Source organism: Myotis myotis, unplaced genomic scaffold (genome assembly GCF_014108235.1).
Source record: "Myotis myotis isolate mMyoMyo1 unplaced genomic scaffold, mMyoMyo1.p scaffold_m19_p_13, whole genome shotgun sequence".
Taxonomy (NCBI): Eukaryota; Metazoa; Chordata; class Mammalia; order Chiroptera; family Vespertilionidae; genus Myotis; species Myotis myotis.
In genome coordinates, this window is record NW_023416317.1 from 1369604 (window position 1) to 1440509 (window position 70906).

A 70906-nucleotide genomic window follows, 5' to 3' on the forward strand; every position below is an offset into this window, starting at 1 on the left:
GAATGTTCTCCACTGTGGGTCGCGACCCCTTTGGCGGTCGAACGACCCTTTCACAGGGGTCGCCTAAGACCATCCTGCATATCAGATATTTACATGACGATTCATCACAGTAGCAACATGACAGTTATGAAGTAGCAACGAAAATAATTTTATGGTTGGGTCACAACATGAGGAACTGTATTTAAAGGGCCAGAAGGTTGAGAACCGCTGCCCTAAATGCTAACTGAAAGCTCAAAGGAAAATCTTACCCTAAAGCAGCTGCTTACCAGTAGCTGAGAAGAGGTAACCAACTCAGGACAACTCATCACTAAGCAGTGCAGTCAGCGCAGTGGGGACAGGGCCCCGCAGCTGCAGGAAACCGAGCGGAACAGGCCGTGCTCTGTGGACATCTCGGCACGACCAGCCCTTCCCGTTTGCCTGGACTGCGGCAGGGTTTTCAGGGACATAGTGCGCAGTCCCGACAGGACACGGCAACCCGACTGTGAGGCAGCGTGTGGTCCTGCAGGGCCTCCGTCCGGACAGACTGGGAAGCAGGAGTCCCTGCACACTCAGGTTCAACGGAGAGACAAGGAGACTCAGAGAGGGCGAAGGTTTGGTCCAAATCACAGAGCTGTGGCGCGTGGACCCGAACACACCTTTTGGACTTTCTTCTGCTCACGTTGCCTCTCTGTTGTCCCTCTTTTCTAAGATCCGCTGCAGACCAGCGTGAGGCCGGCTGGCTTTCCTGCTCAGCTCCACCTTCTGACCTGAGCGACACTCGCTCGTCTGGTTGATGGCCCTGGGGGAGCGGCAGTGACGACTTGGCTAAGGAGCCAGTGATGCACAGAGCCTGGCACTGCAGGGCTGCATGCTGTGGAGACAATCCTCAGTGACATCTAAACGCCAGCGCTAGGCGTCGGGTACAGGAGCTTGGTCCTGCCGTCAGTAGCCACCCCGTGCGGCCACCACAGGGTCTCTTCGTCTGAATGCTTAGACTGGCCACAGAGCCAGGGTCTCCGAAATCCTCCTCCTCCTCCTCATTGTCGTCGTCCTCTCCCTCCTCCTCCTCCTCCTCCTCCTCCTCCTCCTCCTCCTCCTCCTCCTCCTCCTCCTCGGAAACCACAACCCAGTACTGCCCTTGACTGAGGATTGAACCCATGACCCTTCAGTGTGGGGGACGATACTCAAACCATTGAGAACACCAGCCAGGGCCTTTTTTTGTTTATCCTCACCCCAAGATAGTTTTCCATCAATTTTTAGAGAGAGTAGAAGAGAGGCAAAAAGAGAGAAATATTAATATGAGAGAAACATATCGATTGGTTGCCTCCTGCACATGCTCAGACCAGGGCCTGGGCCAGGGGAGCCTGCAACCGAGGTACCTGCCCTTGACCAGAATTGAACCCGGGACCTTTCAGTCTGTAGGCCGACCCTCTATCCACTGAGCCAAACTGGCTAGGCCCAGGGCCTTTTTTTTTTTTTTTTAATGTTTTCATTGATTTTTTAGAGAGAGAAGAAGGGAGAGGAAGAGAGAGAGAAACATTGATGAGTTGCCTACACCTGGGAATCGAACCCACAACCTGGGTATATGCCCTGATCAGGAATCGAACTGGTGACCTTTTGGTGCACTGGACAACGCTCAACCAACTAAGCCCCATGGGCCAGGGCAACTGGCTCTGTTCTTAGCCAGGGAGAAGCATGGCTGCTCTCCAGGCCCCCTCGGCCAGAGCAGGAGCCTCCTAAGGAGAGTCGTTGGGGCCTGCTTAGCCCTCGCCCGGGAGCTCGCCTCCTGCTCCTTTCAGAGTTGTGTTTGGCGACTGACGCTGACAGGACTTGATCTGGCCCTGGAAGGATGGGCAGAGAAGAAGAAAGCTCTCGGGAAAGAGTATGGATATGTGAGCACACAGGGTGCTTGCTGAGCGGGGATTAGATGGATCACTGGCTCCGGAAAGCCGATCTCCATGTGCAGGTGCTGCACGAGGAGCTGGGAGGACGTGGGGAGGAGCGGGGCCCAGCCCAGCCCTGGAGCTCACGCCGTGTGAGCCGAACACCCGCCAAGGGGAAGAGGCTGCATCCAAATATGTAACGAAGACATGTATTGAGTATACGCACGTGTTGCCAGGCACAAGGGAATGTTGTCACATGACATGTAACCAAGTGTATAAAGAGATGGACTTGCAGATGCTTTTGGAGAGGTGGGTTAGGTGGGGAGGGTTTCCCATGCTGGACTGGAGGTTTCAAGACTCTGCCTGTGAGAGACAGCAGGCCAGTGAGGACTATGAGCAAAGAAGTCCAGGGGAAAGGTGCATTTTAGGGAAATGAACCTGCCATCCACGGGAAGGGTGAATTGGCAGAGGAGAAAGACTAGAAATTGGGAGATGAATTCACAGACTGTTCCTTTCAATCAGTAGTTGTGTACCCAGCTCATCTTTTTAATAACTTTTTGGGGTGCTATCCATGTGGCCAGCGCTATGCTAGGCACCAGGGCATAGGGGTGCTCAAGGGGGGCCCAGGCCTGGGAGACAGGCAGAGGGTCAGTGCTGCTGTGACATGTGTCATGAGGGAAACAATCAGGGAGGGGTCTGCTCTGGAGCCTGGGGCGGGAAGACCTCCTAGGAGGCTTGAGTGGGAGGAGCCAGCCGTGCAGAGCAGAGGGATGGGAGGGTTAAGAGCAGGAACCGCCTGTGCAGGTGCTCCCGGGCCAGAAGCTCAAGGAAAGGGGAGACCACAGGATGCAGGAGACGCCAAGCCCTCCTGGCCACCAGAAAGAGTCTGGGCGTGGTCCTGAGGCAGTAGGAAGCCAGCAGCGCCCTGTGGGTGTGGTCACATCACTGTTTGGGGACAGTGCTCAGCTGCTGCCTGGCAGTGGGAGGTTAGGGGCTAGTGCTGGAAGTGGGGAGACCAGCGAAGAGGGGGGGTGCTTGGCTAGACTTGGAGGAAGTGAGGACTGGGAGTGGGTGGACCACTGGGAAGACCAGTGCAAGGGGAGCAGGGTGACCCAAATAAGGACTGTGGACGGGGGCATGTGGATGTGGAGGGTGGACAACTGAGCCTCATTGTCTCATTGTCCAGGCTCGGTGACTGGCAGGCCCTCAGTCTGCTCACTGCAGATGCTCCACACACGCTGTCTCCCCCCCCCCCCCCTCGCCCCTCAGAGCCAGGCCTTCGGGGGTCTTTCGAGTCTAGATGATAACACTGGTTGAGCTTTTCTGTAAAGTAACACTCGTTGAGTTTGCGAGGTGCATTAGACATAGTTTCTTGCATGTGCCTCAAAGCAGTCATTTTCTCCGTGTTCAGCGAGAAGCCAGAGCTCAGCAAGGTCGGTAACTCCCTGGAGTCACACAGCTGACCCTGCAGGGTCCTGGTCAAAGTGGGACTCGGCTCACTAAAGCAGTCACTCTCTTTATTAAAAATTAAATTCATTGGAGTGACATTGGTCAATAGGATCATATAGGTTGCAAGTTACATCTCTATGATACATGAGCTGTATATTGCATAGTGTGCCCACCACCCAAAGTCAAATCATCTTCTGCCACCATTTACTGCTCCCACACCCTCCCTCTTGTAACCACCATACTGTCGTCTGTCTGCGTGTCTGAATTTCAGTTTTATATCCCACGTACGAGCGAAATCACATGGTTCTTAGCTTTTTCTGACTGACTTCACTTAGCGTAATACTTTGAAGGTCCATCCATGTTGTCGCAAATGGTGCTATTTCTTCCTTTCTTATGGCTGAATACTATTCCATTGTGTATATGTACCTCATCTTCTTGATCCAGTCCTCTATCGCGGGGCACTTTGGCTGTTTCTGTGTTTGGCCAGGGGTCCTCAAACTTTTTAAACAGGGGGCCAGTTCACTGTCCCTCAGGCCGTTGGAGGGCCAGACTATAGTTTAAAAAAAAACTATGAACAAAGTCCTATGCACGCTGCACATATCTTATTTTGAAGTAAAAAAACAAAATGGGAACAAATACAATATTTGTGTTTGCATGTGGCCCGCGCGCTGTAGTTTGAGGACCGCTGGTTTTGGCCATTGTGAATAACACTGCAGTGAACATAGGGGTGCATATATCTTTGCAAATAGATGTTTTAGAGTTATTCGGGTAGATGCCCAGGAGAGGTTGCTGGGTCATATTGTAGCTGTCTTCTTAATATTTTGAGGAGCTTCCGTACTGTTTCCCACAGTGGCTGCACCAGTTTACATTCCCACCAGCAGTCAATGAGGGTTCCCTTTCTCCACATGCTCCCCCACACTTGTTACTACGTGTCTTGTTGATAATGGCCATTCTAACAAGTGTAGGGTGGTATCTCAGTGTAGTTTGATTTGCATTTGCTAGTGAAGCTGAACATCTTTGATATAACTCTTGGCCATTTTTATGTCTTCTTGGGAGAGGTGTCTGTTCAGGTCCTCTGCTTTTTTTTTTTTCTTATTCTATGTTTTTGTTTCTTTGGTGTTGAGTAGTATGAGTTCTTTATATATTTTGGATATTAACCCCTTATCAGAGCTATTGTCTGCAAATATCATCTTCCATTCACTTGGTTGCCTTTTTGTTTTGTTATCGGTTTCTTTGCTATGCAAAAGCTTTTTAGTTTAACACTAGAGGCCCGGTGCATGAAATTCATGCACTCAAGGGGATCCCTTAGCCCAGCCTGCGCCCTCTTGCAGTCTGGGAGCCCTCAGGGGATGTTCGACTGATGGCTTAGGGTGATGCCATGGTGATGATGAAAGATGGGCCTAAGCCATCAGTTGGACATCCTTAGCGCTACTGTGGAGGTGGGAAAGGCTCCCGCCACTGCTGTGCACTTGCCAACCATGAGCCCAGCTCAGGGCTTCTGGCTGAGCGGCACTCCCCCTGTGGGAGCGCACTGACCACCAGGGGGAAGCTCCAACGTTGATCGTCTGCCCCCTGGTGGTCAGTGTGCATCATAGTAACCAGTCGTTCTGCCTTTCAGTCAATTTACATATTAGTCTTTTATTAAATAGGACTAGAGGTAGAGGCCTGAGGCACAAAATTCATGCAAGAGTAGGCCTTCGCAGCCCCAGCTGCCTCTGTCACCCTCGCAGTCCCGGCTTTGTCCAGAAGGTCGTCTGGAAGGTCATCCAGACAGTTGTTCCGCTGTTTGGCCATTCGGTCGATTTGCATATTACACTTTTATTATTATAGGTAGTTCCATTCATTTATTTTTGCTTTTACTTCCCTTGCTTTTGGGGTCAAGTTCATAAAATGTCCTCTATGATCAAGGTCCATAAGTTTAGTACCTATGTTTACTTCTATGTACTTTATGGCTTTAGATCTTATATTTAGGTCTTGGGTCTGTTTTGAATTAATTTTTGTACATGGGATTAAAGCAATACTCTTAAACCACTCTACAGCCCCCCCTCCCCCACTGTCCTAGGGGATTTTCCAACCTCCCTCAGCCTCTGGGCCATCCCCTCGGACTGAGTAGCCACCACACTGGAAGTGTGCCCCAGGCCTGGGCCTGCCCCCTGGGCCTTGTATCTAGGGTCTGCCATCTAGTGGCCACTGCCTTCCTATTTCTCCTGAGCTTGTAAAAGAAAGGGGAAAAAAAGCTCCCACATGCCAGACAGCCCTGTAAACAGGAGCCTGCTCAGACTTAGAGAAAGAGTCCAGCAACATAAACATAGGATGTTGCCAGTAAGTTCCCCCACCCATTCAACAAACATTTAAAAAATGCAAACACACACACACACACACACACACACACACACACACACGTGCACAAGTCTTTCCACTGGAAAGTGAGCTCCCTGAGGCAGTGATTTCTTTTTTCCGTACTGCTCACTAATGAACCTCAGAGCCTGGGACATGGCATTTGCGTTGCAGACATGCCACAAATACTTACTAATCGATGTGTCCATTTTCTCAGTTAATCTTGATGATCATTTATGCTCAGTGAGAGGTAGGCACTGTTGGGATGCCCATTTCTCACATGTGGAGACCGAGGCACAGAGGGACAAGAAGCTTGCCAGGTTTGGGGAGAGCGAGCTTTGACGGAGGTTTTCTGACTTTAGATCCCTGGATTTAACTACTGTGCATAGTGCCTCCGTGTACATCCACTATTTGCCAGGCCTGTGTGTGGCGTAGCCACCTTTAGACAAGTGGTAGGAGCACCTCTGGAGACCACCAGCCATTTCCCTCCAATCTCTTCACTTTGCGTGAAGTTTCCTTTCCTGCAGCGCTGTGACAGAGACAGTGAATGGAGGGAATTCAGAAAAGACTGGCCGGCTGGCAATGAGTCCCTGTCACTAGCGAGCTCTGTGGCTGTGTGACTTTGCACAGTGCCCCAAACCTCAATTTCCTCATTTGTCAAAGGAAGAGACAGAGTTAGGATCTCTGCCTTCCTTTCCAGCGCCAACATTCTACTGTTCCTGTGACTCCCAAAGAGCCTGATAGGAGTGGAAGACAGAAGACCACTTGTTACTAGGCAACCAGCACCCACCTCACCCATGTTGCCATGGTGATGATGAAAGTTGGGCTGATCAAATTACCAGCTAATTGCACATGAGAGCTCCAGGTCTGTCTCTTTCTTGCTTGTTGGCTGGGTCTTACTTCCTTATTTTCCTAGGAATTATGGAGTGATCTCCCCCACCCCCCATCTGCAGTGTCCCCAAGGCAGTCCTAGTGCAGCAAACAGCTGGAAATAGAGAGCCTGGCTGTGTCTCTGAGTAGCTGTGTGACACTGCATAGGTTACTCGGCTTCTCTGTGCCTCCCTTTCCTCATCTGGAAAATGAAGGTGTTAGAATAATGATCCCTGCCCAAGGCTCTTTCCTGCTCTCAGATCCTGTGATGCCTAGGAAGCCCATCAGGGGAGCCAGCCACACTGTTACTAGGCAACCAGCAGGCACCCTGCCCAAGTTGCCTTGGTGACTGCATGCTGGAGGGAGGGGAGTAGCTGCTCAGCTAATTGCTTAATTATTTATGAGTGCCTCAAGTCCTTTTTGTTGTTTTCATTGCTAGGGGCTGTGTGGTTACCTTCTCTTCCTCTCTCCTGCCACCCAAGTCTTCTGACTCCTGTTACTCGAAGCACATTGGCCTGGATCTCAAGCTGCCTTAGTCCTCTTCTGTCATTTCCAAGAGTGGTGGCCTCAGGTAAGTCACCTCACCCCTCTGGGCCTCAGTTTCCTCATTTGTAAAATGATAGGTTTGCTTAATCTTCAAATTCCTTTTCTACCCTGAAATTCTAATCCCTACTGCCCAGTTACAAAGGGGGAAGATGAGAGGAATTTTCCCAATTTGTTATCTTCTAAGGATGATTCTGAAGAGCAATAACATATTTCAAACAGGAAGGGAACGAAAGTTTTGCTTATTGCTCTCTCCTTGCCTCTTACCTTAGTGACATTACCTGACCTTTTATTAATCTAAAGGTCATTTAATTTTTTTTCTATCTCCTATTTCTAAAATAGACTTGAGGGCTTGTATAAGATGCATGTGTGAAATTAGGTCATTGCAATAAAACTAGGAGTAAAGTAATATAAAAATAGTGATGCTTCTTCATTGGTTAATATTGAGGTGACTGAGCATCAGATGTAATACTGAGCATCCTGGAAGCCAGAGCAAGAGAGGGAGGTACATGATCGTGACTCAATAAAGAAAAATTGCCAGACTGTTCTTCTAACTTCGGAAAGTAACTTATCATGTGGTATAGACTGTCTTTTAGCAACTACAGATACAACTTTTTAATTAACCCTTTCTTGCCGAGGGTGTTGTTAAAGGACATAAGGTAGAAGTTCACCTTGATAGTTTGACTTGTTTTGATCATTAGAAAGCAAAAATGCCTTTCTACCAATACTTTAAAATTTTATAAATGTAAATGTCAACTAGTCAATATAAACTTCCAGAACCAACTATTATTTATACATTAATGCTACATAAATTCATGTAACCACTTACACAATAATTTAGAAAAATGTATCACGTTTCAACCTAGACAAAATGTACACTTTCCTAAGTTGTTCTGAAATAAACTGGTACAGATGAGGAAAGACATCAAATACAGAGAAAAAAAATGGCAGAGGTATAGACGGACGTGTCCCGTGCCTTGTCCCGGAGCTGTTAGGGTGAGCAGCTGAAGCGGGTAACATACAGCCCGAATAAGCAGAGGATATTCAGCTGAGAGACAGTTTGCAACCAGGAACTGCAGAGGAATCCTTGAGAAAGTGGATTGAAAGTTGGAGACTGCGGCTGAAATCTCTCCCGGTGCACTGGCTCAGCCACAGAGATTGCACCATCTTGAGTGGCTGTTTTTTGGAAATGTATACTGTACACCCAAAGACCCGGCATCCAGAGATCGGCTGCTAACCTGGAGACACCGGATCTGGGACAGCGCGACTATGTGTAGTCCTGCTTCTCACAGAAAGCAGATCCAAGCTACAGCAGCCTCCTGATCACCACACCTTCTGTCTGAGAAACAGCAGCTGTATGTGAAGCCTCCCCAACCAGCCAGAAGAGCCACCACAGCTGTGAACAGCACCCACCAGAGGAGCTGCTGCCAACTGAGGAGCAGCTGCTACCACAACCGCCCGAGGAGCAACCACAGCCCAAGGAGCCACTGCTACCCAGGGAGCAGCCACTGAATGACTCAACATCTAGATATGTCAGTGAGACCAAACATGAGTAGACAAAGAAACCCCCAAAGGAAAGAAAAGGACTCACCAAAAAAGCAGCTAAGTGATACAGAGGCATGCAACATGACAGAAAAAGAATTCAGAATAAGGGTCCTAGAGTGCATAAACCGGATGGAGGAAAAAATCAACAACTTATGCAAGAAGCAAGAAGAAACAGATGAAAAAATCAATAACTTATGTAAGACCCAAGAAGAAATGAAGAGCGATATAGCTGCAATAAAAAACACCATTGAAAGTATCAACAGTAGACTAGGAGAAGCGGAGGACCGAATTAGTGAATTAGAAGACAAGGAAGCAAAACACACCCAAAATGTACTGCAATTGGAGAAAAAAATTAAAAGACAGGAGGAGAGCCTAAGGGAGCTTTGGGACAACATGAAACGAAACAACATACGAATAATAGGGGTGCCAGAAAAACAGAAAGAGGAACAAGGATTAGAAAACCTATTTGAAGAAATAATATCAGAAAACTTCCCTGAGGTGGGGAAGAAAAAAGTCACACAAGCACAGACATCAAATACAAAATTGTTTATGGTAGCATTATTTATAAAAGAAAATGACTCCAGACCACTGAAATCTTGAGGGTAGTGAATTAAATTATATTACTTCTTTAGAATGGATTGCTTTGTGGCCTTTAAAATGAAATAGACCTATATGTTTTGATATGGAAAAAAAGCAAATATATAATATTAAGTAAGATAAGGAAGTGCAACAGTGGTATAAAATGCTTCTATTTCTGTTCTGAAAGATATAGATAGGTGTACAATTTATATATCTAGGTATATGCTTTTATGTGCATACTTGCATTTTTCTGGAAGGGAACTGTTAACGGGTTTCCTCTGGGCAGGAAGATGGATAGCTTTGGGAGAGAGGAATGAGCATAACTTTCATTCCCTTCCTGTTTGAAATCATTTCCTTATTTTTGCCACGTGGACCCGTTAGGTTTAGGGAGGCAGTAGAGCCTGACAGTTAAAAGCCTACACTCTGCTGCCTGAATACCAGTGTTCACATCCTGGCTCTGTCATTTACTAGCCGTGTGACCTTGGGTTCATTTAACTTCTGCATTTCTCTTCGATGAAATGGGCCAATAATAGTACCTTCCTCATTGGATTTTTGTGAGGATTAAATGAATTAATTATGAAGTGCTCAGAACAGCCTAAACAATGCCATATATCTATTTTCTTGAAAAAATAAGAGGAGAAATTTAAAAAAATGCATCTAACCAAAAGCACCCCCAGTATCTCAAAGTTGGAAGGACTTTATAGATATGTCACTGCTTCCAGCATCATACGCTGTATAGAAAATATGTTAGAGTGCTGGCGTGTGTACTGGAGGTTTGCGGGTTTGATTCCCAGTCAAGGGCACATATATACCTGGGTTGCAGGTTCAATCTCTGGCTCCCGTCAGGGTGCATGCAGGAGGCAACCAATCGATGTGTCCCTTCCCTTCCCTTCCCTTCCCTCCCCTCCCCTCCCCTCCCCTCCCCTCCCCTCCCCTCCCCTCCCCTCCCCTCCCCTCCCCTCCCCTCCCCTCCCCTCCCCTCCCCTCCCCTCCTCTCCTCTCCTCTCTTCTCTTCTCTTCTCTTCTCTTCTCTTCTCTTCTCTTCTCTTCTCTCTCTCTCTCTCTCTCTCTCTCTCTCTCTCTCTCTCTCTCTCCTTCCCTCCACCGCTCTCCCTACCTTCTACTCTCTCTAAACACCAATTGAAAAAATACCCTTGGGTGAGGAGTAACAAAAAAAATTATGTTTGAAGCAGGAATCGAAAAGCAGTAGTTAGTTTTCATTGTCATTTTATCTGGGCTTGAATACCTTTTTAGGGAAGGCGCCTGTCCTGGGATTTTCAATAGACATCTCCGATGCCTGTGATGACCCTGAACCCATCCGGACTGCAGCTCCTGTTCCGGTCCATCCCAGTGAATGCTCACACTAAGAGCAGAACATATGTTAGGCCAGGTGGGAAATCTATGAGAAACCGGAACTGTTACAGACTAGAGAGGGACGATCCAGAAATTCAAGGTTAAAGAGAGTACCCATGCCTGTGCCAGTTATGATCCATGTTCACATGCCCTCACACCTCTCCTTTTCTTTTGAGAGAGGGACACAGGCCCAGAAAGGGGCTGTGCCAGGAGGATCCCGCGGGAATCTGCTGGCCACAGGGACTTCTTTATCCAGAGGTGTCGAAAGCAGGGGGGCTCAGTGTTCAAGACTGGGTGGCTTCCTCCTCTTTCCAGCAGGTGCTCTGGGGCAAGCCTGGAGAACTGCCTTTGAAGTTGGCCACACTTGGGGCCAGGCTTGGGCCCCTCACTATATGCACGTGGTGGCTGCAGGGGGTGGGGGGGGGTGTTGGGGGCTCTAGTCCCTTCACATCGGCTGAGTTCGGAAAGTGCTGTCACCACGAGGAATGTAAGGCTGACCTGTTACAGCCTCATGCCTGCGTCAGAGGGTCCTGCCCTTTCTATTGCACTCACTCAGGCATTCCAGCGCTTGGCTAGAGCTTCCCATTGTATCTGTCAGTCACATCCAACTGTGCTTCCCTCTGCCCTCTCCTTCCTCCATCGCTGCTCCAGTCATCTTTCCCACCTACTCCTCTTCCCTCCCACATCCAGCCATTCCTCCCCTTCTGTAGCTCGTCCACTCGGCTGTCGACTTCTGGTCTGGCTACAGAATTAGCCGCTTGATCAAGGGTCCTGGGTTCGATTCAGGTCAAGGGCACATGCCAGGGTTGTGGCTCGATCTCCAGTAGGAGGTGTGAAGGAGGCAGCCAATCAATGAATATCATCATTGATTTTTCTATCACTCCTTCTCCCTTCCTCTCTGAAATCAATAATAAAATATATATATAAAGAATTAGCAGCTTGACACATATTGTTCCCCCACCCCCATAGCCTACCAAGATGTCCCAGGCCGCAGCTCTGCCCTCCTGCCGTCCCTCGGATCCATGCAGGTTTCCAAGCCACCACACCTGCCCAGGGCCGGCCAGCTTTTGTTCCGCAGGCCAGGCGGTGGGGGCGGGGCCTGGCGCGGGGAGGGGCTTGGCAGGAGGGCGAGGCTTGGGGGCGGGGCCTGGCAGGAGGGAGAGGCGGGGCTTTGGTAGGGGCGGGGCCTGGCAGGAGGGAGGGCGGGGCTTTGGTAGGGGGCGGGGCCTGGCGCGGGGGCGGCGGGCGGGCGCGGTGACTCAGCCGCCGGCGCCCGGCCGTCCGCTGGTCCCGGCCTGGCAGGCGGGGCGCAGAAAATGGCGAGGCCCCGCGCCGCGCCCGCCCCCGCGCCGCCCGGCCTGCAGCCGCTGTTGGCGCCGCGGCCCGAGCCGGGCGGGGTCCCGCTGCATTCGCCCTGGACCTTCTGGCTGGACAGGTGAGGCCCGGCCGCGCGCCCGGGCTCCTGGCCCTTTGTCTGGGCTCCTGGGCCCCAGCCCGCCGGCTCGCGGGCTCGGAAGCCGAGGTGGGGCCGGGCGAGCGGCTGGGAGCGGACAGGCGCCGCTCCAGAACTTTCAGCCGCGCCTTTCCTTTTTATCCCCCTGGCAAGGACGGCCCCGGGCCTGGCGGCGGGAGGTGGGCGGCCCGGTCACCCCTCGGACTCGGGAGCTCGGGACGCGACCTTGGCCGGACGGCGCCGGGCGAGGGGAGGCCGCGGGTGCGCGCGGCGGGGCGCGGACGGCCCGCGGGGGCCGCGCTCACCTCTCCCCGCTCGGTGTGAGCGCTGCCGGGAGCCGGGAGCCGCCCGCCCGCAGGCGCTGGGGGCCGCGCTCACCTTGGCCGTGACGCGGTGGCCGCTCTCTCCGAAATCCCCCCTGTGCGCGCGTGGGTGAGCGCCCCCCGCAGCCTCTCTGTTCTGCCTCCCGTGCTGAATGCTACGCAGTGAATTGTGTGTGTTTACTTTTCATCTGTCTCGATCCCGCTGTTAAGGGCCACAAAGCAGGGACTGTGTTTTTGACACTTGCTGTATCACAACACCTAGAACTGTGCCTGGCGCACAGTAGGAGCACAAGAACTTGTAGACAAGGGAGTAAATGGGCGCCTGCAGAGCCCCTTTCCGGATCTCGCAGTGAGCGTGCCCCCTGACACCCAGGGCCGCCCAGGAGCAGGAACGCGCTGATGCATCTGCGGTGGCGAATGTCAGGAGGAAGTGTGTGTGACATCCCCTGACAGTGACTCACTGCACACACCTGGTTTCATCAGTGGAGGCCTTGTGTAAAATGCCTGCAAGACTTTCTAAAGGTGAAATTCGCCTTTTTGAGGAGGACAGACTCATTCTTGTCTTCCTATGGGCTTAGCACCACCGCAAGAACTGACATCGGACCCGGACCCGTTGTCTTTTCTGGCGCTCAAAGAAGAAGTTGGGGGTAGGGGAGGTACGAGGCTCTTTTTTTTTTTTTTTCCAAAATATTTTCACTTTCATTATGAGATGCTAAGAGCATTTCATTGTCATAAGGAGAGTTTTTAGCCAACTATCAAAATGAAACCATGTGTGTCTTTGTTTTCAAGAGTGTGCTGTAACCACTTGTTAACAGGTATCTGTTTCCAAGGCGTTAAACCTGGACCCCAGGTTTAAATTGTGAATACTGTTGACGGGGGAGGGGGGGGGAGGCGCAGTATCAAGAGAGTTTCTCTTTAAACAGGTCAAAAATCAGTCTACTTACAAGAGTAACATTTTTAAGAATGGTCTAAGTCGATAATACTACATAACACACAACTTTTAAAGAATATTTTGTATCTTTTTAAAACATTTTTTATTGATTTCAGAGAAGAAGGGAGAGGGAGAGAGAGAGGAAAAAAAAAAAACCATCAGTGATAAGAGAGAACCATGGATCGGCTGCCTCCTGCACGCCCCACACTGGGGATCGAGCCCGCAAGCCGGGCCTGTGCTCTGACCTGGAATCGAACCATGACCTCCTGGTTCATAGGTCAACACTCAACCACTGACCCACCCGGGTAGGGCTATTTTTGTATCTTTTTAAGATAAGAACATGGTAACTTCAGTGAAGACAAACTATTGCTTTCCTATTATGTACTTGCACATTTTTGTTCTCTGAAAGCCAGAAGTCAAGTGAAATGTACTGTTATTGTCACGTGGAACTCTTTAATAGAAGTGGCTCTATTAGTTTAGAGATTATAATCAGCTCCAACGCTGCTCACATGAATTCATTTCCCTGGTCGGCCATCCCGTGACTTTCTCCACTTCTTTGGGAGCCCATTGCCTTTATGTAGGCGGCCCCTTCCTCTTGGGGGTATGAGCACTTTGGGTTCTAGGGGTTCATTTATCACTTTTCCCCAGAGAAACAATTCTGGAGAGAGTGGGGAAGTTCTTAGCTGATATCTGCCATCAGAGACATCATCCATGGGCTTCCCTTCCCATGGCTTCAGACTCTCCTTTGTCACCTACCTCCCGGCCTGTCCTACCATCCAGCGCTGTGTGATGAGGACGAGAGAGAAGCCTCCCTTTCATATATCCACAGCCTGTTCTGAGGATAAATGAGAGCCATGGATGTAAAACACCAGCACGTAAGTGCTTAATAAAGGTTAGCTCCTAACATTGATAATTCATGCTCCCACACTACAGCCCCTCCCCCCTCCCCTCACACACCCACCCACAGCCCCTGGAGCAGCTTATCTGAACTCAGTGTGCGAGGCCAGCAACCCCCTCGTCCCTCGAGGATGAACTGGAGAGCCGCTCAGTGGACTTACTTGCATTTCCAGCAGTAAACTCCAGCGTGACCCTATTTGTGTTCTGTTGTGGAGGGTGTTTTCAGGTAGACTGTGGCTGAGGATTTCAGCATTTGGAGGTAACTTTGTTTGAGGGTATAGCCTGAAGAGTTTTCCTTCCATTTTCTGGATATTTAAAACCCTGCCCTTTCTTGATTCTTAGAGGCCACTCTTAGCTGTGAGTCTCTGCTTTGTTTTCATCTCACGGTTACCCCTTTCCTCTGCGTTTTATCCACGGTCCTTAGTCCTCTTCTTGTCTCTGCCCACGCAGTGAGCTCGTCCAGTCACACGGCAGTGTGCCCTGATTCCCCAAACTGGGCGCTGCTGCGTCTGTGGCGTCTCACACACATCCCAGCAGTGTGTGCCCGGCCACCTCCTTCCATCTGTCCATCTCAGATCACAGCACTGAACAGAGCCCCTGTGTTACATCTGTCCCGCCCAGAAATCTTGGAGTTGTCTGTGACTCTGCCTCCTTCCCCCTTTCTCCTCTCTCCTGTCTTTCTCCTGACCCTCTACATCAGTGGTTCTCAACCTTGGCTGCACATTAGAATCACCTGGGAATCTTTTTAAAATCCTGATTTCTGGGCCTCGTCCTCCGGAAATTCTGTTTCTTTGTTGTAGGGTGGGGCCACAACATTAGTAACAAAGAAACAATTTGCCTCAGGCATCTGAGAGCGCCTGCGCTTTTTTCCTTTTTCTGGTTCCTGCTCAGATGCCACCTTCTCAGGGCGGCCATTCCTGAGCCCTGATACACAGTGGCACACACCTCCAGACACACTCCCCGCCCCTTTGCTCTCTGGGGTTCGCCCCCTTGGCCCGTCCTCTCTCCTTAGAATGTGCTTCCCAGGGTCTCTCCCCGCGCTCTGGCCAGCGCCCGGCACAGGTGGCCACACCAAGTACCTAGGGCAGTGATGGCGAACCTTTTGAGCTCGGCGTGTCAGCATTTTGAAAAACCCTAACTTAACTCTGGTGCCGTGTCACACATAGAAATTTTTTGATATTTGCAACCATAGTAGAACAAAGACTTATATTTTTGATATTTATTTTATATATTTAAATGCCATTTAACAAAGAAAAATCAACCAAAAAAATGAGTTCGTGTGTCACCTCTGACACGCGTGTCACAGGTTCGCCATCACTGACCTAGGGCCTCGTTGAATTCCGCCCACGGTGGCTCGCCCTTTCCCACCGCGGTCACTCCACTCAACCATTATTTCTTCACGTACAGTCTCTTACCCTGACCTCCCAGTCTACGAATCACCGGCTGTGCTTGTTAAAATGCAGGCTCCCCACCCTGCCCACTTACTCAGTGAGACCTCTGGGGTGGGGTGTGCATTTGTAACGAATTCTCAAAACTCAGAATTACTGCTCTGTTTATTAACAAGGTTAATTGGGCATCTGACCCACTGCTCTGGGTGCTGAGAATGCACAGATGATGACAGCATTGACCTGGGCCGCCCAGGCGGGGTGTCTCGCATGCTGGATGCTCCCACAGATCCGTGAGGAGCCCAGCGCGGTGCCGAGTTCTAGAGGGACCCACCCTTCAGGGTGTGATGCTTTCAAATGCATTCGAGTTGTGTGCTCCACGCTGATAAACCTGATCCGTGGAGGTGGGGGCTTGGCAAAGAGGATCCCCAATTGTCCTTGTTCATAGAATGGCCCGGGAGACTAGGTGAGGCAGGAGACTGCATGGGAGGCCACAGCTGATGGGTAGTGGCTGGCTTCCCAGCTCCTCCTGTTCTTTCCCCCAATTCTTGCCTCTGAAACGACAGGCCCTTTTAAGGCCCAGGAGTTTATTTTGTGTAGGGGACGACGGGGCTCTGGCCCTGGTGAGGGCTCGCAGCCTGTCCAGCTGTGGGTCAGTGGCTGCTTTCTGCAGACAGGCCTGTGGTCGCTAAACATCCTATCCCAGGAAAGTTACTCGTTCTTACCAGCACTGTCTGTTCAAAAGTATACTTTCCCTTTTTAATATTAGAGATGCCCTTTCCTTATTTTCAAACTAAGACAGCTGGCAAGACTTTAGGGACCTGACACGGTGACAGTGGAAACTTGGCCATGCATGGTTCTGTTGTCAATTCTAACCAGCCGCCCTCTTCCACCCACCCTCCATGTGCTGGGGGAGTAAGTGTGTATCAAGCTCAAAAGAGTCCCAGTTGCTACTGTCAAGGAGCTTGTAGGCTAGGGATGACAATAGCAGGGAAAAATAAGAACTGCAAAAATAAAGCATTCAGATCGTGTAGATAGTTTCAATGGATGCATTATTCAATGCTAATAATATGCCCTGAATCATTTTTGCATGTGACTCTTTCTCAACCAGCAAGCTGCTGTAACCACAAGCCACAGATCTGTCTTAAACGTGATTAAAATGAAATCTGTCAAAAAGTGATTTAAAGGGATGAGTGCTCTCAACGGGACGTTGTTCATCACATACCTGAGTTTTCCCTCTGACAGCTGAGCCTGATGTTAACAAAGTCAACAGGAAGACGGACTTTGAGGAGACATTCCTGGCTTTGTAGTTTCCCCTTAATGTTCTCTTCACGGAAATGAGATGATCTCTCAAATTAGGTGGAGTGTTGTCATTATTCATTTTCTCATGCAGCATTTTCTGTGCATGTTCACTGGACGTGTGTCTCCATTAGTTGGACTATGGAACCACGTATAAAGCTGAAACGTCTTTCTCACTTCAACCAGTTAATATTAACTACACTTCCTCAGTATGCTGGGGGGCACTAGCAGGGCCATCTCCACCCCTTTGTTTTCCTGTCTTTCTGCTGCAGCCCATCAGTGGCTGTTGGTTGGTCAGTTATTTTCTTCTCGACCTGCAGATGTCTTCTTCCTGAGCTGCACACTTGCACACATGCTGGGGAGGCATTATTGCCAGGGACTCTGGTAGCATCTCACCCTGCCCTGCGCCTCTGCTTCTGCCCACTGGGGACTAGATGGGTGGTGGGAGAGGCGAGGACAATAGGCAAGAGCAGGGGGTGGGCCCAAGAAGGGGGAATATAACTTAAGGTGGGGCGAGAGAGGTATTTGTGATCCCACGTTCTGTATGTGACTGCCCATGCTGACAGTGACCGCTTGGTTTTCAACGAGAGGCGTCCTCATCAAGCCAGGCAGACCAGAGAAAGGACCCAGGTCTGCCGAGAGACAGGCTCACTAAGCCTTAATTTCCTGATCTATAAAGTGAGGATAATAATACCAACTTGGCAGGATTGCTATAAGGGCTTGAAATAATACATGTAAAACCCTTTCATATCGCATGTGCTCAACAAAAGGAAGCCATTATCACAGTAATGTCATTAAATCAGAGAGAAAACCCTGGAGAGCAGTTCCAGCTCCTCACCTGCTCCTCAGGGCTGTCTCAGCCCCGCTGGGCACAGGGAGGCGCAGAGCTCCATGTGTGAAACAGGTCCTGCCTCCTCAGCTGTGGTTTTCACCAGCTCTGCCTGTATCTCCTACCAATGCTCCAAGTCTATGTGTCTGTTCCTCTCCCAGCTGCTTCTCCCGCTGCCTCTGTCCCAGGCAAATTAAAGAGGATTTAAACACTGTTCCTTTGCCTTCGGGAGTAGGGGATTCAGAGAGCAGACAGCCAGTTCTAAACTCTGCGGGGACAAGGGCTCTGTCTCTGCTCCCTCAGCTGGGAGGTGTGCAGTGAATCTGTTGACTGAATAAATGATAAATCCTCTGAAACTTGCGACGTGCTCGCAGGGCTTCTCAGCCTTGACTCCATGGCGTTCGGGACTAATGCTTCTGTGTTGAGGGCTGGCGTGTGCACTGCAGGAGGGTCAGCGGCAGCCTGGCCTCCAGCCATGAGGCCAGCAGCATCCCATTCATTCGCGATGACTGTCTGTAGCTGTGCCAGTGTCAGTGTCCCCTGGGCCACACCACAGAGGAGCATTCTTGGCCTGTAGAGAGAGGATTCAGTTAGGGTTCTCTTGGAAAGTTTGAAATAAAAAGACCTTTAAAAGATAGGAGAATAGGTCTGGCCAGTTTTCTCATTGATTAGAGTGTTGCCCTTGGACTGAAGGGTCACAGGTTTGATCCCTGTCAAGGGCACATACCTTGGTTGCAGGCTCGATCCTCAGCCCTGGTCAGGGCATGTGCAGGAGGCAACCAGTCGATGTGTCTTCAGTGTGCTGGGTGGGCACTAGCCAGATGTTTCTTACATCGATGTTTCTCTCTCTGTGTCTCTCCCCCTCCCTTCCACTCTCTAAAAACACATGGAAACAAGATCCTCAGGTGAGGATTAACAACGAAAAAGAATACAGTGTACGTGTGACGCCAGTACAGCTGTTTGTTTCATGGACATCCACACAGACAGGGACCGTCCAGTTGCTACACTACCTGTTGGCATAAGAGGGAAGAGCAGGTGTGGCTCGGCTGCCAGGGCTGCAGCTCTGCCCTCAGCCGCCTGCACTGCCGCCTGAAGAGCCAGGAAGCATAGACGATCCAGCTTGTGGGTCCACATTGAACCAGCACGTCCAGCACACACTGGTCTGTTCATAAGGCGCCGTCACTTAGAAACCTGCTTTGTTTGCCCCTTTATCGCCATTCTGTGGCTCTGGCCCAGCCTTGCCCTTGAAGAGGTCCGAGGTTCAGATACGAGGTTAGGCACATGGGCACTTGGCAGTGACTGTCGGAATCAGCTGTGGCGCACAGAGTAATGCACGCTGTGCACAGGCCAAGCCAGACATCTGCTACCATCGGGAGTTCCCACAACTCCGTCCTGTTACTTTGGTGCCTGGATATTCATAAAACTGCAGCAGTTGTGAGGAGCCTTCCATCAGAATCCAGAAATTAGAAAAATTAGTTTCCGTAGAACCTGACATCTTTCAAACAGCGATGGGCCGGCATCGGGAGGTGTGGATCGGAATGGGGCTGTTGTGGAGCAGGAGCCTGCTGGTGTTAGTGCGCCCCCCCCCCCCCCCCCCCCCACTGGGAAGGCGATGCTAAGGAAGTTATATGGACACAAACTCGTATTAAAAATGGGATCCAGCCCTGGCTGGTTTGGCTCAGTGGATAGAGCGTCAGCCTGTGGACTGAAGGGTCCCAGGTTCGATTCCAGTCAAGGGCACATGCCTAGGTTGTGGGCTCGATCTCCAGTAGGGGGCGTGCGGGAGGCAGCCCATCGATGATTCTCTCTCATCATTGATGTTTCTATCTCTCCCTCTCCCTTCCTCTCTGAAATCAATAAAAATGTATTTTAAAAAAATGGGATTCAGCAAAGACTGTGGCCTGAATGAGAACACACCTAGAGTCAGTTGCAAAATCCCCTTAAAAATGTAAGTAGGGCTTGACTGGAAAGTCAGGGGTATAGAGCAGGAAATCTCAGATGGGTCACCTGTATTCTGATTAGGTTTCTGTGGCCTCAGGCACGTTACCAAACCTCTCTAAATTCTGGCTTGCTCACCTGTACAACAGTAAGAAATAATACCGACAGCGATGTAAGGAGGCTCGCAGGGACTCGCTGCCATAGTGCATTCATTTCGTACACACTAGCTGCTGGCGTTGTTGTTTTAAACACCGAGCAGCACTGCCTAGTCCTTGTTTCATTCTAGAGCCCTTTTATAGACTGGAAACTAGATTTCTTCAAAAAAATTAGAAGAAAAAATGTCTTCAAAAATGTGAAACTGAGGGGACCTAAGTGACTTTGTATGACGGTCTCCTGCGTGAGAGTGTGAGTGGCAGGTCGCCAGTGAACTTCCTTCTCGGTTAGAAGGCGGGTCCTCACAATGTGTCTGCTTCAGGTGACGTAATGCTATGAGGTGAACATTCAAATTATTCTCATCTAAACCATTATAAATTGTGGTGGAACTTTAAAAATTAGTAAAAATTTGAAATATGTAATTTTAAAATGAAAAATAGAAAGTCCATTTACTTCCTTTGGACCCCAACCCCTCTCCCTACAGGGAGCCCTGCACGCGTGCATCCTCTGCTGTGGGGGGCATGGGGGCCAGCTAAACTTTTCAAAGGGAAGAAGTGCCAGGAGATTTTCATATAAAAGCAATAAAATTTTCACGTGCATATCTCTTCAGAAAAAAATCAATTTTTTTTTAAAAAGCCCCTCCCCCCGCCACTGTTTTCATAATCTTAGCCAACAACAGTGTAAAGGCCTCCATTAAGCACAATCAATATTGTCCAAGTCAGCCCTCACCCCCACCCGCCCCGACAGCCCGGATACACGGTGGACGGGGCTCGGGCACTGAGCAAGTGCCGCGCTCCCTGCGCTCCCCGCGCTCCCCCTCGCAGCATACTTAGGAGGCTTTAGGACAGGCAGCAACGTGCAATCGTGGTGGTCATTGTGGATTTGCTTTTTCAAAAATAGTGTCCAGCTTCTTTATGAAAACTAGACGTGAGTTGTACACCCAGTGCTGCAGAGAAGTTTATCAGACTTTACCTGCTCAACAAGGAGCCCTGTTTGCCCTCAAACTGATCTTTAACTGCTTACTTAGCGACCTCCAGGCCAGGGCGCTGATTTCAGAAATGTGTCTCTGGCATTCAGGTTCGACACCCAGGGATCATTCATTGGTCCATAGTTACCGAATGTCACCTGTAGAACCCTGACACGCCTCATGTCCCCCCATAGAACCAGGCACCTGGGCCTGGCCCTTGCTCGGCCCTCCCTCACCTGAGCTATGAGTTTTATGCACATCCCAGTGTCAGTGCCTGACGACCATCCCGGGCAGCGGTCACCATCCGGGGGTCCACAGACCACTGATGGTCCGTGAGTCCGAAAGGTTGGCGATGGCTGATCCATGGAGTTCACCTTCTTAAGAACCCGGGTCTGCCTCTGAGGGTGGGTAAAGAGCGTCCCTTTCATCGATCCCTGTGGGTCAGCCACGAGCCAGCACGCGCCCTCAGCACACCTCTGCCTGGCCAGTGAACAGACATGGTGCTGGGAAGCATTATTTTGAGTGTGAATTCTCACCTTAGGTCTGATGTAGCGGGCACATCATTTTTGAGCAAGAACTGCTGATTCCATGTAGGGAGAAAGAAAACGTGTATGTCACAGAGTTTTCTAAGGATTGATAATGTCATGTCACGTTACCCGTCCCAGGCAGCTGCCTGGCTTTCTACTGAATAAACCGTAGTATGTTGCCATCTAGTGGAACATAGGCAAATGGAAGATTAACGTATTCTAACCACAGAGATCGCAGAGGTAATTCAATCTGCCACGGAAATTAACTGACTTTCCCAAAGGCAAGTGTTTTGGACATGCAAGTCCCTGGGTCACAAAGGTGACCTCGGTCATATGTGTCCTCCGCGCACAGACGCCTGCCTCTCAAGTTCACATTTGCCATGGAGCCTACAGGCTTCACACAGGGAGCCGGTTAGGACCCTGCATTGTCATGGTCACCTGGGCATAGGCACACTTTCTTGTCCAAAGTCTTAGCCAAAGGCTTGGTCATTACAAGGTTATTTTAGGGTTTTTTAAAATGTGATTTTGAGGTTTCCAATACCTTTCTTAGATACATTTCAGGTTTTTTCTACTAAATTCCCACAGAATGAGTAAGTTTATTTTTAGAAAAGCAAACCCATGACTTCAGAAAGTAGGAATTTCACATCTTAAATTGTAAATAGGTCCCAGGAATGTGAATCAGAGCATCTAGCCCGACTTGCCTGTTGCCTGCAGGTTCCTGTGGACTGGTGCACGCACACTGACTGCTCGCTGCTGTCTCTGCCCTTTTGCTTGTTCACTTAGATCTCTCCCTGGGGCCACAGCAGCCGAGTGCGCATCAAACCTGAAGAAAATCTACACGGTACAGACGGTACAGGTAAGTCCAAGCAGGAGCACACCCCATGTGGTTCATGCGGGACACTGAGTCGTGCACCCTGACCGCCCTGGGCCCCTCAGTTCTGCCCGGGCTCTCGTCCACACCGTGCTGGCCCCGCAGTTCTGCCCCAGGCTCTCATCCACACCGTGCCGGCCCCGCGGTTCTGCCCCAGGCTCTCATCCACACCGTGCTAGCCCTGCAGTTCTGCCCGGGCTCTCGTCCACACCGTGCCGGCCCCGCGGTTCTGCCCTGGGCTCTCGTCCACACCGTGCCGGCCCCGCGGTTCTGCCCGGGCTCGGTCAGACTCCAGCTCCCTGTGTGGGCTCTGCTTTCCCATCTGGAGGTGCTGGCACCACCACGGGCCACTGGGAGGAGCTGGGGTGTCAAGTGTGGACATGAGGGTCTAAGACCAGTTTCCTACTTCACGTTCAAATTCCCTGTCCTCAATTGAGCCAGTCTCCACCCTGTTAACTTCTGTAAAATTACTGTCCTGTGCACCTTCTCCAGGTGGAAAGGAGGGTGAATAGCAGGGCACTGGTACACCGAAGGTTCTGTTTTTCTCGGGAACATTCCGGAGGAAATTTGCCAGTTTCCCTGAAATGAAAGATTATCTATTGGGCAGAAGACTGTCCAGTGGCAGAGTTGCCATCAGAAGTGTGAGCTGGGATTCAGCAGGTGGGCCTGTGTTCTGACCCTGCGTCATCACGTTAGGCTCACCGCACACTTTCACTCCCACCTGATCCCTGAGGCACCCAGTGAGGTCGCGGTCCTGGCCCTGGTACACAGGGAGGAAGCGGGTTTCCGCATGGCCTGTGAGTGTTGTCCTGGGAATTAGTTCTACTTTAATTTTTTCACAAGACAGTCTCAGCACCCACTAAGGGTTATCGTTCAGCCTAAAGGACGTCCCCCACCCCTGCCGCTTCTTCAGTCTTGGGGCTCCTTGTCCTGTGGCTGCGCTGTTCCTGTCGGACCCGCCAGGGGCACGTCCCCTCTGCTCAGCGTACCATGCTGGAGGGTGTTCCCACAGTCCTCACAGAGGGGCCCTGTAGCCCCTTCCACGCGAGCTGGGAAAGGTTGGCTCTTCGTAAACCTAACTCTCATCTAAACGTAATGACCGCACGGAACAGATGCTCAAGCAGGTTAGACTCAGCCCGTTTCCTTTCCTATGAGCCTTCGGTGCGACGGCCATGACGACAGACACACAGACATGCACATTTCAGAGTCCAGGCTTGGCCCTGTCCCTGTGGCTAGTACTGCTATTCCTATCACTTGTTGTCCTATATAATAAAAGCCTAATATGCAAATCGACCGAACAGTGGGACGACCGGTCGCTATGACGCGCACTGACCACCAGGGGCAGATGCCCAAAGCAGGATCTGCCCCAGCCCTCAGGCCCCAGGCCAGCCAAGGTGGGTGCCAGCGGGGGCCCCCAATCACCCCGCTGGTCACCCCACAGATTGGCCCTAATCACCAGCCAGGCCTAGGGACCCTACCCGTGCATGAATTTCGTGCATTGGGCCTCTAGTTTTTATATAATGTTTCTGTCTACCAGCCACTCTGTCTTTGTTAGTTCTGGCTGCTCTAACAGAATTCCATAGACAGGTGGCTTCAACATCAGAAATGCATTTCTCACATCCTAGAGGCTGGGCCTCCAGGCCCCGGGCACCAGCGTGGCTGGTTCCTGCTAGGATCCTGTCCTGGTTTTCAGACAGCCATGTCCTCGCTGTGTTTTCCCAGGGCACAGAGCGAGAGGCCAGCTCTCTGCCTCCTCCTGGAGGTGCTAACCCATCCTGTCCTGCAGCCCTGTGACCGAGGAGTCCCCCCCCCCCACTCCCCCCGCCCCCCCCCCCCCCCCCCGGGAGAAGCAGGTGACTGCCCTCCTCTTCCTCCCTCCCACCCCTAGTCCTGGGGAGCAGCCTCTGGGTGTGCAGAGGAGTCGTTATGTTACAGCATGGGTCTGGTCCACGCGGCACCACGGCTTCATCGACGCCATCTACTGTCAGAAGGGCTTTGCGAGGCCCATCCCCAGCGTCGTGTGGAGGCGAATGCAGAGGAGTGTTTGCTTGGAGACCACCGCATGCGAGGCATAGAACGTGGCCCCACTGCAGCCAGGAATGCCGTTTCATGTCATGTTAACATTGTCTAGCAGAAAATTAGAAAAAAACACTGAGAAAAACCCATTTTGAATGGATAGGACTTAATGAGGATTTGATTTTTTTCTTTAATTCATTAATTTATAATCTAGTGGCATAGTAAAAATCAATACAGGGCATATTAAATGAAGTGTTTTTCTTTTAAAGATATTCTGGAGCGTGTACAATAATATCCCTCCTGTGGCCAGCCTGCCTTTGAGATGTAGCTATCATTTAATGAGAGGAGAGAGACGACCACTTTGGTAAGTGTCCAGGGTTGAGCCGAGGTTGGGGGAGGGGGTGATTGTCCCCTCATTAAGTACTTGGTGCTGAATTGGAGTGCAAAGCTCTTCTCCGCAGGTGCTGACGTCATTCCAGCTCTTACTTAATCATGAGCTGAGCCCCTCCCACCACCCGCTCACAGGGCTAGGATGGCGGCAGGGTTTCTGGGCGCTCCTCCCTGAGGCCCGCTCGGTCTCACAGCCCGGGCTAGGCTCTGAGGTGTGGTGCGGCCCTTGGCCGTGCGCACCATCAAGGCGGTCAGTCAGGACTGTGCCGTTGGTGGGGGGTTGAGGGACAGATGGGGGTTCCACCCTGTTGTGTGGAACAAGTTCATGTCACCAAAGACACCTCTCGCCCATGATAAAAGCCTAATATGCAAATCGTTCTCCGTCAGAACGCTGTGGGCAGGGACGTCCTCTGACCGCTCAGTGCAGTGATGGGGGACAAGGCCAGTGTGCCTGGGCTGGAGTCTGTTAGTAGCACGTCCTTACAGCATGTGCCTCAGCTGCTCTGAGTTACATACTCATTAATAAAATGGGAACGTATGTCATTTTCTTTGGTAGCAAATGACAGGCATGAAATCTGAGCCAAAAAGTGGAGTCCGGGCCTGTAGCTTGGCATCCAGGGAGGGCTGAGGCTGGCAGGTGGTGCTCAGGTGCTGCAGAGCCGGGCGCTCGCTCTGTCGGGCCTGCTGTTCTCCCGTTGGTTCAGTTCTCGGGCTCTCCCATCAGGGGTGGCAGATGGCTCACAGTACCTCCAGTCTTGCATCCTACAAGGTTATTCCTGTCAGCTTCACCACCCGGGAAGGAAGCAGGGCTGCTCCCATTGGCTCACACAGGGATCACAAGCACCCGTCCCTGAAACAGCGTGTGCAGTCACCCCAGCGGAGTGTGTCTGGCACAGAGTGGGGACACGTGGCTCCTTACGGGGCAGTCTGGATGCTCTTACCAGAGAGGAAGCAGATACTACACAGGAAGACAGAGCCCATCCCACCAAGGGGCTGGGGCTCCCAGGAGACCCGGTGGCAATGCCCTCGCCCTGTGCTGCAGGTGGAGGCCCTTCCCTGGCGGAGCACTGCGCTAGTTTGTCCACCTTCTCGTCTCGGGTGAGGGCGGGGTGTCATCCCCTCCCTGCCCTTGTGGCCACTGAATTCCACTTTCCTCCTTCTTCCTCCCACCCCCATTCTTTTTATGTCATTTACGTCTGTTTTCAATAAAAGGACTGGGGGAGAGTTTATTGAAGAATACTGGTTGTTTTTGTTTTTAATGTCATCTGTTGTTAAAGTAAATGTATGTACAACCACTTAATGCCTGAGTCTAACTTTAGACGTTGGTCTTTGACCCAGGGAAGAGGAGAGTAATGCGAAGGGCGGCGTGTGGAAGATGAAAGTGCCCAAGGACAGCACGGTAGGTGCGCTGACCTTTCCTAGAGCTGGCTGAGCCTGGGGGGTTGATTGCAGCTGATACATTTTGTGCCTCCCACAGCCTGCCTGGCGGCCTCAGAACAGGCCTGGGGGGCAAAGCTCTGTGCTGACCCTGGTGGGGTTTTGCCTTACATACCGCCTTGCGATTATACCCTGTGCTTCTCTGTGGAGGTGGTGCAGTCCTTTTACTGCGTCATATAGTCTGAAGAGCTAAATGCATAAGCTTTTACAGAAAGCTTACCATCTTTCCGCACCAAGCGTAACTAGCATGTGGATGTTGGTTTACAACATGAGAAGCAGGGTCCTTCCCACCAAAGGCTCGTGGAGACGGGCACATGGTTCTAAGGACGACCACGGCATGGCGAGCGGGGTTTCCCGCGAGGCTGATGAGAGCTGTTTGGAGGGAGGGCCTGGTGGGATGCTGGTTTGCTGTGGCCAAGCCTTAGAAACCTCCATCTCCCCGGGGGGGGGGGCAGGGGGGGGGGGGGGGGACTCTATTGTATCATAGTGTCTGAAAGTGAATGTTCAAATCTGTTCCTAAGCCCTGGGAAACCAAAGGCTTCTTTGAAAATAGCTGATAAGGCAGATGCTACCCATTCTCACCTTTTCGCGGTTTCTTTCATGTGGATAAGCTCAGAGCATTGCAGTGTCTCCAGGACCCGTAGGCTTAAGCTGGAGTCATTCTCCTATAAGCACAGACCTAAAGATGCAGCCAGAGTTATTTGTTAAAGACGCGAGCTCTCAGGATGTATAGCTCCAAAATTTGCCCGTTGTTTGGCCTCCGTAATAAAACATGCCAGAAAGCAAATGCCCAGTCAGGCAGGTAAGGCCTGGGCCTCCACTCTGTCCCCTTAAGAAGGAGAGGAAGTAGATAGTGTAAGAAGCGAGAAGAGAGGATGTAGGTTTTTAAATTTCAATAAGAACAAGTTTTCCTTCTCATGCTGTTTTCTGACACTAGGCTTTGGATTCTAGTAGAAACATTCCTGATGTCAGCTTTCCGGGAAGAGGCCGGAAGGCACTCCCTTCCTTGTTAGTGCCCTTGGCCACACTCGATCCCACATGATACACTGCACTTCTGTGCAAGCATCAGCTCCCTGTGCAGTGCGGTGCCCGCCTCCTTGCCAACGCGTGGGAGTCCGGTGGGCCAGCCTGTGTGCCCCGAGACAGGATGGGACTGTCCCTCTCCCTCAGCTTCTCACCAGGCGTGTGAGGGACTCCAGCTGGACAGACAAAGTAGAAGGGAGGATTTCTAGATGGGAGACAAGTAGCCCAGAAAAGAGAGGGAAAAGAAACCCCTTCTTGAGAGGAAGAGGTCATGATGGCTAACTGTCATCTGGGGTAACAGTCCAGCGAGGCTGCCTTCGGCTCATTAGAACGGCATGGTAAGCACTGGTGCGGTTCACATGGACTGAGCCGCTGGAGTAGAGCGAGCATGCAGCTACTTATGAAACGGTGAGTCCTTTGAGTGCATTTGTTGACTAATTTGTGGTCAAGGCAACCCTGAGTGGTCGGCCCTATTGTTCCCCGTTGGCCTCTGGAAACACGCAGAGCAGCTGGTGGCTGCCCAGCCAGGTCCACAGGCACTAAGCAGCCTGTCGGGACTCAGACCCAGTTCTGGGAGAGCTCAGAGCCTGTGAACCAGGGCAAGGGGCTAAGTGGGACCAAGACTTCTTCAGGGGGCAGCTGGAAGGACTTCGAGGCCTCGGGAACCTGTATGGCTCTTGAGTAGAAAGGACTCCATTGTTTCTCGCTGGCAGGAGGTAGAGCAGACACCACTGGTTTTCTGGGGAAATGCACACACAGACTCATAGTGCCTGTCAGTAGCGCAGACGTCTGGAGGGAATGGGCATCTGCATGTGTCTGGTATTCAGTAACCCAGAAGCCTGAAGCGCTCTTTACTGGTGAACCTTTAAAGTACCTTAGACACTGCAAGGGCAACAGAGAAGAGGGTTTTGAAGAGAAGGGTTTTACTAATAACATTCAAGTGTAACTAGAAAGAGGTAAATAAATCAGGAAATGATGCCATTTGAATGCATCCCCCCCCCATTGTTTTAATTTCATCCGGGTGTCACTAGAAATTAGCTTTGTGATGAAGGACACCAAGGTTTTGGGACACGAAGTTAGTGACTCTGGGTCACTGCATCTGCCCCACAGTTACTCGGGGAGTAACACGGCACAGGCCGCCTGTTTACACCTGTTGCTTGGAGATGTCTGTGGGCTCTAGTCATGGGCGTGGAAAGTACACAGGTTGCGGAAAATGGGACTTTCTTAGTTCCTGGATATAATTGTCTAAAAATATATGTATGTTGTATTTTTGGTTTTGTTTTTTGTTTTCTATTCTTTTTTCACACCAGTCCACAGTTTGGAAAGAGTTGTTGTTAGCGACTATCGGGGAACAGTTCGCAGGCTGTGCCGCAGCAGGTAAAGGGCCGCGCGGGCGGGTGCTTGCCTTGTCGTGGTACTTGCAGAAGTTTGTGTGTTTGACTTTTTACATGTTTTGAAGTTGTTTATTTTGTATTGTGAAGTTACTTAGATTTTTTCATGTGATTGTGGCATTTAGTGTTATGTGTGTATGGACACATGCATATTTACATGTGTGTCTACTATACTTATGTCTGTGTATGTGCATGTGTATGTGCCCTCATAACTCATCTTAACAGTGTCTGTGGTCCTCTCTCCAAGGCAAACAGGCAGAAAGGAAAGGAAGCGTGGTTCCCAGTGGGCTCTTGGAGCTGGTGTTAGGTGGACACAATTCTTCCTGTCCCTCCAGTCCCTGCCCCCCCTCCGGTCCCTGGGGTCCCCTGCTCACAGGGTGTGATAAGGGGTGGGCATCATTATTGGCTGTGACCTCCCACAATTGAGGCTAAAATATAAGGTCTTCAGAACTTGACTTTGGAGACCACTTTCAAATACTGAGTGAATTTCTGAGAGCCCCCGAGAGTACATTTTTATTTTGCTTTTTTTGTATGAAACCACTCAAAGAACTGCTCATTTCAAGTTGTGTTTTTCATGGGTAGTTCCTCTGGATGATCCTGAGGTAGCGTTAGGATAACATTTTTTCTGTTCAGCTTTCAGTTACGATTTTTTAAAACAAATTGGTGTTAACTAATTTGCCAGCAGCTGTGTTTGTTGGCTGTGTGACCTTTAGGGGCCGGGCCATGGCGAGCTTCCAGCTCATCCACCGGCAGTTCCGAAAATTCTGCTTTTGTTTTGCTTTCTTTTTAGACCACATTTTTTTTTTATTAAGACAAAACCTGGGTTAGATGAAATTGTCTTAAAAATAAGATTCCTTTTATTTTAACAGGAGTGATTAGCAACTTCACAATATTGCAGCCAAAATGCATCCGAGGTATAATTATAAATACAGACATCCCTGGGAGAGGAAGTTTTCCGTATGAATTATTCATTTCCAGAACCAGGGAAAGTTACCTAGTGATCATAAATAGCAAGGTTAAGGAAAGAAGACCTGTTGTTCTGTGGTTGACTCGGGAAAGGCCAGCTCCGCTAATGATGAACCATTAGCCTCCCAGGAGCCTGGCTCTGCCGCCTGCAGCCAGTCAGCTCACCTCGGCCGCACATACTCCTTGAGCTGCGCTCCCCTGGCTGTGATGTCCCAAACTAACCAGGCTCTGCGACCGACTCCGCTCCGGGCTGTTCCATGCTTGCTGAGGGGCCTGCCTGGGCACAGGAGCTGTGCCTGCGGCCAGCGCCACGCCAGGCTGACACTGGCCGCCGCACCTTCAGCCCCTCTGGCCAGGGTGCAGAAGTGGGCAGTGGCAGGGCTGGGATGCTGAGGGCTGAGCAACGACCTCATGGCCATTCCTGAAAGGGATAAACTGCAGGGCTCCCCTCTTCACTTGGTGCTTTTATATTCACATGAAATTTAATGGAGGTGAGCTCCAGCAAGTATATTTTGAAGGTATAAATAAAACAAAGGTTTTGATGGAATAATAAGTCCCTGTTGAATGGCTGTGATCAGGGACTATTTAGTTTTTTGGAAATTTTTGGTAAACGTTACATTCATAGGAAAGAATACCAGCTGTAACGTACAGAGCTTGATAACTGTTCGCAAGGAGACAGACCCTGCACGGAGCACCCAGGGCCCCTCCTCGCCCTCCTTCCCAACTGGCTGCCCATCCACCTGCAACATCTCACATTTGTGAAAATGGAACCATTTAGTGTCAAATTATAAATGTTTAGCTGGACCAGATTCATTTAAAAGGGAAATAAAGAGGAGAGAGACTGAGGAAGAGAAGGAAGGAGGAAAGAAAGGAAATGTTTCCCTGACGAAGTTACTTTGATTTACAGCAAATTAGGCAAAGCATGTTTATTAAAGCGACATTGTCTACTTCTGATGCTTGCCTTTCTCGTTTCACTTATTGGTGCTGAGTGTGCAGGTGCAGAGCTGACCCTGGTTCACTAGTGAGCCGTGAACACATAAAACCAGGAGTCAGGAGGCTTTAGCCCACACGGAGTGGCTGCAAGGAAGCGTGTGGGAGTAGAGCAAAGCCTACTTCTCCAGCTGCCATTCTCAGATACGACAAGGTGCCCCACCTCCACAATGGAGCGGTTTTTACAAAGACCTCCATGAATTAATGTGGGTAATGCTCGCACTCCACCCGCTGTAGCACTGTCACAGCAGAGCCTCCCTCGGGAAGCATGTTCTCTTGCTTCATGCATGGCGCTAACAGATAGATGGTCATTGATTCTCTAGCCACAGCTCCAAGTCCACACACAGAACGGGACACTGGAGAACGAGGAGAATTCATAGGAAAGGAGACAAACCACAAAAAGCAGGCAGAGCAACTCGAAATGCACAGTCTGGGTCCAGTTAGTGTTGGGGCGAAGAGTACTGACCACCCGGCTAGCTGACCGCTTGGCAGGGAGTGAGGAGAAAGACTCCGTTTCAGCAGAGACGGTAGAGCTGGAGGAAGTGCACGTGCGCTCACCTGGCTCTTGGAGGGCAGAGCTACGCACTCGTTTTAGAAAAGGGTCTCCTCAGCACAGTAAGGAACAGTCAGAAGTGTTGGCAGCGTGTCAGAAGGATGAACCACGTGTCTGGAAATGCGTTCGGCTGGAATCCTTTGTTTATCGAAGTCCCTGGTCAGATGTGATGTGATTGTTACAGCTTTCGCCCAATAACTTGCTTTTTGTCCAACAGTTCTCTTTAGAAACAAGTATTTATTATGGGTGCTCTTGTGCCACTTCTTTTTAGCTTATTCATAACTTACAGATAAAATGATAAGTGCTTAGAAAACAAGCTGGCAGACCTGAAATTGTCGCTCATTCCTTTTTCCCTGTCTTCCCTCAGATGACGAAGTCATAGGCGTCAGCGTTAGCGTTCGGGACCGAGACGATGTGGTCCAAGTCTGGAATGTAAATGCCTCTCTAGTGGGCGAAGCAACCGTTTTAGAAAAGATCTATGAACTCCTGCCCCACATATCTTTTAAAGCAGTATTTTATAAACGTAAGTGCTTCTTTCCAGTTATTACTTTCTAGATAATCCTGTCATACTTTTAAAAATAGAAACTGTGTTGCAAATGAGGTGAAGGCAGAATCACTTGAAATTCTATAATTCAGAAAGTATTTATGAAAACATTTAAGTGTTTTTTCAAAAGTTTAGTCTCAGAAATTAGAATGAGATTAATTTTTGCCTACTAATAAATACATAAATCAGAAAAGGAGATACATCTTGTATGTATCACTTCAAAAATTTAAACCTGATTTTGAATTTGGCATTCTCAGAAAAAAATCACCTTCTGTGTGAAGCAACAATAACCAAAAATGTTGCTGTCTGAGCTGGCAGGTAGGTCTCAGTCACCCCGGCAGCTGGGGTCTGTCTGTGTGGCACCTGTGTTCGAGGAGGGGCTGAGCACAGGGACGGGCTGTGCTGAGACGCCCACACTGCCTGGCGGTGACGGGGACACAGAACGAGGGATGGGCGACACGTTCCAGTATGACTAGGTGTGTGGACCCATTGTTTCCATCAACGATTCGTGTTCATTGCTTTGTGTGCTCTTTTGAAAAGGTCATTTTTGTCCAAATGAAAACAGGCTAGCGCCATTAAACCCCTGTTTGGTAGCTCTCACCGCGGGCCGCAGGCGCCAGTGAGCTGCTGGAGCGCAGCACGGCCGCCCTGCTGTGGGCACATTTCCTGTTTCCCAAACTGATCCAGAGCCAGCAGCTCAGTGTTTAACTCCTGTAACCCACTGACTCGAAGGCGCCCCGGTGATAAGCATCATTTTAGAATTCCTAGGAAAGGAAAGGAAAAGGCTCCCAGGGAAGCGGACACACTGTTGATCCCGGGGTGCCCCAGGGGGAAGGAGGCACTTCTTAGAATTGCTAAAATAGGCTTCATTTATTGCTTCATTTTTCTCAGCCCCCTTGCCAAAAAAGGAGGGAAAAATCAAATTTTGTTCCTTCAGAAGTCACACATCAGGCGGAATGACTGAGACCCGCAGCTGCCGCATGTATTCAGGCGACGCCCAACTTCCGATGTCAGGCGACAGTTCACATAAGAGACAAAGTTGCGGGCAGAGTCCTTCGCTGCTGTGTGGTAGAGCAAGTGCACATTGTAGAGACAGTGTCATTCCTTAGGGAGAGGAATTGCATTTTCAGTCCAAATGTTAATTGGAAGCCATTGAGGGGTAAACCACAGCAGGAACTCTCTGGAAGGGAGCCTTGCACTGCCATTTGTGATGGGGCTACGCACCCTTCCTGCCCTCGAACCCGCGCTGCTATCACGCAGAGAGGAGAGGCGGTGCGGACCACTGTCAGGCACTCGGGCTTGCCTCAGCGGTGACCTTCAGCCAGTCACCTTGTCATCCGCACTCTCATTTATGTAGCCAGGAGGTTGGTCTTCAATGATCTCCAAGGTCCCTTCTACTTCAAAATTATGTGATTACAGTTCCAGGTACCATGTTGGTTAGCAGCAGGTCCAGCGCGATATGAGGGTGTCATTGGGTAATGTGGCCACAGAGTGATGAGGCCGTTTTTTAGGGCAGTGGCAGCCAGCAGGTGAGACTGAACAGGAGCGAGCCCCTGCTTAGCTTTGTGATGGGCAGGCGCGTGGGGAGCCCGACAAAGGGGAGCTGGTCACAGCTGAACCGGCTGAGCAGGCCCCTACAGATAGATTCCATTGGCAAGCTCGTGGGGGGTGCAGCACCGGCTACAGGTCTCAGTGGAGTCCATATTGTAATGGTGTAAACTAACATCTAAAAACGCTGAGGTTATTCAAATAAAATTTTGAATTGGAAAAAAAGAAGTAATTCTCTTTATTTTATAAAAAGCAGGCAGTCCTTTACTCAGTAGAGCTCTATGTGCTACAGACTTGATTTGGAAAACTGAGGTTTGGGCAGAACGTGATCACGGCTTGATGAGGAGCAGCGTGGAGTGAGCTGGGTGAAGTGCCACCTGCCTGTGTCTGCCGTGCCCCTGGGGCCCGGTGTGGGACTTTCCTTACAGGGCGCACAGCCCGGCAGCACAGCAGACTACCCCCCAGGGTGGATAAGCATCGAGTGTTGATAAGTTATATAAGATTTGGAGAAAGACTGGTTATTTGACCAAGAAGCTGCTAATGCATAGAGAGCCCTCTCCCCACATTCTGTTAGGTTAGCAGAGCAGCTGAGCGGCAGATGCCTTTCTGATGTGAGAGTTGTTTAGAGCAGCGGCTGGCAAACTACGGACTTCCAGCCAGATTTGGCCCCTCGTTGCCTGTTTTTGGGCTGCAACTAAGTGGTTTTCACATTTTCAAACGGTTGGAAAAAAAAAAAAAACAGAAAAAGACCTAAAATGCATGAAAACTGTGTGAAATGTACATGTCAGTGTCATGTATGTAGAAGGCATATTGGCACCTAGCAATGCCCATGTGTATACATAGCATCTATGGCTGCTTCATGGCACAGTGGCAGAGGTAGCAATTGGCACAGAGACCCTATGGCCTGCAAAGCCTAAAATCTTTATTCTGTGCCCCTTTCCAGATAAAGTTTGCGGAGTCCTGGCTTTGAGCATCTCTGTCTCACCTCTCTCCAGGCTGAGGCGCGCAGACGCCCTCTGCCCCAGGCCTCTCCCAGCCCGTGCAGGCTCCATGGCCCATCGATGCCACACCACGGGCCCCTCACTCTCAGAAGTCAGGAAGTCTTAGGATAGTTCGGATCTCTTTATTTTTATTTTTTTGTTTTTCCTCACTTGAGGATATTTTTCCCATTCATTTTTAGAGAAAGTGGAAGGGACAGGGAGAGACAGAGAAACATCGATGTGAAAGAGACATATTGATTGGTTGCCTCCCACACGCTCCCCAAGCAGGACCAGGGATCAAGCCTGCAACTGAGGTACATGTCCTTGATCAGAATCAAACCTGAGACCCTTCCGTCCAAGGGCTGACGCTCTATCCCCTGAGCCACGCCGGCCAGGACTCAGGTCTCTGGATTTTTATCCCCGGAGCCCAGAGTTGCTGAGGGGCATGGCTCCCCATGTGACCAGCGGTACTGCCTACTTGATTGCAGACCAGACCAGTTTTCATGTGTCTGCCCTGAAAGTCTTCCTTAAAAAAGAAAAAAAAAAAAACACATAAAAAGCTAAATATCTGTATTTCTCCTCGCGAGAACTGTTCAGTTAAACCAGTTTGCTTGCCAGGCCACCCTCAGGAGAGCATGGGAGTGCTGCTCGGAGTGTTTTGTCCAGGAGAAGAGAAGGCGGGCTGAGCAGGCCGGACCCTGCAGGGAAGATGTAGTAGCTGTGGGAACCAGGACTAAATTCTGGGAGGGACCTCGGAGGCGAACGGGCCGCCAGGCCTTCCTGGACACCTCCACTGGGGGGTAGGTAGGGCCGGGGCAGCGTCAGGGTTCTGCACTTGCCACCAGACTTCCCGTCTCCCATTTCCCACTTCCACTTTTTAAATGTTAAGTCTTTGAAAAATAGTTTTGATAATTTTTTTATTCTCGAGTTTTTTTAAATGTCGTTAGTAATTTTGAAAGCCAGGCAGTAGAGCTGGGAGGAGGAAATATGCTTGGGAAAAATAAAAACCCATCCACTTCATGGGCTTTCGTTTCCCACAGAGGGCGTTCAGAGGTGGAGACGTCATTGCTACCCCCGTTTGTTCTTTGTTTTGGTTTGGTTTGGTTCTATGTTATTTCTAAAGGCAGGCTCGTGCGCCAGTGGCCTGCCTGGGTAACAGGAGGTCCCTCCCTACGCATGCGTTCTGTGGGTGCATTTTCCCTGCGGCATTTGCTCGGAGCCCAACGTGTTCTCTCCATCAGCTTGTCGGATGACTCACCCTCCCGGCACAGCGAAAGAAACAGGCAGTGTGCCCGCTGCGTGCTTATTCCTTGTTTAATGTTCATTATTACGTTTCTCAGGAAATGCACGCCTGCGCTCACAGTCACTGGCACAGAAAGGTATTTGAGTTCTTGCCAACATTTGGGGAAACAGTGAGATAGATGCCTTAGAGAAGGGTTGCCCCATCCTTTGCTTAAAGTTTTCTTTCCTTTTTTTCTTTTTTGTTTTTTTCTGTCCTTTAGCCCATGAAGAGCATCATGCTTTTGAAGGTGGACGTGGAAAGCACTAATTGCGCTCTAAAGAATTCTTTGTCCTTTGCTGATTGGTTTTGGAAACGGTTAACAGGAGGGAGAGAAGAGAAGACTTGCCGAAGTCCGATGCTGGCCACTTAGTGGGTGTCTGTCCTGCAGACGGGCAGTTAGGGCCCCACGTGGCAGGTGGGGTGGGGGAGACGGGGCTTCTGCCGTCACATTGCTTGGTTTTGTTTTTTGGTTTTTGCTTTCTGTGTTCTTTTCACCCCAGTTTTTTAGCCCCTTTAAATTCCATATTTGGTCTAATTGTTGTTTGTGCACTCTCCTTTCGTGGAGGGCAGGAAATCAGTCCCTTTAAGTGGCGGGCTGTACCTAGTCATAGGACATGCGTCCTCCTGACAGGACTGCTTCGGAAACCACGCTGTTCCCGCAGGAAGCCCGTGGTGAGACCTGTCTTGGTTATTCCTGGTTGTGACACACTCCTACGTACCATGTCCTGGCCATTGTTTTTTCTGTGTTTGGGAGAAGCAGAACCACACTTACTCAGATGTTGCACTGACAGCACACACATCTTTTATTTTTCCTTTTTAAAACTTCTTTTTATAGCTATAAAAGGAAAGTAATCGTTGGGTTAACTCACATGAAAACTGTAATGACACTTGAGTATCAGGATACAACTCAAACTCTAGGTTTGGACTCTGTGAACATATTTCTAACGGAGTGTCAGTTGGGCCTTTTCACAGGAAGGTGAGACCCTGACGGGCTTCCCCAGATGAGAAGCCCCTTCTTCTGGTTTCAGAGGAGAGAACTCTAGTTGCTTCTCCCACATTTTGGGCGTGCGCCCACCTGGGGCTCTCCACATCAATAGACACCTCTTGTTAAATGACCCCTTTTCCTGCTCAGATTGTGTCATTCCAGTGATCAGTAGTCCCCCAAAATGGGCAGCTTTGCCTTTTTTTCATTTCAGGGCAGGAAGGTAAATCTCCTTTCCAAAATGAATGTGAACATTTACAAAGTTGAACTTGGAGTGCATATTTATTCATATTAATTTTTGGAGTTGTTAATCTATATTGTACTCTGTTACCAAAGAAATTCTGGTTTCACTGGAAGGAAACGGCCACACTTTGGAATGCTGAGACCTGCTCAAAGCACCCCGTCTCACGCCCTGACTGCCGTCGTCTGCTTTTGCCTGAGGGGGTGGGGCCGATTGAAGCTGCCTGTCCTCCTAGTGGCGCCAGGGTCGCTCGCACACGCTTACACATCACACAGAAGGGCCGGGTGCTCAGAGCTTCATTGGACCCAAGATTTTTACTCTCCAGCAGAGAGCCAGGGAGGGCCTGCAGGCCTCCAACCTGTGTTTGTAAGTAAAGTTCTTCAAACATTTGAGTGGACTTTCTGCAGCATCTACTTATGAAAGCTGTGCCCTTCATTTGCATCCCTAACCATGTCAACCATAATAACAATGGTCATAGGTTTTTAAAAAATGCTTTGTTTCTAAACTTGAGTTTCTTCAGTGATTTTTAAATGAGGTATAAGGATATCAGACCCATTTTTCAAAAGCCTGAAACTTGTTGCTTTAAATATTGTACTAACGTCCAACTTGTTTTTATTATTCATCAAGAATTTAAAAATTATTCTGGACATGAATTAAAATTCTTTTTTATAATATAAGTATTTTTCTGATAGATTAGAAAAAGGATATAATTGACTTATCTTCATCATAATTGTCATACATTTTCATAAGTAAATGGATTTTGAAGTAATTTTATTTTTGAACTTTATTTAAAGGCATTGTGATATGTTCAACTATTGCATGTATATAGCTTTTAAAGTAATAAAATAAAATAAAATTAGGAATGTTAGGCTCACATTGTTTTCTAGTTTATATTGTTTATGATCATGAAACACGGGTTCACACACAAAGTGGGTTTCTCTCCCGGGGGCTTGTTGTGACCCTGTGGAAATGCCAGCGGTGGGAAGGAGTTAGTTTGTTTAAGAATTTATCACCTAAGTCACTTTAGGAGAGGATTTTGTCAGGTTTTGCTTTCGAAAATGTTTAATTGAATATGTAGCTCATAAGAGATGTATGAGCTAAGCTAATGTAATCAGTTAAAAGCCTCTCCTTACCTTCTTGGATTAAAGAAGCCAATACTCTTCTGAGACAAGGAACTTTTGTGGAGCATGTGACTTGTCTGCTGGGGCAGCGCACCCATCTCGGCCAGTGCCGGGGACGTGGGCCTCTCAGTCGGGTTCTGGAGTGTGTTCGGCCAGTCCTAGCAGGTGCACACGGGGCCAGAGGGCCTCTTCTTGCCTGGGTTCCAGGGCCTAGGATGCAGAGCCCGGGGCTCGGAGCCGATGCTCCCTCACTCCCGTGTGCCCAGCCGTGAGAGTGGGCGTCCTGTTCACATGGGGAACGGCACTGACAGGGGAGGGCTGCTTCTCACTGAGAGGACACTGTCTGATTCCACTTCCTCCCAGCATTCCTCCCTGTACTCGCCACTCCTCCCCATTTTTAATACGAGGGGAGAGTTTACAGCGAGCACGCATAAACTATATATAGTAAACTATTATTTACTGTAATGTGGCTGTTAAATTTATGGTATAGTTGATGGAGAAAAAAATGAAAAGAAAAACAAATCTAATAAACTGACTCTAGCCTTCTCACCTTTCTTCTTGAATTTAGCTCATGTACCCAGGCACAGACTTTATAGCTGAAAGAAGTTTTGAGTAAATTGGGCCCATAGACGCAACGCACAGTCCACCCACCCATCTGCGCTTTGGTGGAGGGCATGGGCCACCAAGCACAGAGCTGGGCTTGGAAGTCTTCAGCGCTGTGCCCCCGCCCCCCGCCCCCCAGTCCAGGTTCCTTAGCCTGAGAGCCGCATCAGCCTGACCCCCGCAAACCTCCAGGCAGCACCAAGTCTGCCATCTGGCCACAGACGAGGCTTCCTTGCCAGAAACGGTGCCTGCCCGCTTGTCCCTGCGCTCTGCCTGCAGCGGGGCCACAGGGCCTTCGGAAAGGGGCCTGACTGGCAGGGGGCGGGCGTTACTGGGAGGACCTGTCCTTGCACCAGCCCACACCTTGCAGAGCCATCGCATGGTGGCGCTGCCCTCCCGCCCACCCTGGCTGGGCGCACAGTTTATTCAGCTGTTTGTGTAATTATTTTGAGAGTCCTGCATTTTGCTCTTAGGATTTTATAAAATGTGGTACTACCAGTAGAGGTTTAGCTCTCCTGCACCTAATAAACCGTCAGATAGAATTCTCCAGATGTGCTTAAAACTCACAACTCTTAGGCTCTCATAGAGCCTTTAAGCAGTTCTAAAGAGAAAGAATGAAATAAAGGAACATGTAGGAAATATTTTCTCAATATTGTGCCCAAAGGGAGAAGTAAAATTGCAGTTTGATTTTTTTAGCTTTGTGAATATATAACTCCCCTTTTAAAATGTGTCTACTGTTTGACTTTTCCTGTATTCTGTGTTTCTGTAAGATTTCACTCATTATAAATGAAAGTAGAGGACTGCCTGTAGTAGTTTATTTCTTAAAAGATCAGATCAATTCAGATCAATTAAAAATTACTTAAGAGTTTGTTAACTCAGGATTGTAAAAATCCCAGGAAGTTCTCTCACAGCTGAGGGGAGTGGGCAGGGAGGAAGGCGAGAGGGAGGTCTCCGCCACGCCTTCCCGGGAAACCAGACAGATCCCTGCACGTCTGCCAGCCGTCCTCCGGTCCGATCGCCTCTGTCCTCGGGAGTCTCTGGGAACACTTCTGACCTAAGTCAGAAGTCACCTCCACTGCTGCACAGGGTCACCCAGCTGCCCGCACACGCTCAGAGAGAAGCAGACTCAGAATTTTAGAGTGGAAGGGACCTCGGAGATCATTGTGCTCCCAGCCCTGGCACGGGGCAGTCAGGGGCGCTCACTGAGTGCGCAGCCTCCCAGCCCAGCGCCCAGGCCTGGCCTGCCTTTCCAGCCGCTGCCCCCTGGTGCTGAGGAGATGGTCCTCAGACCTCCCTGAGGGCGCCCCTGACTCCATCCTACCCCACAAGGAGGAAAGCCTCCCGCCCCAGCACCCAGTGACCCGTCGGGATGTGTAACATGCGCTGGGAAGCCTGCAGAGCCTTGCAGAGCGGCTGGTGCTGCTGGGGAGAGGCCGGGAGGCCTGCAGCAGGGCAGGGCCGGGCCGCTCTGCTGTCCTGATAGAAAGCCTCCCTGCACAGCGGCCGCCTCTTCTAAGCATCAGCTCAGCCTGTTCAGGGAACAGATGTTAACACTCAGAAACAGTAGCCCCTCCGTCCGTGCTTTTCCATAGCGCCTGCTGGCCTCGGGGCTCGGCATTGCTGGGCAGATTAGTGAGCGCGCAGAGCGATGAAATTGCCCGGACAGGAGCACAGGACTGCTCACACGACGGCCAGAGTGGCCTGAGTGAATTTCCACGGAAACTGTCACTCGTAGATGTAGCTTAGCAGAACTGTTACTAAACTGCAAGTGTAAAAACCAAAAGATTCCCTGCCCGGTAGGAATGCTCAGCACAGTCACTGTGAGTCAACACTTCTGTCCTCATCGCTCCTGAGTTCCCATTGTGTGTGTGTGGTGGGCGTCCCTGCCGAGAATATCCAATCAGACCGCCTTTTGGATATTCTGTGCTCTCATGTCCTTCAGAAGCCACGAGGCTGACGGAGTCTGTGTTGAGTGTTTTTGTTTTGGTTGCTGCCCGAAAACAGTTATCAACTCATTTAATGAAATGCAAGATTTCATTATGGAAATTTCAACTTCTAATGTTCAAGGAAGAGAATTTTTTTTAACTTCTATATTTGGAACAAGTGTTTATTTGGGAATTATTGAACGGGCAACTTAGCATTATAGAAACGAGCATGAAGTAAATGATTGCGCCTGTGTTTTCTATAGAAAATTAATGCTACCTCATCTTTTTACATATAAAAAGGCAACTTTTATTAAAGGTTTAAGAAGGTGAAAATTTTAATTTTAGCACTTTACATTATGATGAATGGAGAATATTAAGAGACTTGGAACATTTTAATAAACTTACAGGGTTTCTGTTTTCAAATACAGCTGTTAATTCTGTGAGCCTACCTTAAATTCCTTCCAAATGTCTCAGACCTTAATCAGGTAGTTTGGCTCACAACCACTGCATGGGTTATAAAAAGTTGTAACTATCTTCTTTGCTTATATCCTCTCTGAGATTTTAATTTCATTTACATTATTACACCAAAGGATTTTTGAGCTTAAACTTGTGAGCACATTTTAGTTTGCACCATTTGTCCCAAATGTAAAATCTTAGCAGTTGTATTTAAAATTATTCGTGCTTTCGAACTGTCCTACCTGTGTAAGCTGAAGCAAGTTTATTGCCTTATGTTTTGGATCTGCTTGTGGTCCCTCCCCCAACCGTGTACCAGCTGTGCCCTGTGCATTTGGGGCCCTTCGCATATGGCTCCAAGCTGGTGTGATGCCCTGCCTTTGATCTGGCTCCATCCAGTGATTTGCTCAGGATTTTTAAGGTCAGAATGAAAACTTTTCTGTTCTGGTTATTTTTTTATTTTATATCATGTGTTGTGTTTGATGTTCAGATCCATGTGAAAGTGCTTCTATAAGTCAGTAATTTTATTCCAGCCTTTTGGAGCAGCAAGGTAAGACTAAGCTGTACTTTCCTTGCTTGAAAATGTAGTGATTTCTGTGTTTCATGCAAATGTTGAGACTTCTCATGGAAGAGTTCTTGCACTTTTCTAGTTTGGGACTATATTGCTATGAATGTGTGCTCCTTCCTATTTCAAGTTATAACTTTGTGGGGTTAAGTGTTCACTAGTTTGTAGAATTTAATCTTTTCGAATCTGTTGTCAGTAATTCTCACTCTGTAACTGTTCTATAGAAATGGGAGGCAACCAATGGATATGTCTCTCTTACATCAGTGTTTCTCTCTTCCTCCCCACTCCCTCCCCTCCATTCTCTAAATAAATCAATGGAAAAAATATCCTCAGGTGAGGATTTAAAAAATAAAATACAGTGTCATGCAGTGTTACGAGGCACATGGCTTCATCTCAGTTAAGTCCCAAGTCTGTGCGTGATGGTCATGGCCCTGTGTCCAGCGCAGACTGAGGCCTCCGCCGGCACCGGCGGCGCCCATGCACGAGGCTGATGAGAAGCAGCTCTTTCTATGTCTTACTTTCCCCTATTGAGCACATTTGGTGGTAGCGCTGACTTGGCCTATTAGAAAACACATTTCATGTATTTTAGTTCTTTTTCTCTAACCTTTGCTAAGAATGGCTGCCTTTAGAATAAGTCAGTTACCCTTATTTCTCTTTGGTGTTGTAATTTGCCCGTAAGATTCACTGTCCCCATTTAGCCAAGTTAAGTGATTTCACTCTTCCTTTCTGGCTGAGATACCCCTTTAAAAACAAACAGAAATACCAGCAGAGTCTTGTTTTCCCCGTTCATTTGCAGACTTTCCTACTCCTTGCTGTAGAAACAAGCGAGTCAGGATTGAGTGACGCTCAGTTAATTCGCACGCAGAGAATGTACTGGAAATGCTGAGGGGGCCTGGCCCCCGAGACTGCAGGTCCCCGGCCTCTGCTCCTGTGCGAGCCTCGGGGCGGGTCCAGGGTCCCCGCTTTCGCTTTCGGGGCGTGTCCTGGGTGGTTTGTAAGCAGGGCTCTGCCTTCTTACCTGAGAGGCAGCTTTGCAGAGGCAGCGACAGGGAGTCCTTAGCGTGGAAACTGCTGCTGCAGAACTTCCAGCTGCTTTCACCAATGTTTCTATCTCTGGAGTCCTACAGGAAGATAGGTCTTTTGTTATAGGAAGAAAAGAAAACAGTCATGTTTACAAGGCTCAGCAAGTTAAAATGTCTGTCATTGAAAGATTTGTTTCCCACGATCTGGCGAGGCTATGGTGCTGACTAACTTATTTCTTACCAGAGAAAATAAGTTTAAATCACAGTCACATGAACTAGCCTGCACAAGCCTGGCCTCCTCGCCGCTGTGCTGGCCTGGGGCTCCTCCCAGCCTCAGAGATCGGACAAGCTCTCCCTCCCATGTCCTCGCCACTTGGCACACCGGACAGCGAATCAGGTTCCACTCCGAGAGAAGTCCAGAAAGCACAGACCTGGAGGAAGGTTCCGGGTCTTAGGGAAGTTCTGAGTTTTGGGACTCACTCGCACTGGAGAATGATCAAAATGAAAGGTAAACACTGAAACAATGTTCCCTTTTTTAGTCAAAACTAATTGGTCTTACATGAAGATAGCAAATGAGGGACCAGACGTTTATACTCAGAATGTCTCTTTAAAAAGCCATGGAATGATGCCCTGGCTGGAGTGTCGCCAGCACAGAAGGGTCTCAGGTCCGATTCCTGGCCAAGGGCACATGCCTGGGTTGCAGGTTCGATCCCTGCCCCAGTTGGGAGGCAACCAACTGATGTCTCTTACATTGATGTCTTTCTACCTCTAGTCCTCTCTATCCTCCTCTTACCCCTCCTCCCTTCCCCCCGACTCTCCCTAAAAAAATGAGTGAAAAAAAATATCCTCGGGTGAGGATTAACAACAACCAAAATCATGGAATCATAAATAACATTTTAACAGAAGTCTTTGGCTTTCAAAGAGTGTTCCCCAGGTGGTTGGTTCCACAGAAATCCTTTACATACTGCACACAAAGCTCCTATTGTAAAATATATATTTTTAAAGTGTAGTAAAACAATAACATATTCATACTGATGTGTATTGTGTGGCAAGATGTTAACATTTTGGAAGCAGTAAGCATAATTTATGTACTCATTGATTTTGTTTTATTAAACATCACTTTTTAAAACTTCTTATTGTAAAATAAAACTAAGATGCAGAAAACTAGCCCAAACAAATGTGTAACTTAGTAACTTGTCATAGGAGGACATTCTTGTAGCAGCACCAGGTCAAGAAGTAGAACTTTGCCAGCCACCCAGCCACTGCCCCAGCTTCCCCACTAAGGTAACTGCTGTCTGGGCTTCCTGTCAGCACGTTTTTGCACTTCTTTCTGGTTTTATCACTCAAGTGATAAGCATTAATTTTATCTTTTTACATAGAAGCTTCTCTGCTAAAGAAAGTTGGGTTCACAAAAGTTGTGTATAAGCTGACAGCGCAGAGCGACACTGAGCAGCCGCTACCCCAGCCAGTGTGGGCAGTCCGCCCTGCTCTGCCGTGGTGCGCACTGTTCACGGCTACCACAGCGACAGCAGCGCTAGCAAACACATGGGCACCCTGCCATCTAACTAGACTGAAGCGCCTCTCCCTAAAGCCCTATGGGATACATCCTGTTACTGTCGTTCCCATGTTCTGTCTGTGGAAACCGAAGTTGAGCGGTGAGATGACGTGGCCAAGATCACACAGTGTCACAGGCCCGAGGTGCGCGCCAGGCAGTGCGGCTCCAGCTGCCCTTCCAGCGCGAGGCGGAACTGATGGGAGTGAGGGTTCCCATGTAGAGTGATGTGGGGATTTCTTAGAAGAGCTTGTTTCTCAAAGAAAGGATCTACAGCTTTAAGAAGACATGGAAAAATCTCTGATCTAGTTCAGCCTTCTCATTTTAAAAATGAAGAAATGACCCAGAAAATATACAGAACTTCTTTAAGCAGTTAGTGGCAAAGTTGCAGAAGTTCCCAAATCTTCTGGCTGTTAAATCAATTACCTTTTCTTCATTCCATACCTTATGTGAAAAAAATACACATTTTCTAATCTGCTTCTTTGTATCAGTTCCACAAAAATGGATTTAACTTGAAATCAGTTTATAGCTGGAGACACCACCCACTTGTATACTTTCTCAAGGTTTTAACTGGGAATTTAAAATTTATATTTGAAATTTGCTTTTCTGTCTCATTCATTGATGCCCAGTCTATAGTGCACATGCCTACACTCTTCTCTAGAGATTGTACAAAAATAACACATTTCCGTGGTGTGGGTGGCAGGTGAGAAAGAATTCCTGGTGTCGTGTAAGCCTTTAGCACATTCACGGCCAGTCCTGGATTATTCCAGCACAGATGGATCATGCAGAATCCCTCTTTTGCTTCTTACTGGTGACCTTTAACTATTTGTGTCTATCAGGAATTGGAAAGGAGAAGAGCAGAGAAGAAGGAATTTAATTTCTCAAGCAGAGTGTTCTATGTCCCGGTAAAAGGTTTAGAGGTTTTGAGGGGAATTTTCTCTGGGTTGAATCCCTGTGGGTTCCCAACTCAGCCCTGGATGTTAACAAGCAGAAGGGAAGCAAACTGCCTGACACAAAAAGCTTAGTTGTAATTTGCTTTATTGGGTTAAAATCCCACTAGCTGTGCCTTGAGTAAGTTATTCATCTTCTGAGAGTCCGCGCTCTTATCATTAGATGGGAAGAGAGAGAGCTTCTTCAAAGCAGATGACATATTTAACTCCCAGCTCAAAACTTTGTTCAGGTAGAGTAGTAGATGGTACTTCCATTGGTTGACCGTATCCATTAATCCATACAGTTAAGATAATGAACTGATCCAACTTTGACACTTTCCTCGTGAGGTATTGTTCCAGCTTAAGGTGTTTGAGGTCCTGCAAGTTGTTGGTAATCACACTGTCCGAGCTTACTAGTCTTCTAACTGCTTGTCTACTAATCTTTCTACCTAGTTGCACCCTATTGAGGAAAACAAACCTGCCTTCTTCACTCGAGCTCTGTGTATCTGACTTCTGAGTCAGTTTGCCGTGAACCAACTTAAAACCTGAATGAACCTTCCAATTCATTATTTTCTACGTATATTCTTGCCACCATTACTCAGGGATATAAGACAGAAACTCAGTTAATGAAAACGTTTTCCAAGCTGAACAAATTCATGTTGAAACAAGAGTTTCATCTTGTGCTCCTTGAGCTGTAGGCACTCATCTTTGCTCTATGGGCTGTAGGCACTCATCTTGACTCTGTGGGCTGTAGGCACTCATCTTTGCTCTGTGGGCTGTAGGCCCTCATCTTTGCTCTATGGGCTGTAGGCACTCATCTTTGCTCTATGGGCTGTAGGCACTCATCTTTGCTCTATGGGCTGTAGGCACTCATCTTTGCTCTATGGGCTGTAGGCACTCATCTTTGCTCTATGGGCTGTAGGCCCTCATCTTTGCTCTGTGGGCTGTAGGCCCTCATCTTGTGCTCTGTGGGCTGTAGGCACTCATCTTTGCTCTATGGGCTGTAGGCCCTCATCTTTGCTCTGTGGGCTGTAGGCCCTCATCTTGTGCTCTGTGGGCTGTAGGCACTCATCTTTGCTCTATGGGCTGTAGGCACTCATCTTTGCTCTGTGGGCTGTAGGCACTCATCTTTGCTCTGTGGGCTGTAGGCCCTCATCTTTGCTCTGTGGGCTGTAGGCACTCATCTTTGCTCTGTGGGCTGTAGGCACTCATCTTTGCTCTTTGGGCTGTAGGCACTCATCTTTGCTCTGTGGGCTGTAGGCCCTCATCTTGTGCTCTGTGGGCTGTAGACACTCATCTTTGCTCTATGGGCTGTAGGCACTCATCTTTGCTCTGTGGGCTGTAGGCCCTCATCTTGTGCTCTGTGGGCTATAGGCCCTCATCTTTGCTCTGCGGGCTGTAGGCACTCATCTTTGCTCTGCGGGCTGTAGGCCCTCATCTTTGCTCTGCGGGCTGTAGGCCCTCATCTTTGCTCTGCGGGCTGTAGGCCCTCATCTTTGCTCTGCGGGCTGTAGGCCCTCATCTTTGCTCTGTGGGCTGTAGGCCCTCATCTTGTGCTCTGTGGGCTATAGGCCCTCATCTTTGCTCTGTGGGCTGTAGGCCCTCATCTTTGCTCTATGGGCTGTAGGCACTCATCTTTGCTCTGTGGGCTATAGGCCCTCATCTTGTGCTCTGTGGGCTGTAGGCCCTCATCTTTGCTCTGTGGGCTGTAGGCACGTATATTTGCTCTGTGGGCTGTAGACCCTCATCTTTGCTCTATGGGCTGTAGGCACTCATCTTTGCTCTGTGGGCTATAGGCCCTCATCTTGTGCTCTGTGGGCTGTAGGCCCTCATCTTTGCTCTGTGGGCTGTAGGCACGTATATTTGCTCTGTGGGCTGTAGACCCTCATCTTTGCTCTGCGGGCTGTAGGCCCTCATCTTTGCTCTGCGGGCTGTAGGCCCTCATCTTTGCTCTGTGGGCTGTAGGCCCTCATCTTTGCTCTATGGGCTGTAGGCACTCATCTTTGCTCTGTGGGCTGTAGGCCCTCATCTTTGCTCTATGGGCTGTAGGCACTCATCTTTGCTCTGTGGGCTGTAGGCACTCATCTTTGCTCTGTGGGCTGTAGGCACTCATCTTTGCTCTTTGGGCTGTAGGCACTCATCTTTGCTCTGCGGGCTGTAGGCCCTCATCTTTGCTCTGCGGGCTGTAGGCCCTCATCTTTGCTCTGCGGGCTGTAGGCCCTCATCTTTGCTCTGCGGGCTGTAGGCCCTCATCTTTGCTCTGTGGGCTGTAGGCACTCATCTTTGCTCTGTGGGCTGTAGGCACTCATCTTTGCTCTATGGGCTGTAGGCACTCATCTTTGCTCTGTGGGCTGTAGGCACTCATCTTTGCTCTGTGGGCTGTAGGCACTCATCTTTGCTCTATGGGCTGTAGGCACTCATCTTTGCTCTGTGGGCTGTAGGCCCTCATCTTTGCTCTGTGGGCTGTAGGCACTCATCTTTGCTCTGTGGACTGTAGGCACTCATCTTTGCTCTGTGGGCTGTAGGCACTCATCTTTGCTCTGTGGGCTGTAGGCCCTCATCTTTGCTCTGTGGGCTGTAGGCACGTATATTTGCTCTGTGGGCTGTAGACCCTCATCTTTGCTCTGTGGGCTGTAGGCACTCATCTTGTGCTCTGCGGGCTGTAGGCCCTCATCTTTGCTCCATGGGCTGTAGGCCCTCATCTTTGCTCTGTGGACTGTGGGCCCTCATCCTCTGTGAATTCTATGGCACTGATCTTGTCCTCTGTGAATTGTAGGTATTCAAACTTATCAATGGAGAATTGGAAGAGGTTCCCAAGAGTTCCCTGTATTTCATGTATATTCTTTTAATCCTCTTCTGAGCTCTGGCTTTCTTATCTTTAGATGGGAAGAGATAGAGCGTCTTCAAAGCAGAAAACATATTTAGCTCCCAGCTCAGTACTTAGCTCATGTAGAGTAGTAAATGGTACTTCCATTGGTTGCCCGTATCCATTAATTCTTACAGTAAAGAACTGATACCTGCAAGGAAAGTTGATAAGCATTAGTGTAGCTGAGATAAGGACTGTTTGGGAAATTGAATTATTCATTAAGAATTTATTAAACAACTATTAAGTGCTATGTACTGGGGATACAAAAATATGCAAGATTGTCCCTTTTCATGGAGTTCACTATTTAGTGGATTGGTAAGTAGCATTAAAACATCTGAACTAAACCATAATAAAAGGCAAGAAGTATATATAAAACATCTTTGAGTTTCACATACTATGAACTCAGTGCGTGTTTGAATGAAGGAATGTTTAAATAAGAGTTTGCTTTAAGTCAAAGTTGTGTTAGATTTCTAAAGCTGAGCATTTCATTAATCTCATTATTGTTTTAAACTTCTCTAATAATAGATTGAAACTGAATTCAGTAACCACAAAAGCTGTTTATAATTTGTTTGTGCTTTTCAAACATCTTTAAAAGCCAAGCTAGCCCTTGACTTTCGCTCGGTGATTCACTGTCTTTATGATCCACCTGAGGGAAACCATCGTGAGAAGCCCGTGCGCCAACATGTTAAACGTGGGCTTCTTTGACTGTGGGATGTCTAAAGATGGCTTCTCTGTAATTTTTAAAAGCCCGTAATTCTCCATAAAGTATATATAGCATCTGAGCAAGAAATACGACACTAAGTCTAGAATTAAATAATATCTTGGGGCCACTACCTTCTGCATTTTCAGCAGTTGGGGAACTTCTCTAAGTGCAGGTTAACAAGAGCAGAACATCGTAAATGAGCATCTGTCCTCTGACCCAGCCAGGGACCCCTCCATTATTCATTCCAGAAGCCGCCCTGCTCTGAGACCCGCCCTCCCCGCTGCCCGCAGTGGTCTCTAAGATTGGCAGGAGGTCAAGTCTTTCCACCCCGGCTTGGGGTCCTGGCTGAGTGTTCCCTGGGCCTCGCTTTGTAGCCTTGATAACTATTTCCACAATGAAAGTAAACAAAAGGAGACCCTGGGCAGGGAGCACACGTGTGGGAAAGGTTTTTTAAGTTGTAAATGAAACAGCCCTGCTGTTTGGCCCGCTGGCCGAGCCCCTGCCCCCTACCCCAACCCTTCACTTCAAAGGCCTGGCTCAGAGGGTCACGCATTCTCCTTGATGACAAATTAATCAAATTTTATTTTCTTGAATGAGGTGGATACAAAAACTACAACTCCCCAAGCCTGGGAGTCAGTGCAGCCCTCTGGCTCTGATTAGAGCAACAGGCCATCTCCGATCGATCGTCCCTGGGGGAGCTGAGCGCCAGCACGGGGAGGAGAAAGGCCTCACTGAAACGCGTTTCAGCTGCGCCCGAGTGCAGGCGAGCCCTCCTGACAGAGAAAATTACTTTTAGTGGATGCGCACCTTTTCCCAAGAGCAGAGTTTCCGCTGAGAAGAACCTACGGGAAGTAGTATATTACGAATCTGAAATGTTTATAGATCCCCTTTCATGTTTCTGCTGTGAAGATGAAGTTTAAAAAAGAGAAGAAATTGGCCTGTGATATCTGGCAAACGTTAGAGATAGCCCAGTTCGGATGAGGAAACTTCTACCTGGTTGAAAAGGCAAGGCCTCGAGTGGGGCTGTGTGCCTGTTCCATGCTGAGGGGACACGGTAGCATGCCCTGCGCTGTCCCGTGAGGGGGCGCCTCCCGTGATTGCAGCACAATCCTCAGAGCATGGGGACATGGCTCCCAGCTTCTTGTGATCGAAGAATTGCTGTTGCACAAAATACGGTCCCTGTCTGTCCGTGGGTGTGCCTCACGCCTTTCCCCGAAAGACTTCCAAGAATGAAGGGTTCACACCTTTAGTTCACAATCTCAGGAAGAGGCCACACAGTTCCCGTTGGCATGCACGCAGACCCCTCCCTGCTGTGGCTCAGGTTGTCTGCAGCGCCCGCTTCCACTGGCCACGCCCACACTGGTGCTCCATGGACAGTGGCCCCCTCTCCCTCTGCTCCATCCCTCCCCCTCCACCCTTCCCCCTCCATCCCTCCCCTCCATCCCTCCCCTCCACCCCTCCCCTTCCACCCCTCCCCCTCCACCCCTCCCCTCCACCCCTCCCCTCCATCCCTCCATCCATCCCTCCATCCCTCCATCCCTCCCCCTCCACCCCTCCCCCTCCACCCCTCCCCTCCATCCCTCCCCCTCCACCCTCTCCCTCCACCCCTCCCCTCCACCCCTCCCCTCCATCCCTCCATCCCTCCCCTCCATTCCTCCCCTCCACCCCTCCCCCTCCACCCCTCCCCCTCCACCCCTCCCCTCCATCCCTCCCCCTCCACCCCTCTCCTCCATCCCTCCCTCCACCCCTCCCCTCCACCCCTCCCCTCCACCCTCCCCTCCACCCCTCCCCTCCCCCTCCCCCTCCATCCCTCCCCCTCCATCCCTCCCCTCCATCCCTCCCCCTCCACCCCTCTCCTCCATCCCTCCCCTCCATCCCTCCCCTCCATCCCTCCCCCTCCACCCCTCTCCTCCATCCCTCCCCTCCATCCCTCCCCCTCCACCCCTCCCCTCCACCCCTCCCCTCCATCCCATCCCTCCCCTCCATCCCTCCCCCTCCATCCCTCCCCCTCCATCCCTCCCCTCCATCCCTCCCCTCCATCCCTCCCCCTCCATCCCTCCCCCTCCATCCCTCCCCTCCATCCCTCCCCCTCCACCCCTCCCCTCCATCCCTCCCCCTCCACCCCTCCCCTCCATCCCTCCCCCTCCATCCCTCCCCTCCATCCCTCCCCCTCCATCCCTCCTCAGGGCTCTGAGCATGAGCCAGGGCCCCTCGTCCATGAAGGTTGCTCCTTCCCACTTTGGAGGAGCCACCCTTTCCCCATCTGGGAGACCTGGATGTCCTGCAGCGGCTGTGGTGGCTTCTGCTGGCACTGGGGGGAGGGCGGCGGTAAGGAGCCCTCATGGAGGCCCTGCTGTTTGCTGGGTGAGGAGGGACATTGCCTGACACTCCCTTAGTCTGCAGCTGAGGGTCTTAAAGCCGAGAGCATTAGGGTCCCTCCCCCAAGGTCACGCCAGTGCCCCCAGAGCAGGAGCTGTGCTTGAGTCACCATCACTCTGCCACGTTCCCTTCCCCGTGCAGGAGGAATTCCACGGGTTCAAATGACACAGGCCTGGACTCTACTCTGCCTTTATTTGATTTGTTCTGCCTCAATTTATTTTTTAAATGTTTTTTAATTGATTTCAGAGAGGAAGGGAGAGGGAGAGAGACAGAAACACCAGTGATGAGAGAGGATCATTGATGGGCTGCTGCCTGCACTGGGGATCAAGCCCACAATCCGGTCATGTGCCCTGACCGAGAATCCCACCGTGACCTCCTAGGCCAGTGATGGCGAACCTTTTGAGCTCGGCGTGTCAGCATGAAAAACCCTAACTTAACTCTGGTGCCGTGTCACATAGGGAAATTTTTTGATATTTGCAACCATAATAAAACAAAGACATATTTTTGATATTTATTTTATATATTTAAATGCCATTTAACAAAGAAAAAGCAACCAAAAAAATGAGTTCGTGTGTCATCTCTGACACGCGTGTGATAGGTTCGCCATCATTGTCCTAGTTCATAGGTCAACGCTCAACCCTTGAGCCACGCCGGCCGGGCGATCCCACATCTCCACGTGGAGGAATTTGTTGAGCCGGAGGGAGATGGGGACCAGAGCGGCGGCCCCGGCGGCGTGGGCACGAGGACAGGTCGCTCTGGGAATGGCACGGGCGGTTCCCTGGCAGCCCGCTGGGGTAGGACCGTGGTGGGCGCAGCCTCTGCGCAGAGGCCTCGGCTGCCACCCGCCTGGCTGGCCCCCCAGGGCCCGCAGGGCCTGCTCTGCCTGTTTATTTCATGCTTGAAAATCTCACTGCGTTTTAAATGTACACACTTAAGAGCACATCACGTCAATCTTATGACATGGGGCATTCTGCGAGAGAGGGCCCCCATGAGCCACGGCTTTGGGCTGCTCAGGAGGCCGTGTGTGGCTCCTGCAGGGGTTCACGGGTCATCGGTGAGGGCTGAGCAGCAGGCAGGCAGGGCGTCCTTGCTGAAGGCCTGCTTGCTCTGTGGGTTTGGTTCCCAGTGGCTGTGGGGCTCCAGTCTGACCTGTAGCCACAGCCATCACCCTCAGATCTAGGCCACTGCCTTGCAAAGCACCCTCCCAATGCACCCCATCCCAGCCCCGCCCAGCAGCAGCTGGGGGAGGGGGGAAGGCAGTCAGTCACCTTGCTGACTACACAGGCTCCTAACACTCCTTGTTGAGGTTTGTAGACAATACTGTAGTTTTTAAATAAATTGTTGCTTTGAATAGATGAGCTGCTTCTTGATTCCGATTTTAGGCTTAGCGAACATAGCCAGTCAGAGAAAGACAAGTATCACATGATCTCACTCATATGTGGAATCTAATGAACAAAGTAAACTGTAGAACAAAATAGATCCAGAGACATGGAAGCATGGACCAGACTGTGGAATCTCAGAGGGAAGGTGGGCGTGGCGGGGAGAGATTAGCCCGGGATTTATATGCAGATATGCACAGCCCGTGGACACAGACAATAGTGCGGTGAAGGCCTGGGGTGGGGTGGGATGGGGTGGAGGGGGTCAATGGGGAAAAAAGGGGCCCATCTGTAATACTTTCAACAATAAAGATAAATTTTTTAAAAAAGCAGATTTTAATCCACAAAAGAACTTCCTGGGAGTAGATTTACTTTCTGTTAGAGCTTTGGAGCTGCTCAAGGTAAAATGTCCCTGACGACATGGCAAGGGAAATCTGCTTTGGAAGGAGATTCAAAAGTATAAAGGAGCCCTGGCCAGGGTGCTCAGTGGTTAGAGCCCCAGGCCCATGCACCAAAGGGTCTCGGCTTCGACTCCTAGCAAGGCCCACACCTGGGTTGCAGGGTCACCGCCCCGCCCCAGTCCATGCTTGTGCATGCAGGCGGCAACCAATGGATGTGTCTCTCTCACATGGATGTTTTTCTCTTCCTTTTCTCTGCCTCCCGCCCTCCCTTCCACTTTCTCTAAAAATCAATGGGAAAAATACCCTCCAGTGAGAATTAACAACAACAAAAAATTAAAACACAAATTTGAAAACAACACACAACTAGCAGTTGGCCCTACCCTATGTGTGCCCCCTCCCCAGGAGGCCCCCTGTCCACACCTGCAGAGGGCAAACACACTTGGGAGGCCTTGGCAAAAGTGAATCGTTTAATAGGTTCCTTTCAAGGCAGTTTTTACTATTTTACCACCTGGAACCCAAGAAAAGCGTCCTTGCCGTGAGTGTTGGAGGTGAGCCGCAGGCTTAGACGCTGGTGCACACGGGCCGGCCGAGCGATGGCACCAGCAGCGGCCGGCGGCTCGGCCGCACACGGCTGTCCCTCTCTTTCTGCGGCCAGCTGTCCTCCTGGGAGCCGGTGTCTCTCTTACTGGCGTCTTCCCATGTGTGAGCCAAGGGGTGTCGCCAGCAAGAGACCCGCAAGGGGTCCCGGCTGGGAAGCCTCCAAGGAAACTCGGCAAAGAGCCCGTTCCCTGCGTTCCCGGCGGGAGTCGTCCGTTGCCTGGGTTGGTCTGATTGTGGCTGGGGAGGAAGGCGCCAGGTGCTGCCCACGGGAACTAAAGCATCTTGCTTCTTCTCCCGCAAGACAAGAGCTTTTACGTCCTTTTTGAAAGAAGCGAAACATAGGAGCACGCGTCGAAGTGCTCAGTCTCCTCTCGTTCAGACGGAAACCCAGGCCTTTGTGTGTCTGATTCAGACCAGCAGCTGCTCACATAGACAGGCTTTAGATCGACGGGGGTGCGTGTGCGTACCTCAGCTCAGGCTCTTTCTGACAAATGCAGGTGGGGAGCATGTGGCCCTTATTCGGCAGACCAGCTGACTGAGGGGGAGACGGGCCCCAGCACCCCTTGGCCGGTGAGTGGGGTGTGTTTTCTAGCCAAGAGACACTTCCTCCAGTGACGGGGAGCGGCTGATGCTGGGCTGTTGCCCTCCTCACACCCATCAGATGGTGGCGTCGCCTCCCTCCTGGGGGTGAGGCCAGTGTCCATGCTCCACAGATAAAGCAGAAACAAGAAATGAGGCAGCAATCATAACATGATCAATAATCACATTCACCAGGCACAGCCTGCGTCGCTTCTGTTGTCAGTCCCATGCATGAGCTTGCTCACTCCCCGCAGGCACCTGCCCTGCCCACTACGGCGAGGCGCCAGCCCGGGTCGCGCTCCGTGTGCCTCCACGTCCCGGCTCCTATGTGTGCGCGGGGCTCAGGCAGGCACCTGGCGCAGCCTGCTCGCCTCCCCCCGTCGTGGCCTTGGTGAGCGTCTGCGAACGCTGACCCCTGTCCGCACCGTCTCGCGCCCCGCACACCCATCTCAGAGCAGAGCCCCGTGTGCTCGGTGACCCGCCCGGAGCCTCAGGCTCAGGAAGCATCGGAGTCAGGCCCCAAGTCAGGCCGTCCGGGCAGCTGCCGGGCCTCCTGCTCCCGTCCGCGTGCCACCCCCTGCGAAGCGCTGAGCTGCCCACCAGCCCAGGGGCTGGCTGAGCTGCTGCGACCACTCGCCTGGCCTGTTCAGCCAGCAGCCCGCCCCGCCCCGCAGGCCCCGCATCTCCCGGAGACATCGGGAAGCGGGGGAGGGGGCGGCTCAGTGAGCAGCACAAGTCCGCCCTTGCTCCTGAGGCGAGTCCGGGGGGCATCCAGTGTTTGTGCCCCAGTATCAGCCTCGCAGCGTGCACCGCGGAGGACTTGGGGGACAGGCCTGTCAGGCCTATGTCCGTGTGGCCGCCACCCCCGTGCCGCTCCAGGCCCCTTCCTCGCTGTTTCTCTCATCAACTCCAGAAATGCAGAGCAACTGCCACCCACCTTCTTCACGGGAATTTTGCAAAGATTAATTGGATAAGTTCATAGTAGTTCTCTGAGCTACGTGAAGGAAAGGTGCCATCTAGAAGTACAAAGTAAAATAACAATAATAATTATTATATTTAAATGTATTTATGAAAATCTCTGTGGGGGCAATTAAGAGGAGACCAGCTGGTACTTGTGGAAAACTCACAGGTTGTCAAAACACCCCCCCCACCCCCCACCCACTGCCCAGGTCCCGCGGGCTCTGCGGTGACCACACTGTGCCACAGGCTGGGCGCCTCCCGGCCCGAGCCACCGTCCTGTGCACAGAAATAACAGGCCCCGCCCAGGCCGCAGCCTGGCGAGTGCACGGTGCTCACACAGCTCTTTGGAAAAGCGACACTCCCTCTCATCCGCCAGAGAACGTGCTTTTTGGCCTGGCATCTGTCCTGTAATTGATGACGGCCCGTCTCCCACAGGGACAGAGGACTCCTGCCGCCGCCCCGCCGGCTGCTCGCGGGCCTGCCCGTCTTCTTACAGAACCTGTGTTTGTGTTTCGTGGTGGGCCTGCCAGGTCATGGGGTCCGGTGCCGCAGAGCTATTTCAGGGGGTTGAGCTAGGCTCTCAGGATCCCTCGCGGCGAACATCTGGCCTGTCAGGTGTCGCCCTCTCTCCATTCGCAAGGCCTGGGTTTGGTGGGCAAGATGTTCCCTTTTGCATCGACTCGCCTTTGATCTTCAAGACCGCCTTCCCGCCACACACCTGGCCGTGCTCACTCGGCAGCTCCGCACCCTGCACCGCGCGGCTTTGGGGAACCACAGATGGCCGCCATGCTGCGCACAGCTGCGCCCTGGCCTGCTGGCCGCTGAGCACAGACTTTCCCTCCAGCCGGCTCAGACAGCATAGCCTCTGCGCAAGCACTGGGTCTCGTCCCATCTCTCCCCACTTGGTTGTCTGCTGTAGGCCACCCCCACCATGTCGGTCCACCATGCCTGACGGAGGCTGAGTGCCTGACGGAGGCTGAGCGCCTGACAGAGGCTGAGCGCCTGACGGAGGCTGAGCGCTTAGAGCGGAGGCTGAGCGCCTGACGGAGGCTGAGCGCCTGACAGAGGCTGAGCGCCTGACAGAGGCTGAGCGCCTGACAGAGGCTGAGTGCCTGACGGAGGCTGAGCGCTTAGAGTGGAGGCTGAGCACCTGAGCAGAGCGTGGACCGGCCAGGCCTCTGCAGGGCAGGGCAGCCTCAGGCCTACGTCCCCTGGGCTCCAGGTGAGGCCCATGCAGTTGGTCCTGGAGCCACATGTTTAGCAGCAAAATCTGAGATTGCGTCTGGAATCATCTCTACGCTGACCTTCTCCTAGAAGGTTCCTATCTCTTCCCCTTTCTCCAAAAACGTAATGCCTTATGTTCTCTTTTCAAAGAAGCACCCTCCTGCCCAAGTGCTAACAGCTGGTGGGGAAACAGGCGATGACCAGAAGACTGCCCTAGAGAGCAGGGAATCCATTCTTATTTTTAATATATCCTGACGGTATCCTACTTGATAAAAGTTTTTCAGAGAGTGATTTCATTGACAATATGAGATTAGGTATTGAAACTTTTTACACATATTTATCTCCCACCTCCAGAGAACACAGCCCTCAGTACCCATTCAGAGCCCCCAAACCTAACCACAGTGAGAAGACGGCTGTGTGCCTGAGACTCCCTGCCTCAGCTCAGCCCAGCTCATGCCAGTCAGTCTTGAGGAAAGCAGTCTCTCTCTCTCTATATATATATATCCTATCTAATAAAAGAGAAACATGGTAATTGGCGTACGACCGCTACCCTTCCCATTGGCTAATCAGGGCAATATGCAAATTAACTGCCAGGCAAGATGGCAGCCGGCAGCCAGGCAGCTTGAAACTAACATGAGGCTTGCTTGCATCAGTGACGGAGGACTCCAACGTTCCCCGCCTGCCACTGCAGGCCTCTGAGCTGCAAGCAACTATGTAACAAACATAGAAGCTAAACAAAACCCCAGAAACCTGCTGGGCTTCAGCCGGCAGGATCGCAACATTGTAAGCAAAGGCCAGAAACCTACTTTCAGCAGCGGAGGCCTAAGAGCTGGAGCCAAGCCTCAAAGCTAAAGCTGGCCCAGAATAAAAAAAAGAAAAAGAAAAAAAGGAGCGGTTGGGAGCTTCAGTCACCCCCAGCCTGAAAACAGCCCTCAGCTCCTCACCCAGACTGGCCAGGCACCCCAGTGGGGACCCCCACCCTGAAGGGTGTGTGACCAGCTGCAAACAGCCATCATCCCCTCACCCAGGCTGGCCAGGCACCCCAGTGGGGACCCCCACCCTGAAGGATGTGTGACCAGCTGCAAACAGCCATCATCCCCTCACCCAGGCTGGCCACGCACCCCAGTGGGGACCCCTACCCTGATCCAGGACACCCTTCAGGGCAAACCAGCCGGCACCCACCCATGCACCAGGCCTCTATCCTATATAGTAAAAGGGTAATATGCCTCCCAGCACCGGGATCAGCGGAGCCGCGAGGCCTCCCGGCACCAGGATCAGCGTGACAGGGGGCAGTGCCCAAACCCCCTGATCAGCCCTGCTCTGTGCCTGATAGGGGGGAGCTCCCCAACCCCCTGATCCCCCTGCGGCTCTGTGTGTGACAGGGTGCGGCGCTCCAACTCCCCCCTCCCCCCACGGGCCCTGCTCTGTGTGTGACGGAGTAGAGCCATAACCTCCCCATCGGCCCTGCCCTGAGTGTGAGAGTGGTGGCACCCCAACCCCCTGATCAGCCCTGCTCTGTGGGTGATAGAGGGAAGCGCCCCAACCCCCTGATTGGCCCTGCTCTGTGCGTTACAGGGGGCAGTGCCCCAACCCCCTGATTGGCCCTGCTCTGTGCATGACAGGGGGTGGTGCCGCAACCTCCCCACCGACCCTGCCTTGAGTGTGACAGGTGGCGGTGCCCCAACCCCCAAATCGGCCCTACCCTGAGCGTGACTGAGGGTGGCATCACAACCTCCCGATAGCCCTGCTCTGTGCATGACAGGGGAAGGCACCCCAGCTCCCCAATCAGCCCTGCTCTGAGCCCGACCAGGGGCTGCACCTAGGGATTGGGCCTGCCCTCTGCCACCCGGGAGCAGGCCTAAGCCAGCAGGTCGTTATCTCCCGAGGGGTCCCAGACTGCGAGAGGGCACAGGCCGGGCTGAGGGACCCCCCTCCCCACCGAGTGCACAGAGTTTTGTGCACCGGGCCTCTAGTATAGATATAAAGGCTAAGTGACCGACCACCGGCCGGTACATAAGACGCACATTGGCAATTTAAAAATGAACGTTGACTCGCACGTGCGCAATACATATAAAGCTCTCGCTGGCCCCAATTACAGCGACACCGGAATGTATCTGAAGACCAAGTATTGGCACAACGAACCTCTGAAGCCAAAAGAAAGTGACATCGTTGACAGGATGTTGTTCATTTATTAATCAATTTATATATTATTTTCATATACATTTTACTAATTTTCTTTAATCTCTGACACTTCTATTATAGAAAAAGGGTGAATAGCGATGTTAAAATATTTTGTATTTTAATTTTATAATACTATATTTATATATACTATTTTGACATGTGATTTTTTGCAGTAATGTAATTACCACACGAATCTTTCTTCTAATTAATTTCCTTTCAATGTGCACAAATCCGTACACTAGGCCACTAGTTTCCATATAATAAGCCTGGTGACATAATTAAAATGTTGTCATTACTGCTGGGTTTATGCTTGCCTTTTAGGGGATCCTCAAGGAGGAGGTGGCCATCCGAAATCTAGTTGCGGCAAAGGCTCTTTCTAGAAGGGATGGTCTCCTATGCCATCATTACAGGGGCTCTTCTCATTCTCACACTGATACATTATGGTTGATGGACACGGAGTTGAGAATCTATGTCGAGTAGATTCACCATGTTATTTAACCTTGTTTAGCCCAGCTCTCCCCATCTGTGTAATGGCATATCTACCATCATTTATTTAGGGCTTATCCTGTGATAGGCTCTGTAGAATCTACCCCCAGTCCCCGGGACAGTCCTGTAGAGCTACTTAGCCACTGGTACACCATGAGGCCACTCGTGAGAGCAAAGGGCCTTGTTGTGGGGCAGGCCCGGGCTCTGCTGTGCCCTCATCTTGCTTTAGCTCCCGGATTGCCAAGGGGCCCATGGTGGGCGGGGTGATGCCCCGGGACAGGCTGTTTCAGCCAGAATAGTGCAGGCTGTGTGCTCTGGGGATTCAAAGCAGCTGCTCCTTGCCATCTGGTGTGAACGGATTTCAGTATTTAAACTTGTATGTCCCCACTTGGCTGATGAAAATACTGAGAATTAGGGAGATTGCACAATTGCCCAGAATTACACAGCCTGTGAGTGGTAGCCCAGGGGTGTCTGGCTCTGGAGCCCCTGGCCTTGCCCACCGAGCTGCCTGCTCAGGCTGACACGAGCGAGTCCACAGGGAGTGTGTGGAGGGCCAGGCATGTGCTCGGAGGGAGCTCAGGGAACCTTAGTCTTTTGGCCTGTCGATTCCTGTACGTTTCTCCACTAAATTCAGTGCCACCCTCATGCTGGGAGGTGGGGCAGGGTAGGTAAAGCTTAACCCTGCGACCCCTCATTACCCAGCAGGCCTGGCTGGTGCTGTGACTCGGGTTCCCGGTTCTCCCAGCTTCACGCCCTGCACACAGGAGCCCTCTGCTCCCGGCCGGCCAGGCGCTCCGGGCAGGACGTGTACACCTGCTGGAGGAATGGGCACAGGACCAGCCCAGCCCTTGCTGGCAGCCCCTGCTGTTCCTTCCAGCCATAGGCACCTGCCAAAGCGACTCGGGGAGGAAAACGGCCAAGGGCTGTGTGCTTCCATTTCACATGGAACTTAATAAAAGTTTTCAGATGATACACTTTCCTAAACAAGAAAATACAATGGATGCCGCCCGTTGTTCAGCGTGCTAATTAAATGAAAACTTTACTCTCTGGTGGAGGACCGTGGATCCTATGACACGCCCTGAGAGCAGGACAATTGCTAGTATTTGTGGGACATGGGGATTTAAAGCTAAGGGGAAAGACATATTTCCACATTTGCAACTTTCGAAGCATCATAACAACAGGGGCTTCTTTAACTTTAGGTGATTGACTTGGACATGTTCCCCCCCCCCCCCCCCACACACACACACACTGAGTAGTTATATAACTCAGTGCATGCTTTATTGTCATTTTTATAAAATACATTTCTCCCAACTGGCATTATTCAAGACCCATGGTACAGAGGGCCTGAAATTGTCCTATTTCTCAAGCCCCTTGCCCGTGCCCGGCTAAGCCGTGTGTGGGGAGACCTGGAGCTGCTGTCCTTCCCCCGAGAAACCAGCTGAGCGCTTCCCTGAGGACAGTGGCTCCCAGAAAAGTGGGGACATTTGTTGGGGCCCCAAGCAAAGTCAATCATGTGGCAGAATCTTCACTTTTGGACGATGAGGGATTTTTCCAAGTGAATGGGCTTTAAAGTTATTAATTTCTCATATGTTCAGCATGTTATGTATGTTAAAAAGGATATCAACAAAATTAAACTATTACAATAGCTTACTTTAGAATTAATACCCTAACTCTGTTATTGATGTCACCAGCTATGAGTTCAATTCTATGTCTGCCTTCATCTTCAGCTTTCTAGGTGGTTTGTGGACTCATGAGTGTGCCGATGGGACCTGGGGCAGCTGAGAGTGGGCAGGGCCTATTCATATCTTTCAGGAGTCTCAGTAGTAAAGAAATAAAACAACAAACAAAAGCAAAAGCTTTTGCTGATTCCCTTAATTGGTTCTGACTATGAATTTTTCCTAGGAATTTTTAATGGAGTCAGCCATTCTCCATCCTGAAGTTTAGATTTCTGACTAATAACAGGAAGCAGCACTCCAGATCTGAGTCCAGCAGAGCAGGCCCCGTGTGGGCGAGTGGGGCTCGGGCTCTGAAGGTGGGTGGCTGGGGACCCCAGGTAAGCTGGCTAGCTTCAGCCAGGTCAACGCCGCGTAAGATGCGAAAGATTGTAGGTGGTGGTGAGGTTAAAATAAAGCAACGCCAGTGAAGTGTTTAGCTCAGTACATAGCACAAGAAATCCTTCCAGAAGTGCTGCCCCGCCCACCTCCCCTCCCCAATAAAGAAAACAAATGACCCACATATATGTCAAAATTAAAAAATAAAATGGAGCCCTGGCTGGATGGCTCAGTCGGTTGCAGTGTCATCCCATACACCAAAAGGTTGTGGGTTCAATTCCCAGTCAAGGGCACATACCTGGCTTGTGGGTGTGATCCCCGGCCCTGGTGGGCATGTGCAGGAGACAACTAATCAATGTTTCTCTCTCACATGGATGTTTCTGTCTGTCTCTCTCTCTCTCTCTCTCTCCCCCCCTCCCTCTCTCTAAAATCAATAACTTATATTTGGGTGATGATTAAAAATATAAATAAAATAAAATGGAGAACTTAAGGAAATTTTCTCAAATAATATATAGTCATATACTTATCACTAATACAAGAATTTCTGTTTTTATTCTTTCACCCTCTCAGTAAATATCACTTGAGTGACTGTCATGTGTAAGGCATTAGGGACAATCTCTTTTTTTAAAATATATTTTTATTGATTTCAAAGGGAGAGATAAAAACATCAGTGATGAGAGAGAATCAGTGACCAGCTGCCTTCTGCACAGCTCACACTGGGGATTGAGTCTGCAACCGGTCATGTGCCCTGACCGGGAATTGAACGTGGCCTCCTGGTTCATAGGTCTATGCTCAACCCCTGAGCCACACCAACCGGGTGACAATTTCTTTCTACTCCAGAGATGGGGACATCAAGCGATGCAGTCATGTCTACTTGTGAAGGTTTTTCCAGCAGGAGAATGTGGCTGGGGCAATGCTGCTACAGCCAACAGGCGCTGAACCTCCAGGTCTCATTCTAGAGATTTCCAAAAGATTGTTCTAAAACTATACTCTTCTTCATGGACGGCCTCTAACATCCTTCGGCTTCGCTCCACATTCCCTACGCAATATCCGGGTCCGGATGACCACACAACTCCGAGCCTTTCCACAGCTGTGACTATTTCTAGTCTGTCCTGAAGGACGGGGCTCCACAGAAGGCAGTCCTCTGGGTTTTTAGTCCGAATCTATAAACAACCGGTGTAACCATTTAGCAACCAAAACTCCCATCTGGTTCTGTGCACGACACTCGGCCGGAGCTCGCAGGCTGACACCTGCCGCGAAGCGGGCTGGCGGGCAGGGCTGCCTCACTCCGTCCGAGGCTCGCGGAGACGCCGGCGTGGGAGGTTATTCCCTCTTCCGGGGGCACTGTCTGGCGTGTTTCCAGGCTTCGCCACTGTCCTGGTTCAGGATCAAGAAGGCCTGACGGCATCCCTGCTCCTGGCGGAGATGGTCACAATCCACGCCTGGGAGCGGCAGAGCCAGCTTGTGGGGGTCCCAGATGGAGTCTGCGGCTGGATATTTGAAAAATCGTTTCTTTTGAATATTAAGCTGAGAAATTTAAACTGGAGCAGCGATGACAAACCCCCTGGGCTGGGAGGCAGGGCGGCCGCCTGTCACTGCACCCGTGGGGCGTGCTGCGGAGCCCGCTGCACGCTAAGAGCTCTCCGTGGGAACAGCCCGTCCGGACTCCGAGCTGAATGTGTCAGAGTTCTGATTGAGGGGGAACAGGAGCAGATACACAAATGCACATGCAACCAAAGATAGGGAATGTGGCCCCAGGCCCGTGCTGAGGGTTGGATTACAGCTAAGAGAGAACATTTCAGGGGCAGGGACTGGAGCAAGAACAGCCCTGGGGCAGGGGAGGGAGAGGGTCTGGAAGATAAGTTTACAGCCCCAGAGGTTGGGGGAGAGGAGGGGGCAGGGGGCTGAGGAGAGAATAGGGAAGCAGACCCAGAACAAACAAAACCCACCCTGATGTGTTAGGAATGTTTAAGTCCCAAATCTGCTGACTATGGAAACTGATCGCTACAACTACTGGAAGTGAAGTAGTGAAAAATGACTCAGTTCAACTGTGACAGGGCAGGAAGGGCCCGAGAAGTATTTGACATTCAGGTGCCTTTTTAAAAATTGCCTTTGTTCCAAACTTCTTATTTTGCATCTGGCCACATGCATATTAATTTTCTTCCTTTCTCATGAGCCACTGTGTTGTGTACCTGTGGGGAGCGGCTACAGTGTCAGGATAGGTTCAAGCCTCGGACTGATGAGAGGGCACAGTCTTCTCATGGCCACGTGTAAGTCCCAGCTTGGAGGGCAGAGCCTTCCCAGCACAATTATAGCCAACAGCTGTAGCTGTAAGCCTGAACCTATGGTCCGAACACGTGGCCCCACGTGTCTGAGTGATGTGGGCTTGATAGAGTTCAGGTGCATGTAGTCGAGTAGATTAGAACAGTGTAAACATCTTGACCACGCCCTTACTTTGCCTCGTGGAATCTGCTATAAAATAAAGACACGGCTTGTAGAGCATGGCGCTGTCACTAGCTCTCCATCAGAGAGGACAGCGTCCCACGGAGACCCAGCTTTCTTCTCTTGTCTGTCTTTTCTCCATCCTTCGCCGGCCCCTCTCAGGGTCACCGAACCTGGCTGAGCTGGCGCGGCACATAAGGCGCCCATGTGGGGCTGAGTATCTTCTTTATGGAGGGAAGAGGGGCGTCTTCGATGGAACACGATGGTGCCCTCCCTTGCTTGCACCAAGAGCTCAAACTTTCCATCTGGACGCATGGGAGCGATGGGAGAACCCAGGGCCTGGAAGGGAGGTGGGCGGGCGCGAACCAAGACTTCCTGGGCATGGCTCCCGGAGCTCCCTGCTGAGGTCTGCCTGGGAGCGGGGCTGGGGCTGCGGCAGCCCGCTCCCTCCCAGACCACCAGGGTGTCCACCTCATGAGCCCACTCCCTTCCCACTGCCTCCCAAAGCAAGCCCGGAATCAGGCCACCTTCCTCCTGTGCCTGTCTGAGAGTAGCGGGCAGCGCAGCACAGGAGGGAATCGCACTCAGGCCTTTAACTTTGTGGGAGCAGAGGCGGAAATGCCCTCAGGACTTCCAGCATGGCAGCCAGGCTTCGGAAGCAGCTTCTCCACGGAACCGGATCCTGCAGGCCCTGGGGCACATTCGCACACTGTCAGACTGACAGGTGGGGTGGCGTTTCCTGGGTCACACAGGCCCAGCACTTGGAGGGTGTCCTACAGATGCAGAGGGAGGCGTGATGCTCAGGAGACACAGAGCTGGAAACTCCAGGCCACAAACCACCACTCAGAGCAGACCCTCCCGGTGGCCAGGCTGCCGCTTAGATGTCGGGTGGCGCAGGTGGTGATGTTGCCGGAGGAGAAGGCTGCCTTTAAAACCTCTCCTCTGAGTCTCTAAGGTTGGCGTGGCCGCCCACATGCGGTCTGCACTCTCTGGCCGTCAGCTGACCCCATTGAAGCAGCTTTCTTATCTGCAGACCCCGCTTTTGTCACTTGTATCTGGTGTGACTAATGACAGAGAACCATTTCTTTAAAACGCTAAAGTGACAGCCAGGAACTTTTCCAGCCATAAAAGGTGGCCGTGCCGGCCACCAGATGGTGCCCCCTCCCTGCAGGGGCTGGAGGGTGAGAAGTAAGCCTGTGCGTGCGGAGCAGGACCTCCTGGAGCTGCACCCAGGCCGCATGCTGAGCGCCTGTGACCGGGCCTTGGACTCGAATCAGCAAGGCGCTATCCAGGAGTTCAGTGCGGACAGGCCCTTCTGCATTTTCAGAGAAAATGAACTCAAATGTAACCTGAAGTAAAATGTTTTAAAAATAAAGAGAGAAATTAGACCGAAGCCCCAAGTGCAGAAATGGAGAGGTGACGCCCACACTGGCTTCTGTCTCAGGAACAGAATAACAGGACGCGTGGAGACGGTCCATGGCAGGAGCTGGGACGGCGCGGTCTCGGCCACGGTGCCCACACCGCTGCCCTGTCCTCACAGCGGGCAGTGGGGACCAACGTATCTGCCATATCCATGCAATTTTTTTTTAAATTTGAGGTATAATTGACATGTTGTTGCTGCCTGTGTGTGTGTGTTGCCAAAGCGGCCCTGGCTCAGAGGCAGTCCCTTGGGGTAGCTGAATGGATAAGAAAACATGAACCATATATATGCTGTTTACAAGAGACACACTTCATCACAAAATGAGAGTGAAGGGATGGCAAAAATTCCCAATCAAATGAAAAAGAAAAAGAAAGCTGGGGTAGCAATAGTGATATCTGACAAAATAGGCTTCAAAAGGAAGGCCATGCCAGAGACAATAAAGGTCACTACATAATACTGAAGGGAACAGTCCAACAAGAGGCTATCACCCAGGAGGGGAGGAAACCTCCAGTAAGGTTTCTGCGGCTCAGGCGCAGGTGGAAGCAGCAGCTCCCCAGCGTGTTCTCTGGCCTCATAGGCGCCCACCCACCACCTTTTTTTTTTTTTTTTTTTTTTTTAATCAGAGTTTCTTGGAGACCTTAGGTTATTGAGGTACAAGCTGGTGTTGTCTTGGACTTGGCATGAAGGCGGGTACATGTTTTCTCTGCCTGGCCAGCAGGTGTGCAGGCCTGTTCAATACCAACACTCAATGGGAGGTGCCAGATGCGGGGGCCACTGTGATCCCAGAAGATGCTTGATATGATTCAGTCTTCTTGAACTTGTAGAGACTTGCTTTGTGTCCTAACATGTGGTCTCTTTGAGAATGTCCCATGTACACTTGAGAAGAATGTATATTCTGCAGCTTGGGGTGAAATGTTCTATAAATGTCAATTAAATCCATCTGATCCAGTGTGTCCTTTAGAGTCACTGTTTCCTAGTTGATTTTTTGTCTGAAGATCTATCCAGTGAAATCAGTGGGTATTATGGCCCCATACTATGACTGTATTGCTGTTGGCTTCTCCCTTAAATTCTATGAAGAGGTGATATATATATATGTGCTCTTATATTGGGTGCATATGTGTCTACCAGGGTTATATCCTCTTGTTGGACTGTTCCCTTTAGTATTATGTAGTGACCTTTATTGTCTCTTGGCATGGCCTTCATTTTGAAATCTATTTTGTCAGATATCACTATTGCTACCCCAGCTTTCTTTTTCTTTTTCATTTGATTGGGAATTTTTTTCCATCCCTTCACTCTCATTTTGTGAGAGTCTTTTGTGATGAAGTGTGTCTCTTGTAAACAGCATATATATGGTTCATGTTTTCTTATCCATTCAGTTACCCCATGTCTTTGATTGGAGCATTTAATCCACTTACATTTAAGGTTATTATCGATAGGTACTTATTTATTGCCATTTTTATTCTTCATGCCTCTCTCTCTCTCTCTCTCTCTCTCTCTCTCTCTCTCTCTCTCTCTCAATTTGTTCTTCTTATTACAGCAGCCCCTTTGACATTTGTTGCAATGCTGTTTTGGTGGTGAAAAACTGCTTTGGCCTATTTGTGTGTGTCTGGGAACCTCTTTCACCATCTATTTGGAATGATAGCCTTGCTGGATAGAGAAATCTTGTTCTCAGATCCTTGCTATTAATTACCTTGAATACTTCATGCCATTACCTTCTGGCCTGTAGAGTTTCTGATGAGAAATCAGCAGACAACATTATGGAGCTCCTTTGTAGGTAACAAATTGCTTTTCTTTTGCTGCCTTTAAGATTCTCTCTGTCTTTAATATTTGGCATTTAATAATGATGTGTCTGTGCATGGGCCTCTTTGGGTTCTTCTTGCTTGGGACTCTCTGTGCCTCCTGAACTTGTGTGACTTTATTCTTCACCAGGTTATGGAAGTTTTCTGCAATTGTTTCTTCAAATAGGTTCTCTATTCCTTGCTCACTTTCTTCTCATTCTGGTACTTCTATGATGTGGATATTGTTACATTTCATGTTGTCCTACAGCTTCCTAAAACTGTCCTCTTGGCCGAAATCGGTTTGGCTCAGTGGATAGAGCATCGGCCTGCGGACTGAAAGGTCCCAGGTTCGATTCCGGTCAAGGGCATGTACCTGGGTTGCGGGCACATCCCCAGTAGGAGATGTGCAGGAAGCGGCTGATCGATGTTTCTCTCCCATCGATGTTTCTAACTCTCTATCTCTCTCTCCCTTCCTCTCTGTAAAAAATCAATAAAATATATTTTAAAAAAAACAAAACTGTCCTCTTGTTTATTGTGTTATTGTTGTTTTTTTCTTCTTGGTCCTCTGAGAGACTTTTTTCTACTCTGTCTTCTAAGTCACTGATCTGATTCTCAGCTTCTTCTAATCTGCTGTTTATTCCTCCCAGTGTATTCTTTATTTCTGCTATGTCATTCTTCATTTCAAAATGGTTGTTTTTTATAGTTTCTCTATTTTTTCTCATGCTGTTGAGCATCCTTATAACTGGAAGTTTTTATCTGATAAATTGCTATCTCCATTTAATTTAGTTCTTCTCCTAGATAATTCTTTTGTTCTTTCCTTTGGGCCTTGTTTCTTTGCCTCCCCATTTGGCTGCCTGTTTGTGTTGTTTCTATGTATTACGTAGACCTGCTATGACTTTCAGTCTTGGCAGGGTGGCCTTATGTAGTGGGTGACCTGTGGGACCCAGTGGTGCAATCTCCCTGATCACCAGACCTGGGCACTCTAATAATGTCCCTTGTGTGGGTTATATGGGCCCTCCTGTTATAATTGAGTCTTGATTGCTATTGGCTCATTCGTGTGTGGGCTCGACCCTCAAGCTGGCTGACAGTTTGGCTCAGTCCCTAACACAGCTGCGTCTGTTGTGCAGTTGGTTATCATAGGAAGCAGAATTTTCCTCTGTAGGTTTTGGAACCTGCCAATATCTTCCTGTGGATATATTGCTTCTGGAGCTTATTGAATCCTGCTTTGTTGTTGTCTGAAGCTGGCCTCTGGGTTTATTGGTTTGGGGCCTCTTCAGAGGGTCTCTGGTGCAGACCCTGTTTGTGACTGGCCCTGAGTGCCTTGTTTAGAGCTATCAGTGATCCACAGCTTGTGGCTCCCTCTGCTGGGGTTGGATGCATGTGTGAAGGACCAAGCTGTGCACCAAGGTCTGCTTTTCCTCACCCAGGGCCAGGTGGCAGGTCAGGCAAAGACTCAGAGCACCCAGAGATCCGCCTCTGCCTGCAGGCTGATTGTTGGGCTCAGTCACTTAATGGGCCTCAGATTGTAGAGCATCAGCTCTGCTGGGCATAAATTCCACAGTGTAGGGCTAGAGGGTTTCCAATGGGTTGGACAATTCCCCCCCAGGCAAAAGCTTCACTGATGGGAGAGCGCTGCCTGAAAAAGATGGTGTCTGCCATGTGGGAGAATGAATTGGCACATGAATATTGAAGTTGTTCTCCCTGCTGTCTCCCTGCTGAGCTCCTCTGCTGAACTCACACAGCTCTAGTCCACTCTGCCCTCCCACTGCTGGAGCCCAAGGTAAGTGGCTGCAAACAAAATTTAGTACGATGGCTCTTTAAGGGGGTATCTGCATATCTAGCCATCTGTCCCTGCCAGACAGAACCCCTAGTGCTTTTCACAGCCAGATGTTATGTGGGCACCTTTCCCAGTTCTGCTGCTCTTGTCTAACTAGGGAGCCCAATTTGGGGTTTAGACCCCAGACTTCTCAGAGGAACCCCTGCAGCTGAGATATCCCTCTGGAACTTCAGCTGCTGCCTGTGGGAGCCCAGCCAGCCTTTTCATGCCTCTACACTTCCTGCCAGTCTCAATGTGGTCTCTTTACGTCCTTGGTTATAAGGGTTATTTCCAGCTAGTCTTCAGTTGGTTATTCGGGATGATTTTTCTATATTTTAGTTGTAATTCCAGTTTGGTCCTGGGAGAAGGTCAGTGTAGCTTCCACTTAATCTACCACGGTGCCGTCTCCAACATTATTTTACGTTAGGCAGAGAAAGAGCCATTGCGGAGCCCTCTTCTTTCCTCTTCCTCCTCCTCTGGGCTCCTTCCTCAGGCAATGAGGCTTTAGAAGTCAAAGCTCCGCAAGGTGACCTTCCCGCCAGCACTCACCTTCACGGTGCATACTGATTGCTATCATTTCCATTCTGGCTTTGATGCATCCCTACTCAGCTTTGACACCCATGGCCAGTATTTGACTATACACTGAATACAACAAAATTACCCACTTTGTCTGCACCTTGCATTATTCCTGTTATTCTGCTCATTGGCTATTGAGGCCTCAGATCTCAGACCACTCTTCTGCTCCACTCCTATCTTCTCCTTTCTTGAACCTACCCATTTCTCCAAAGAGCCACACTAATGCCGGTGGTCTTAATCCAGCATCTAGAAGGGTTCGGGAATCTTGAGAAGCACTGTGTGTAAATTAATCAAGAGTCCAGAGACAAAACATAATTTTAAAAGGCATTTGGGGGGCCAGAGGAGCTTGGCTAAAGAAACCAAGTTCTCCTTGTTTCAGGACCCCTTGCTTTTTATTCACACAAATTGTCTCAAGGCTAGGTAGATATACACATCAAAGGGTAGGGTTAGGTATACAGAATCCATTGTCAGATTGGGGAAAAACTGCCTACGGTTGTTCAAGTGTTTGGCCAGTAGGAAGCAATAACATGTAGATTAAGATGCCCTTAACTGTCTGGCAGTAAGCAATCATTTATTGCATCCTTTTCAGGTTTGGGGAAATGCCCTCAGCCATCTCCAGATTTTCAGCCCTGCTGACAAGCTGGAATTGGCTTCTGGCATCTCACCCTTTTTGATTTTATAAATTTAACAAGAATGTATTTTTTAAGATTTTTAAATTCAATGGAAAGGATAGAGTTCTATCAAATCCCTTTAAATTGCTGCCAGGCATTAAAGGAATCAGCCTGCACTACATTTCTTTCTGGGCCAACAGTCCTTTGAGTCCCAATTTCAATATCCAACAGTTCCTTATGTGTACATGCCAGCAATGATATGTCCGTTCTGGATGGTGGACTAACGGTGGCAATGCAGATCCAACCTTCTCTGGTTTGGTCCTGGGCAACCTGCAGCAATGCACAGCTGCTGACTGCTAGTATGGCAAGGCATTCACCATCTTCATTTCTGGACTGTTTCTCCTCTTGTGTTGGGGGCCACTGCTATTTTTTGGCTGGAGCAATCTGGTCAGTTCCTCTCTGGGATCCATTGTTGTAGGAATCCACATGGGCTTGCAGGAATTTTCTGGAAATATACAAATATATTCTCGACCAAAGGTTAATAAAGGACTCCTCTATAATTTAGACTTGGGATCCTTTCTTTTTTGCCTAAATGATTTTCCTTTGGCTTATTTTGACACCATGTGTGTCTTCATGGGTGTCTTGCAATTAGAATTACAAATGAAAATTAATTTTAAAGGAAAAATTTAAAGCAATTAAGGCTTGATGTAATTTTCTTACAGGATATTTTCTTACAGGGGATTATTCCACTATCCCCCCCCCCCCCCCCCCCGCCCCACACACACACACCTTTTTTGATTTAAATAATATTAAGAGGTTTTTGGAAATTTTACAATGCAGCCTTGATAACTTTTCTTTTTCTGCACAGAAATATGACTGCTCTGAATTCATTGCATGTTAAGCAGTTTTTACATGAGATGAACCATCAATAAAAATTAGTTAATGCTTCAGGAACACTTTCTTGCCCAGTACAATTAAGTTTTCTTGAATATTCACTTATTTCAATTAGCCAATTTAAATTAATCTGAAATAAGGTTTATTTTTTTAACTTTACTTGTCCTAAGTTATGGACAGTAAATGACATTAATTAAATTTCTGCTATTAGTCTTTGAGTAACTTTACATAAGTTTTGTCAAGGAGGCAAAAATACAAATTATTTACTTTTCCTTTTGAGGCCTAATATATTGATTTTTAATTACAGTTTTTCAGATATTTGAAGGAAACCTCTTCTTATTTCCTCCAAGAATAATTGTTAGGCCACATTTAGAGTTTCATTTAAAAAAGATTTTTGTCTTTCTTTTTTACACCAAGCAACAAATGCAACAAACATGGTTGTTTTTTGAGATTTAGACAAATACTGCCACAAAGCCATATATTTCAAGTGATTTTTCATTTATGGTGACTGTAATTATTGTCAGATTTAGTACTTTAACAACAATCTTTAGTTTACCCTGTAAATATTAGCAGAAGAGATTTCAAAAAATTTTTAAATTTCTCCTTTATATTAAACTTAGGATTATATTTTTAAAGAGCATCCCTTTGGCTTCTTTGCATATACAGAAGGATTATGGGAAACCTTAGTAATTTACTTAGAAGACTTTAGTAGGATTCAATTGTTTATAAAAAATATTGGCTTCTCATATAACTTAATTTATATGAGACCTTGATTATATTTTAAAAGCTAATTTATTTAAGTAATTAAAGTAGGCATCTTTATTAAAAAGCAAAGCAAGTAAATTTAGTTAACATATACATTTGATTCACAAGGCACAAACGCTGCCCCACCTCCAGCCTATTTAAAATGCAGGCGGCTAGGGGCTTTTTGTCTTTTAA

General features: G+C 49.8%; 1 protein-coding gene across 1 annotated transcript; it reads left to right on the plus strand.

Annotated features, from left to right (window-relative positions):
* The first annotated feature begins 1906 nt into the window (after window positions 1-1906).
* Window positions 1907-37629, plus strand: EIF4E3 (eukaryotic translation initiation factor 4E family member 3). The gene is made up of 8 exons (XM_036333792.1): window positions 1907-2058; window positions 11764-11973; window positions 22024-22096; window positions 24397-24491; window positions 25856-25916; window positions 28288-28354; window positions 31245-31400; window positions 35452-37629. Exons 1-8 carry the CDS (start codon window positions 1907-1909, stop codon window positions 35496-35498), a joined length of 861 nt encoding a protein of 286 aa, XP_036189685.1. The 3' UTR covers window positions 35499-37629.
* Window positions 37630-70906: the final 33277 nt, after the last annotated feature.

What these genes read in the sequence shown, in the direction of transcription:
- EIF4E3 (XM_036333792.1), top strand. Translation starts at nt 1,907, where the DNA reads ATGGATCACTGGCTCCGGAAAGCCGATCTCCATGTGCAGGTGCTGCAC. An exon ending in AAGAGGCTGCATCCAAATAT is followed by an intron (nt 2,059 to 11,763) that starts GTAACGAAGACA and finishes GTAGGGGGCGGG; the next exon opens with GCCTGGCGCGGGGGCGGCGG. An exon ending in GGAGAGAGACGACCACTTTG is followed by an intron (nt 24,492 to 25,855) that starts GTAAGTGTCCAG and finishes TCTTTGACCCAG; the next exon opens with GGAAGAGGAGAGTAATGCGA.